Here is a 69,733-nt window from a genome sequence, read left to right as displayed (position 1 = left end):
ATATTGAAGTTTACTTGAACAGCATGTCCAATGACACGTCCGTTGAGTCGATTGGAAGAGGGGGGAGGAGTGATTTAGTGGGTTGGCCGTCGTCACGCAGTGATTATGGAGAGGGGAGTGTACTCTAGTTTTAATCTGATGTTTTTGAAGGAAGGAAACGCACCGTACTTATTGCAATTATTTTAAACGCTCAGAAGTTTACAAGTTTGGCAGTCGTAAAGAACAACTCGCATTAAACCTCTCTTGTGAAACGTGTGTGCGTGCCATCTTATTATTTGTCTGTCCAACTTGCACTACGCACCTCATAATCAGCCATGAATAATCCACTGCTGGATGAAGGCTTCAGCCCCCCCCCCCCCCCCGTCAATACTGGTACCCGTCATAGGAACGAGGAATTTCCACAACTGGAATGTACATAGTTCAAATAAGCGAGAAAGCATCCGTGAATTGTTTTTTGCACACACTCTACGTATCAAATGTATGCGTTCCTAGTTGTGTCATTTCTAGTGGAGGGGCTGGGTGGGGAGGGTGGGGATGGGAGGGGTGGGGCTGGGTGGGGAGGGGAGGGGCTGGTCACCCTGTGGTGTCCTTATAAAACTCAACGTTTAACCTACTCGCGCCGGCTTATGCCCGCCCTCACAGTCCGGCATATTTGCGGAATACACCACGCCGCCGTTGACCCTGGCCATTGACCGAGCAACCCAACGTTCCTACCAGCTCCCTCCGCAGGAACGTGTTTATTGCACAAAAGCACGGAGAGAGATGCGTGCTTGACACTGAGACAGAAATAGAGGACACGTGGATTGGATCACATAAGACGGTTTGGGATTAAAGTCAAAATATATATACTGGAGAAATCTTATGAGCTATGAAGCTCTTTGTCACAGATGTCCAATGGAGGGGCGGGTCAAAACGTCGCAACAACAAACAATGCAACGACACGATAGGAGTGCAAAGAATAGGAAGGATAAATAAATCACTTACAATATATACACAAATAAAACTAAACTAAATATTTTTTATCTTGCCAGTAAAAGCCCACTGAGGCATTGCCTTGTTTTTCATTAGCGACCTGGTCATGAAATGATCGAAAATGTATGATTGGCTTGGGCAGGACAAAGCTATGGAAACTATATTGGGGGCCGTCTATAAATGACGTCACGCGATTTTTGACCCCCCCCGCCTCGTCACACGGCGTCGCAAAAAGTCAGACCCCCCCTCAAATATGACGTCACAAAGCTCTGCCCACCCCCCCCCCAAATAAAAGATGCTTCAAATCGCTTTAAACTATTGTCATTGAAGTGTGTATTTAATGTGCCGCTGCACTCTGATGTTGTAGGATAAAACATTTGTTAAAAAGTCTATTTAATTAAGTAGAAAGTGTTGTCTGTATTTATTTAAAGTTGCGCATTTTGATGTGACGTCACATTTCTCACCCCCCCCCCCCTTCGTCACACATCGTCACAAATGTCTGACCCCCCCCCCCCAAGTGCGTGACGTCATTTAGGACGGCCCCTAAGGACGGGCGTATATTGCAGTAAATCTTAAATATTCAAGAGAAAAATTGTTCAGCTCATGATTATTAATGAGGGGGGGGGGGGGTTGCCCCATGTGGAGGACGTCACCCGCTAATGGTTATTGGGGAGGGGTGCGGCATGTGGAGTGACGTCACCCCCTCATGGTTATTGGGGAGGGGTGCGGCATGTGGAGTGACGTCACCGGCTCATGATTATTAATGACGGGAGGGGTGCGGCATGTAGAGTGCGCGACCTTCTTGTGCGTTCGTGTAAATTTCCACGCGGGCATGACTATTAATGAGGGGGGGGGGGGGGCCTCATGTGGAGTGACGTCACGCGCGGGACGGACAGACATTTCTGGGTGATTATAGTAGGTGATACACGTTAAAGGCTTAATTCGTTGCGATAGCATCAAAATTACGACCCTTTTCACCCAAAACACGTACTTGATCATATTTAAACAATGTATATTAACACATAAAGATATTGACAACATTATAAACGTGATATTAAAATAAGCACGGTTATTCAATGCATTCATTCATATTTACAGTACCTACAACAGCCCGTCGTTAACAGGGGAATGGTCGGTAAGCGAACACATGGGGCTCTATGGAGGCCCGTCGTTAAATTATTAATCATTAACAAGGTTGCTTGTTAAGAGGGGTTCTACTCTACACTATACACTACTATACACTACACCAGGGGTCGACAACCTACGGCTCCGGAGCCGCATGTGGCTCTTTACGGGCTGCTTCTTGACGATATGTACGTATGTACATAGATGCATTGCGGCTCTTGAAATTCTGAATTTTGTACCGAATTGGAAAGAAATGGCTCTTCTTGTTATTTTGGTTGCCGACCCCTGCACTACACTATACACTACACTATACACTACAATACACTATCCTAATATACACTACTATACACTACACTACTATACACTACACTATGCACTACAATTTGGGCTCTATGGAGGCCAATCGTTAATCGATTAGTCGTGAACAGGGGTGATCGTGAAGAGGAGTTCTACTGTTCTGGCTCCCGTCATGGTCACGTGGAATTTTCACCAGCGGATCGCGAACTGCTGAATATCGATGTGCGTTACCCGTCACTCGGTGACATGTTATCGATCGTACATTTTAACCTCCCTCTCTCTTGGCTTCTCTACGTGCGTGCTGTGACGAAGGGTCGTTGCCCGAAACGTCGCCTGTCATGTCATTTTGCTTTTCGGGCCACGCGCAGTGACGAGTGCGTCGAGTGTAATCGCTGTTATCTGTACTTGTGCACCACTGCTCAAGCAGCAAGAGCAGCGTCACCAAATAATTTGTTTAAATCGAATATAGTGTCAACAAAAAACATTCCAATACGTAACGTTTTTTGTGCTGTCGCGTTTCGCCCCACCCCCCTCCCTCCCTCCACGCGCCGGGCCAGCTTAATCAGCACGTGGACCTTAAACGTCGAATGTTGGACAGAACATCGCGGTGCCAACCCAAGCTGTCCCTTTGCGCCAGAGGTCGCAAACGGGTTTTGAGTCCTTACCCGTACCCGGCCGCACCAGGGTCGCAAACGGGTACCCATACCCGGCCGGGTACGGGTACCCGTACGCTACCCGTACCCTACCCGAAATGAGTGACAAACGGTTACTCACCGGTGACTCACGGCCTACCCGTACCCGGCCGCACCAGGGTCGCAAACGGGTACCCGTACCCGGCCGGGTACGGGTAGCCGGGTATCGGGTAGGGTACGGGTATCGGGTACCCGGTTGCGACCTCTGCTTTGCGCTCAGCCACCTTTGCAGTGTGGAGAAGTACACGCTAGATGGCAGTGCTGCTGTTGCCGTGTTGAAAGTGGTGCACGGTTATTATATCAATAAAATAAACTCAACACATTCATCAATAACATTGTTGGCTTAAAACAAAAAAAATATTTAATGGGCGACGTTTTAAGTCAACGCCCTTCTTCGGATCACGTCAATAGAGATGACAGAAAGACAGAGTGGTAATAAGAGTTGGAGACGACACTTTACACCAATGTGGCATGTTGAGAATTATCAATTTTAAAAATGTGTTCTGATTCCCTGAAGACTATGTAACGGTCCGTTGAGAACTTGAGTGCAATAATCATCTGTCAAACTGTACACGGGTTGTTCTCGCGCAAAAGCTCAACATTCAGAATGAAACCCAATAACAGATGAGTCCAATTATTATTTTAAAGCAAGGCTAAAGCATCATGCACTTCATCCGAATCTAGAATTCAACATCATTATCCCAAACGTCACAACAGTTGAAGGTTACAAGGAGGACGAATTAAAAATGCGAACAGATGCCAGTGCAACAGATTATAAAATAATAAGTTACACAACTGAAATCATAATCACGGCTCTCTCTAGCGGAGGGCCTGCTGGAAGCAGCGACGTGATAAACATTATCACGACCGAACTGCGTGTTTGAGAACAGCGTGCATCATCATCATGCACACAGTCAACAGACACGGTCAACATCAACAATTACGAGTGTAAAATAAATAAATAAAACACGATACAATCCTAGGGCTAAAACAAAATAGAGAGTCATAAACGAAACGGAACATCGTACGTTCTATCTAACGGCGATAGAGCCGCGGTTGGAGTTTGCGAGATCACTGTTGATTTGTTACACACGGATGATCCCCTTTTAGCCAGTGACGCGGCTATTTTACGAGGGAGATCCGTGGCGCGTAAGCGCAGCAGCAACACAAAGCAGGAGACAAAAGCTCAAACATTACAGAGAATCAACACAGGGTCCTTCAGGGACAATTTGTGGTGGTGCGGCTGGCTAGCGCAAGCTTAGCGCGCTCCGTAACAAAACCGGGGGGGGGACCTGAGTTCCAACTATGACGTTTATCCCGTTTGTTCCTCACCGACGCAAAAGTCCCCAAAACGCTAAGCAGCAAACAACTAAAAGCACGTGGACATCGGTTGCGAGTTAGAGATATGACCCAGTCTTGGCCACCTCTTTTCACCAGTCCCACACTGAACAGTGGTTTCAACATCAACCCGTGACCAACGTGGCCTGGGGGAGGCTTTCATCCGCCAAATTAACCGACAGAGGTCTTTCGAATTACGCGTTGTATTAATTCTCCACCGCGGCGCACAATGGATGCATTTGACAAGACACGTTTGTTTTCCACGTTTGGAGCAGCGCACCGCAGCCCCGCCAAAGGCGTTCGCTCAGACTGGGACATTTAATTTGGACCAAAATAAAAAAAAAGAAAATCACCGGCACGGACATGGACACGAGAAAATTCAAGTGACAAGAAACATCTTTGACACGGGGAACACACTCGTGCCACACAGGCCCGTTCTTAGCAGCTCCCCATGTGCTCTGGAGCCAGCCAGGGGCCCCACAGCCTACTGACCTCTTGGCCTGTAGGGGTTGTGAGATGTCAAGAGGGCCCGGTGGGTAATTTTCAGGGATTAAGATGCCATCAAATTCCACCACGGACAGCGGTGCCGTGGGGCAACTGAAACACAGGGCGCCTGCCAACAGCGGTGGTGCAAACGAAACCCGACGGAGCTGCGAAAACAGACAAGTTCGCCGGCTCGTTTTGCGGGGCGACCCCGCGGGAGCATTCTTACGCTTTCTTGTATGTATGTGTATGTGTCTTCTTGGTTCTTTCGGTAAAGTCACGTAGAAGGGAAGTAAGACAGCGTCAGACGCTGTCTTCTCGACAGACATGTTTTCTTCACCTGAGGACGGCTGCTTGCGTTGTGGCCGAAACGTCGTGAGAATTATTTTATTATGTTTTATTTTTATTATTTTATTACTTCCCTTCTACGTGACTTTACCGAAAGAACCAAGAAGATGAATCCCTGCAGTCACGAAAGCTTTAAATCGAAATGTGTATGTGTGTTTAACTTCATTCCCATAAAATTTCGATTTAAAGCTTTCGTGACTTGCAGGGATTCATCTTCTTGGTTCTTTCGGTAAAGTCGCGTAGAAGGGAAATAATGAAATAATAAAAATAAAACATAATAAAATACAATTCTCACGACGTTTCGGCCACAACGCAAGCAGCCGTCCTCAGGCGAAGAACAGGTCTGTCGGAAGGACAGACCTGTCGGAAAGACAGACCTGTTTTTCGGAAAGACAGACCTGTTCTTCACCCGAGGACGGCTGCTTGCGTTGTGGCCGAAACGTCGTGAGAATTGTATTTTATTATGTTTATTTTATTATTTTATTATTTCCCTTCTACGTGACTTTCCCGAAAGAACCAAGAAGATTCGTTCCCATTGTACGTAGCAAATCGTGCTAATTGAAGGTGCGGGGGAAAAGACAACGAACTAAACACAAAAAATAGTTTTAAAGAAATTAGTTTTCGATCTAGTTTTCAAAGTGCATAGCTCCAGTGGCTTCCTAATATCGGAGGGGAGAGCATTCCAGACGGCCGCAGAAGCAAGTGACTTTGCTTGTTCGATGACGAGCCAAAAGCCGCCGCGAGGATGACCGGAGTTGGCGTGACGGGTTGATGTTCTTCGAAGAGATCAGAACGGTCACGTGGTTCAGAATAGCTGCCAGCACGTGCAGCGAAACGTCGGACATCGTGCTGACCAACCACGTGGGTACAAACCGAAAACAACGTACACTCGGAGAGCCGTGCAGCAGCACAACCGTGACAAAAAACTCGTGCAGTTGGAAAACTGACGTGAACGATATGTTTAAAGGGAAACCACCTAGCCACACATAACAATCGGTTTTTACCCTTTCTGGCAATAAAACAGCTGTGTTAAGATGTTTCAACACCAAACTGAAACCTTTTTTTCAAGGAATCATGTCTGCATTGACCACATTTACTCGTGGTGATCATGCAAACAAAAAAAAACACATGCTCTGCAGTGTTTGATGCATTGTCGTTGAAACTGATTGATCCACACCAGACAGCTTTCTTCAGAGCCCAGTCTCAAACAGCAACAGACGGAGGTGCTGAGGTTAGGGCTTGGGTTTGAGGTTAGGATGACTATTTAGAAAACTGGCAGCTGGTTGGCTATTTTTAGTGACAAATTAGCTGGTTGATTAGGGTTCGGGTTTGTATCGTGGCCAGTAGTAGTATCTCGTTGTCCACTGAGTTACGATCAGTGGGAGGGGTATTTATAGTGGCTTGTTGGCTCGTTCTATTGGCTGATTGACTGGTTAACTAGGCTTAGCGTCAGTATTCGGGCTGTTAGTAGTGTCGGGTTGGTTAGTTGGCTAGGGTTAGTGTCAGTATTAGGCCTGGAACTCGTGTCTGATGGGGACTAGTTAGTGCGGGTCAGCATTACGACCGGCGTTAGTGGCTGCTTGACTATGCACGAGTTGCTTAGGCTTCGCATTTGGGGACGAGTTTCTGATGGTTTGGGTGACGAGATCACCAATACAAGCGGACCGCCCTGTTCAGTAGAAGGTGCGTGACACAGCTGCGCACGGAGACGCGTCGGCTGTGGTGGGAGCGTCGTTAAAGGGCCTCTCCTGCTTCCAAAGGCAGAAGCAGCAGCAGCAACAGCAGGGGCAGCAACAGCAGCAGCAGGGGCAGCAGCAGCAACAGCAGCAGGGACAGCAACAGCATCAGCAACAGCAGCAGGGACAGCAACAGCAGCAGCAACAGCAGCAGGGGCAACAGCAACAGCAGCAGGGACAGCAGCAGCAGCAGGGGCAGCAGCAGCAACAGCAGCAGCAGCAACAGCAGCAGCAGCAACAGCAGCAGCAACAGCAGCAGCAGGGGCAGCAACAGCAACAGCAGCAGCAATGACACTCGTATCATCGTCATCATCGTCATCATCCACTGGAGCATCTGCATCGACTTAACAAGCACGGATCCAGACAATCATTAGCGCGTGCAGCAGCAGCAGCAGCCACGTGCAAGAAGGACACGTGGGTCGGCCTGCCAACCGCAGTGGGCGGCTACGGTGCAATGTGCCATGAAGGTTAATGACCTATCCGTGCGGTTGTTGTTTTTTTTTGAGTGTCCGGAGAATAAATAAAGTTTCGTATTTTTTGTTTTAATCGATCGGTGGAAAGTGCCGCGGATCACGAAGCCACCGGACCCCGATAAAGAACTTGGAGCAGATGTATCGCGGTTGGGCTACGTACGGCGCGAAAGAAGTTCGACGCGCGTGCACGCAAGAGTGTGCAGCGAACGCGTGGACGGGGTTTCAGAATCAGAACGTTTTTAAATATATATACTGGAGAAAGTCCGATGAGTTAAAAAGCTTTTTTGCACAGATGTCCAGTAGGCGCGGGAGACAGGATAACACGTCCAGCGAACATTTTTTTAAATAGTAATATTACAAATATTACATAGAAAACATAGGGGGAACATAGACATGGAGTAGGGAGAGAGGGGGTAGAGAGAGAGAGAAGGGGTAAGGAGAGCAGAGCGTGAAATCTTTTGTGAAATCTTTCATTTAAAAATGGGGGGTTACATAAAGCAAAGCATTGAAAAAAAAACGAAATGATGAACGAAGCAAAGTGCCGACTACACCGAGCATCTTCTTGTTTCCTCTGATCGTAAAAAAAAAGAGATGGAGCGATGGAATCAGCTCGCGTGCAGGTGCTGGACGGAGTGTTACATCGCTGGCTCGCAGGAGATCAGAATCAGAATCTCTATTTATCCCGGAGAAATCCGATAAGCTGTGAAGCTCTTTTTCACAGATGTCCAGGCGGGACACGGGGTCTGAACGTTAGAGCGACAAACAGTACAAAGACACGATAGCAAGTGCAAAGAACTGTCGGAAAGTGTTGGATAGAGGGGGTGGAGGGGATGAATGGGATGGATGTAGCGGTGGATGGAAGGCGGGATTATGGGATGGGTGGCTTAAAGGAGGAGGGCTGGGGCGAAGGGAGACACGGATGGCTGTAGGGATGGGATCAGTATCGTAACTAGCGTGGGGGGGGTAGGGGGTGCCTTGCCCCCCACCCTCACCCTGGTGGCCAAAGCTACGAGTTGGGACCCCCTGCGCCCTGACAACCACATTGAGAGATGTTCTCAACAACAGTTTAAAAGAACAAAACCAACGCGTGTAAATGATGTGATTAGGCAAGAGGAGTCCGCGATACACACACACACACAATGTATAACAACAGCCCCCACCTGACCGATTACAATACCCCCACAGCTAGTAATGCCGTTACTACGCAAACCGGTTGGGATGGATGAGAGGAGCGATTGGGGGTGGGGGGGTCGCGCAATGCACAGGGAGCACAGATCTCTCGCGCAGGTGAAACTCCTCCTCCTCCTGCTCCCTCCCGCGAGCGGCTCCCCCCCCCCCCCCATATTGATTTCGGGCTGATCGTCGATCCCTTTCCAAACCGACAAGGAAGAGCGCGCGTGGAAGTCGCCGCTGCTGCCAAATCCCATCGCCGATCCGCGTTGGCGACGGACGGCACGGCACGTGCCCCGCGACATGTGGCGAGGCGGAGGGAGGGAGGGAGGGGGAGGGGAGGGAAGGAGGGGGGAGGAGAGGGAGGGGAGGGAGGGGAGGGAGGAAAGGGAGGGGTGGGGAGGGTGCGGAGGGGAGGGAGGAGACGGAGGGAGGGGCGGGAGGGAGGGGAGGGGAGGGAAGGGGGAGGGAGGGTGGAGAGGGAGGGGAGGGGAGGGAGGTCCGCGGGTATCGGACTGCTGCGCGTATGCGTCTCAAATTCAAAATGCTTTTTTTTTACTGGAGGAATCCGATGAGCTATAAAGCTTTTGTTTGTGTTAAACGAGAGATTTCCAGCAGTTTCACAGATGTCCAGAGAGGCTGGCGGTGTAGATTCGCGCCCACGGCCACCAACACCAATGAGCCGATAAATATCTGAACCGGGCCTGGACCTCCCCTACCAGATCGACTCAGCCTTAAACGAGCACCTCGTGCGCTGCGTAAACATCGCCACTGGAGAGACAAAGGCGGCCGGGCGTGGTTGTTGCCCCCCCCCCCCCACTTGTGCCGTGCCGGTCTTCATCGGTGCTAATCGCTAACAGCACTTGCCCCTAACAGTCTTCTTGTAGGCCACACGGGGGACCTTTGTCTTTGTAGAAGTGGGGGGGGGTAATGTAGGGGAGTGGTGGCGCAGTAGTTAGCGCACTGCGGCTCCGAACTGGGTGACCCCGACTTCGACTCCCGCTCACGGCCGATATCGGTGATGAATATCTGAACCGATTCTGGTGCTCCCCTAGGTCGACTCAGCCTCAAATGAGTATCGGTTCCCGGTGCGTAAGCGTCGCCATTGAAGAGACAAAGGCGGCCGGGCGTCGTGTTGACAACACAGCAACCTCGTGTGTCGGGCTGAACGATTTTGGGGAAAATATCAAATTTCGATTACTATTTTTTTTACAGACATTGCGATTGCGATTTGATTTGCGATTAAAAAAAATTAAGTCAAGCTTCAGTTCAATATTCACTGTGTAATCGATTTAAAACACGTGATGGAGCATTACCACATGATACCAGCAACATATGAACTGCTTTATATATATTCTAATGCAAGGATGAGAACTTACGAGATATGAATTGCTTCCAACATGTATTAATATAAAAAAAATGTTAATTGAAATAGAACAATCAACATAGAACAATTGTTAAGTTAAATAAATAAAGATACAAAATAAAACAATTCCAATAACAAAGTAATCCGACTTTCAAATCGCTAAAAATCGCAGCCTTCGCGATTTGCTAATCGCATTGTTTCAAATTGCGATTTCATTTGAAATCGATTAATCGTTCAGCCTTCCTCGTGCGCCGTGTCGGTGCCACTCGCGAACAGCGCTTGCCCCAAGTCTGTCAAGGCTGCACGGGAGAAATCTTCGTCTTAGCGCGTCTTGCTGGCGGTCGCAGTGCATGCGTCTGTGTACAGTATCGACACGTGTCTTTGTCTTTGCGGGAGGTGGTGTAGTCGTGTGGCCAGCGCACTGCGCTATCGGTCCGATGACGTCGGCCTGTTAACCTGGCCCCAAATGTCTCGAGGCCAGAGCGCGGTGTGCGCTCACTGCTGCGCCACCGCTCCGCCGACGTTTAAACGTGCCTATCTATTGAAGTTATAACAGCACCAGAAAGTACACGGCATAAACGATGAAGTCTCCTCAACGTGTTCCTCCTCTACCCGTGGCCAAGATTCACGCGGAATTCAAACCAGACCCCACGAGCGGGCGGCGATCATAAAATATTTAACATCAGAACGAATAAATAATGAAATAAAATAACGAAAAAAAATCTGGAGTTAAGAGCCGGAGTTGAAAGGAGCCAAGAGGAGGAGGGGAGGGGGGCAGTCATAATTTTTCCCAGAAGGCTCTTCCTTCCGTTCTGTAGATCTGTAGACACCCCCCGCCTGCCCCCCACACCTGACAAAGATAAAGCTCCCACGGGTAGCTTACATAGACTCTTGGGGCAAGTGCTGTTGTTGTCAACCTATAGCTTTCCAATGCTGGGCAAATGCGTCCCCCCCCCACCACCGTCGTCTTCTATGAATTCCATTGCTAAGACTCTCACAGAAACCCACAGAGACCCATCGTCTCCCACAGGGCCCTATAGGCTCCCACGGAAGCCCATAGACCCACACAGAGGCTCATAGACTGAGAAAAACCCCATCGACTCACACAGACACACATAGACTCACAGAGAAACTCACCTACTCCCACAGAGAGACCCACAGACTCACATGGAGAACCACAGACTCGCACAAAGACCCACAGACTACCACAGAGACGCACAGACTTCCACAGAGACCCATATATTCACACAGATCCACAAACTCTCACAGAGACACACATACTCCCACAGAGAAACCCATAGACTCGCGCAGAGACCCACAGACCCCCACATAGACCCACAGACTGGCACGTAGCCCATAGACTCACACAGAGGCCCACATACTCCCACAGAGATATTCATACTCACATAGAGACCCATAGACTCAACAAAGACCCACAGACTCCGGCTGATGTAGACGGCCAATAACTTCCCAGTGCTGTCTTCTTGGTTCTTTCGGTAAAGTCACGTAGAAGGGAAATAATAAAATAATAAAAATAAAAACATAATAAAATACAATTCTCACAATAATAAAATACAATTCTCTTGTGAGAATTGTATTTTATTATGTTATTATGTTTTATTTTATTATTATTCGGTAAAGTAACGTTGATAGAAAATAAAAATAAATTAAAAATACGTTAAAAGTAAAAAAAAAACACGACGTTTCGATCGCAACACAAGCGGTCTTCATCAGGCGGAGATCACTGTTATATAACTCTTTTCAGAGGCAACTTTGCTACAAATGATAGCTCAACGAAGTGGCTGATCACGTGGAAATGCATAGCAGCCAAATACTCTAAAAGCGTGATGTTGATTCTAAATGTGGAGGGAAAAACCGGAGGACCCGGAGAAAAATCCACACGACTACTGGGAGAAAGAGACACGCAAGCTCCCAATATGCAGCAGGCGTCAGGGTGGAGATCGTACCCACGATCTCCTGTAGACCAGGCGAGGTCGTTAACATCTCCCACACCGGGTACTCATTTAAGACAGAGTTGACCTAGGAGACGCCCACAGATGTCGTGATATTTAGTCGCGAGCGGGATTCAAACTCAGACCCGCAGGGGCTCGGTCGTGCAGTGCGCTAACCGCAGCGTCACCGCTCTCCATTCACACGCACACAGGCCTATCAATTGCATCATCCCTCCAAACCCACCTCACTCTCCCCCACCCACCCCACCCCGAGTGGAGGAGGATAAATCCCGAAGCCCAGACATCTGAGAGCAATTGAGATCCTTGCTGCCATCACTGACACCCCCAACAGCAGGGGTCTTATTCTGATCATGATGATGATGATGACTAACAGCAGTTCGCCTTGTCACTATCAGCAGCAGCAGCAGCAGCTATAGGTGTCATCGACGCCAGCATCAGACTTGTCAGCAGCGTCAGCTTCATCGGCATCAGCAGCGGTAGGAGTTGATGCTTCGTAATGCCATCATCAATAGCAGCGGTAGCAAGCTGTAGAGTCATCAACAGCGGCTTTAGAATCATCATCAGTTAGCCAAGCAAAAGATAATTACCATTGAGGCTTGCCCAGTTTTCAAACGTGTTATTACAACTACAACTATTTAGATTAAAACTATTAACTATTTGTATTTTACCAGGTAAAGTCCCACTGAGCTGCACAGCTATTTTTCAGAAGCGACCTGGCCACAAGTGATAGCTCGACGTAGTGGATTGTCACGTGACATTTTATCGCTGCAGCCAAACACTCTAAACACGTGGTGATGTCGATTCTAAATGCGGAAGAAAAAAACCGGAGGACCCGGAAAAAAATCCACGCAACCACGGGAGAGAGAGAGACGCGAACTCCACATATGCAGCAGGCATCAGGGTCAGGATCGAACCCACGACCTCCTCCATACCAGGCGAGGTAGATAACATCTCGCCACTCGTGCGAGGAAGAAACGTCATTACAAGCGACTCTTTAAGATTACACCCCCCCACCAGCCGTTGATGATCTATTACGACGACACATCGTGCTCCTTGTTGCTGGCCGTCTGGCGCTGTTGGCACGTGGGTCCCTTTTCTCAGCAGCGGTGATTTCAACAAAGATTACGGCAATTAAAAAAAACACATCTCAGCCGTATCCGTGCCCTGCCCCCTTGTCCGCCCCACCTGCCCCCCACCCCCAATTTCCATCGTCCCAAGCACGTGGCAAAGGTCACCACGCGGTCCCCCCCCCCCCACACGCCACTGAAGGGTTGGATCGAGATGATTGTGATTAATGCTGAGCAGGGATTTCTCCGGGGGTATCACCAACTCTGGCCACCGTTCGGCGAACGATGATGACGATGGCATCATCATAACAACAACAAAGACACGCAGGAACAAACCAGCAGGCCAGTCCAACAAGGGAGCCTCGGTGGTGCTTATCGTCAAGTAGCCGTGTGGGTTTGTCTTTTGCCTCCCTCCCCGCCACCCTCCTACCAATATTCTATTCCTCTTGCATGAACTAAAAATTTGTTTTTTCTAGATTTGAAGCTTTCGTGACTGCAAGGAATCATATTTTATTTTCATTAATTTTGATGTTTTACCTACGTGACTTTACCGAAAAAACCTAAGAATATAAAATGTTTTTTATTTTACCAGGTAAGGCCCACTGGGCTGTATAGGTCTTTTTCAGAAGCGATCTGTTCACAAATGATAGCTAGACGAAGTGGCTTATCACGTGCAAATTTAGAGAAGAGATGCGTGCAGATGCAGCACTTGTCGTAGTTAAAAAAAAGAGCGAGAGCGACATGGAGTAGGAAGAGAGGGGCTAAAGAGAGGGTTAAAAAGAGCAGAGCGAGAAATATTTTGTTAAATATTTCATTTAAAAAGGGAGGGGGGAGATTACATAAAGCAAAGCATTGGAAAAAAAACCGAAATGATGAACGAAGCAAAGTGCCGACTATACCGAGCATCTTCTTGTTTCCTCTGATCGTAAAAAAAGAGCAGCAGCCTCCAAATACTCGAAACGCGTTGTTCTATTTTGTTCTTTTTATTTTAGCAGGTAAGGCCCACTGAGCTATGTTACTGTAGTTATTTTTCAGAAGTGACCTCGCCACAAATGATAGCCCAATAAAGAAACGATTAATCACGTGGACATGTATAGCAGCAGCCAAATACACTCTTAAAGGCATGATTCTAAATGTGAAGGGAAAAACCGGAGGACCCGGAGAAAAATCGACGTAACCACGGGGAGAAAACCATGCAAATATACAGGCGTCAGGGTCAGAATCGAACCCACGACCTTCTGCATACTAGGCGAGAGAGTTAACATCTCGCCACCGCGGCACCCCGGTGTGTATGTTTACATGTTTTTGCACCGTACGTAGCCAACCGTGCTAATTGGAGGTGCGGGGGTAGAACACCAAACTAAAACACAAAAGGCGGTTCTCACGAGATGAAGTTTTCATTCGGAAGTGTCGCAGAGAAGTGCCACCCTCTACGTGTTAGAGAACGGCCCGCTGAAGGAGATGTCACAAAACTACATCTGAGAATCCCTTTTTAAATTGACCTCTGGTTCATACCGCAAGAGGCCGAAGTTTCCCACCTGCCCTTCCACCAAGAGTAACATTTGTGGCCTGGCGGTCCAGTCCAATATTTGTACGATTCTCATATGTTTAGGCAAATTAAGCGCAGAACAAATGTGATAGGGGTTATTTTTTACGTCATTAATGACCGAGATGAGATACCTAAAAAACACTCGCTCCACTTAACAACAACAATTGAGACCAGGATTCCAAATCCAGGTGTCAACGGTGCCAATACCACGAGGCATGTTCTGTTTGCAAGCTCCTATTAATGCTGATAACCAAACACACGAGCGAGCGGGTTAGTGTTGTGGAAAACTTGGATGACTGCGTGAATTTCCACTCAGGTCGAAATGTGTGTTTTTCTTAGTCTACAAAGGCTAGAGGCGTGGTGGTCTGTGATATTCCTTCAATTGTTGGATGTCCCGACTGGCAAGGATGGAAACGGCTTGGGAAGGCCCTTACATGACGTTGCGTGACGATGATACATTCGAGGTATGACCGCACAGTAGTTTTTTGTCGGCGATTTGTTTTTCGTGGAATATTTTATGCCTTCCTCAAACCCCCGATAAGTATCGGATAAGAGGCGGGGTAGGAGCGGGATTGTCGAGGGGGGCGAGGAGAGAAATTAATCAATATTTTCCGGAGCTTCGCCCCGGACAGCTCGTATGTATGTTTGTGTACGTATGCACTGTCGTCTCAGGCAGTCGACCTGTGGCACCTGGGTCTGGCCCGTGAATTGCTGCCAGCGGGCGTTCGACACTTCACGTGGCCTCAAGGTGCACATAGCCTGGCACAAGCGTCGTGGTGACGTCACCGCCACTTAGTGGCGAATAGCGGTTGTTGTTGTTGTTGTACTGTGTGCGTGTGTGTGTACTGTGGGGGGAGCGGTGGTGTAGCGGGTAGCACGCTGCACAATGAATCCGGTGACGATTGTCTGAACCGGCCCTGGACTTCCCCTAGGTCCACTCATCCTAAAATGTGTATCGGTTACGGTGTGTAAACATCGCCACTAGGGGGACAAAGGCGGCCGGGCGTGGTGCTGGCCACCCACCCACCCCCTCATAGGTGCTCGCTAACAGCATTTGCCCCAACAGTCCGTGCAGGCTATATGGGGGATTTTTGTTTGTCTTTGTACGTACTGCATGTTGAATTTCTTTCGCAACGTACGTAGCCAACCATGCTAATCATGGAGCTGGTTGTTTATTACAATTATCAACAACAGCATCATCATCACGATGAGCTGCGAACGATAAGGCTTGCCAAGTGAACTCCTACTTCTCGGCGCACCCGTGAGCGTCTTCTTTCTTTAAAACATTTTTTTTATTCTAATATACTTTTGAAAACTTGACGGATGTCTTATAAAGTCCCCTTTATGAGCTTCCTGCGCACATGACTTTGAGAACCACAAAGGACATCCAGATGTTGCAGAGCCTGCCCCCATCTGATGCCGATTACTGCCCTGAATCACACACACAAAAACGCCAGCCGTTGCTGCCGCCGCCGCTGCCGCTATAGAAGTTTATTTATTTATTTTCTTTCACAATCATCATCATCACGGGCCATGAGCTACGATTAATTACATTATGATTGGTATATGTACGGGCGCCACGGTGGTGAGATGTTAACTCCCTCGCCTGGTATACAGGAGGCGTGTGGGTTCGAACCCGACCCTAACGCCTGCTGCTGTATATTTGTAGATTGCGTCTTTCTCTCTCCCCGTAGACGCGTGGATTTTCTCTCCGCGTCCTCCGGTTTCTTCCCTGCACATTTCGAATCAACACGCGTTCAGAGTATTTGGCTGTTATACATTTCCACATGATAAGCCACTTTGGTTGAAGCGAATCATTTTGTGACCGGGTCGCTTCTGAAAAAGAGCTTTTTAGTTCAGCGGGACTTCATGACTGCACGTTTTATTTCTATTGTATTGAACTCGAAAACATTCGTAACGTGATTCGTGCAATCGGAAATTACGGATGCAAATCGGGACGGGTAACTTGGAAGGTTCATAGTGGCCATGCAGGATGATACCGTAAAGATATCCTGGGTTTCGAAATCTCTACTCGGTAAAGTCACGCAGGTAAAAAAATAAAATAAATTTAATCACGACGTTTCGGGCGCAACACAAGTGTCCTTCTTCAGGTGGGGACAACTGATGATGCTTAAGACTTTACCGAAAAAAACAAAGAGTATGAATCTTTGCAGTCACGAAAACTTCAAATCTAGTTCGAAATCTGGCTTCCAAATGTGCCGCGAGTTTACGGTATCATCGCTGTACCCGTCCAGTCACGAGTGACTTGCATAATAGAAGGACTCAACTTGATATGTCGTCGTGTATTCATTTGTTTGTTTTTCGAAAGGGACCGAACATATCGGCCGCGAGCGATTAAAACCGGGTTCTCAAGTCCGAGTGAGTCGATATTTCCCAGGACAGTCACGATTTCAAAAAAGAAGAAAAGCGTTTCGCGGAGCAGATGTGTCCTGCTTTTTGCAGAGGGGCGCTTTTGAAAATTCGCACGCGTTTCATCAAACCAGACACGCGCGCTCATACTTCTTCAACATCTTTCAACTACAAAGACTCATGGGCAGTTGAAAAATATCCACGTATAGCCTTCAAATTGTATATATATGCTACAATTTCGCCAGCCTGCTGCCGCCTTAATCTAACTTCTGCCTGCAAAGAAATCTGGACTCTATTGTATGTAGGGTGTGTTGGTATATATGCCTACAAAATACATTTATTTTATTTTATTGGGGGGGGGGTTCGACAATTTTTGGAACCCTGTCGGATCAACTTTTTACCCCCACATCTGGAGGGAGGGAGGATGGGTTCACTTTCGATAACTTTTTGATTCAGGCCTGCCTAAAAGTCCCTTATCATTTAGTTGACGAACAAACAGACGGACAAACGGACAAACGGAACCCTGCAGGACTTGTGTAATCGATATATACCGTACAGACAGGCTGTAGGGGTACTGTACTGGTGGCGATTGGCACCAATGAAGGCCAGCACGACACGCGAGAGGGTTTGGTGGCCAACACCACGCCCGCCCGCCTTTGTCTCCCCAGTGCTGATGTTTACACACCGCACCAGATACTAATTTAAGGCGGAGACGACCTAGGAGAGGCCCAGGTCCGTTTCAGATATTCGCCGCTGTTATTGGTCTTGTGCCGCGGGGCACGGTGCGCTAACCACTGCGCCACCACTCCCCACCCTACATATATGTAAGACCAAATGTGCATAAACTGCGTTCATAAAGGGTGTGGAGCGGTGGCGCAGTGGTTAGCGCAGAGCGTAAAAACCGTTAATTGAATTCGATTTCTGACCCAGGATGCCTTCATCCAGCAGTGGATTGGCATAGGAGCTGTACATCTCAACTGTATAATTAAATACATGTCTACAAATTAACGGAACAACGTCATAGAAGGTATAATCCGCATTTTTAAAACACGTTTTAATATAGGCGCGTTGGTATGCATGTATGTTGAACTTCCTTCGCGCCGTACGTAGCCAACCGTGCCAATCGGAGGTGCGGGGTGGGGGGTCTGTTACATGGCTATGAATCAACCACAGTGAGAGACAAAAAGAGGAGCACGTGCATCAGAGAAGAACCACTGCAGGTTAAAGGCATCATCACAGCCAGGGGTCGGCAACCAGCTGCTCCAGAGCCGCATGCGACTCTTTAACGACTGCAGTGCGCGGCTCTTGAAATTCGAAAAAAAGTTTACTCTTCCTGTTCTTTTGGTTGCCGACCCCTGACCGTGGAAGTCCAGTTCACCGTGGAAGTCCACTTCACCATGGAAGTCCAGTTCACCGTGGAAGTCCAGTTCACCATGGAAGTCCACTTCACCATGGAAGTCCAGTTCACCATGGAAGTCCAGTTCACCGTGGAAGTCCAGTTCACCATGGAAGTCCACTTCACCATGGAAGTCTAGTTCACCATGGAAGTCCAGTTCACCATGGAAGTCCAGTTCACCTTGGAAGTCCACTTCACCATGGAAGTCCAGTTCACCGTGGAAGTCCAGTTCACCATGGAAGTCCACTTCACCATGGAAGTCTAGTTCACTGTGGAAGTCCAGTTCACCGTGGAAGTCCAGTTAACCATGGAAGTCCAGTTAACCATGGAAGTCCAGTTCACCATGGAAGTCCACTTCACCATGGAAGTCCAGTTCACCGTGGAAGTCCAGTTAACCATGGAAGTCCAGTTCACCATGGAAGTCCACTTCACCATGGAAGTCCAGTTCACCGTGGAAGTCCAGTTCACCATGGAAGTCCACTTCACCATGGAAGTCCAGTTCACTGTGGAAGTCCAGTTCACCATGGAAGTCCAGTTCACCATGGAAGTCCACTTCACCATGGAAGTCCAGTTCACCGTGGAAGTCCAGTTCACCATGGAAGTCCACTTCACCATGGAAGTCTAGTTCACTGTGGAAGTCCAGTTCACCGTGGAAGTCCAGTTAACCATGGAAGTCCAGTTAACCATGGAAGTCCAGTTCACCATGGAAGTCCACTTCACCATGGAAGTCCAGTTCACCGTGGAAATCCAGTTCACCATGGAAGTCCACTTCACCATGGAAGTCTAGTTCACCATGGAAGTCCAGTTCACCATGGAAGTCCAGTTCACATTGGAAGTCCAGTTCACCATGGAAGTCTAGTTCACCATGGAAGTCTAGTTCACCATGGAAGTCCAGTTCACCATGGAAGTCCAGTTAACCATGGAAGTCCAGTTCACCATGGAAGTCCACTTCACCATGGAAGTCCAGTTCACCGTGGAAGTCCAGTTCACCATGGAAGTCCACTTCACCATGGAAGTCCAGTTCACCGTGGAAATCCAGTTCACCATGGAAGTCCACTTCACCATGGAAGTCTACTTCACCATGGGCAAGGGTCGCCAACCTGTGGCTCTGGAGCCGCATGCGGACTGCTTCATGAGGTTATTTATTAAGGGTCGTCTTGTTTTCACCACAGTGCATTGCGGTTCTTGAAATATGTATATTTTTAAACACTGAATTCGAAATAAATGGCTTTTCTATTTGTTTTGATTGGTGACCCCTGATCATAGCTTTTCAGAAAAAAGTATATGGGGCTTGGGAAGAGCACGCCATTATTAGATAGAATCAGAATATGTATTTATACTGGATGAATCCGATGAGCTATAAAGCTCTTTTGCACAGATGTCTAGTAGGGGCTGGTGGTGACTCGGAAAGGCCTCCGTCCAGCAGCGGATAAACCAATCGCTGATGATAATTATGAATCTGTAATGTGAGATATGCAATCACTTGAATGCCATAGCTCCGGATCGATCCCAGGCGCTGGTTCACCACCGCAAATTGATCCCCAGGGGGGGAGGAAATGACAACCCCCCCCCCCCCCCATGATCTCCCTCGAAGGGGTCTCACAGGGGTCAGTGACACGGGGGCATGTGGGGGACGAGAGGGTCAGGTGGAAGCAAGGGGAGGGCAGAAGACGTTGGGGTTGGTGGGCGGAGTGGTGAGCGCTGGGGGGGGGGGGGGGGAATTGGCTGCGGGTCAGCCCACCCCGAATCGTGACCTGTGAGTTGGGAAAGTTTCCAAAGTGATGCTGAGAACAGCAGAGAATCCTTGCCGAGTTAGGTGATGGAGGTGAAGAATCTTTGGGTAAAGACCAAGAGGAAGTGAACGAATGACGATTGATAGCAGTCGATGGTCAACAATGAATGACGTATGGCCGGTGGATACGAGATGTTAACTCTCTCGCCTGGTATGCAGGAGGTCATGGGTTCGATCCCTGACGCCTGCTGCTGTATATTTGGAGTTGGCGTCTCTCTCTTTCTCCCCGTGGTCGCGTGGATTTTTATCTGGGTCCTCCGGTTTTTCACTCCACATTTAGAAACAACAACACGCATTTAGAGTATGTGGCTGCTACAAATGTCCATGTGATAAGTCGCTACGTTGAGCTATCATTTGTGGCAAACAGGTCTCTTTTGATTTAATAATAAAAAAAACTGTATCGTTTTATTCTTTTAAAAAGTGACAAACATGGCCCGCGACTTAATTTAACACAGACTCACGGCCACGGGAGACCCAACGGCTTCCCAAGGGCCCACAAAACCAAAGTGAATTCGCCACTGCAAACATCTCAGCGGCCGCACTAATCGGGTGCTAGAGGGGGCATCATTGCGACGTGGCAACGAAAGTGCGTGTCCAAGCTGAGCGCGATCGCATCTCACTTGTATATGCCGAGTGAGATGCGACCTACGCGTGTTAACACGGCCCCGCCATCAGCACGGTTGGCTACGTGCGGTGCGAAAGAAGTTCAACATACGTACTGTTACAACAGCCTGCAACACCGTGCGTGGCGGTCGCCCATCCAAGAAGCCTCCAGGCTCAACCCCTGCTTAGCTTCCGAGATCTGGTGTAATGGAGGAAGCATTCCAGTCTTTATTTGGTTACGAGGCAACGTTTGCAAGCAAAATCAATTGTTGTCCAGTGCGTGTATGCTCTCCGCATTGAACAGAGTGCTGACGGGCTGCGTAGTACCACATGTGCATATTCATACAAAAGATTCATACACAAAGGACAAGGATTCCCCGTATAGCCTTCACATAAGTTTGGGCCAAGTGCTGTTAGCGAGCTCCTATGAAGGCCGGCACGGCACACGAGGCGGTTGGTGGCCAGCACCACGTCCGACCGCCTTTGTCTCCCCAGTGGCGATGTTTGCACACCGCACCAGGTATTCATTGGAGGCTGAGTCGGCTACGAGGAGTACCCAGGACCAGTTCAGATAATCGTCACTGACTTTGACCGTGAGCGGGGATCGAACTCGGTTCACCGGGTTCGTAGCGCAGCGCGCTATCCGCTACACTACCCACCACCAAACACACACATTCGTACACAAACAAAGATCCCCCATATAGCCTTAACAAACTGTAGGGGCAAGTGCTGTTAGCGAGCACCTATGAAGGCCGGAACGGTACACGAGGGGGTGGGTGGCCAGCACCACGCCCGACCGCCTTTGTCTCCCCAGTGGCAATATTTACACACCGCACCAGGTACTCATTTGAGACTGATTCGACCTAGGGGAGGCCCGGGACCGGTTCAGATAATCGTCACTGGTGGTGGCCGTGAGCGGGAATCGAACCCGTGTCGCCGGGTTCGTAGCGCAGTGCGCTGACCGCTACACTACCCACCACCAAACACACACATACATACACGCATACACACATACACGCACACATACATACATACACGCACACATACATACACGCACACGCAAACACAGATGTAGCCCGTGCAGCAGCTCTGATCACGCGTGCGTCTTGTCTGAATTTATCACGTCAATTATTGCATCCGTTCAATTAGCTTGTTAAATTATGGCTTAATTTCTCACGGCGTATTTTATAGCTGCTCCCTCCTCCCCCAAGATTCGTCCCTCCACCACCACCATCCCTGACAAGCTCGGGATGGTGGGTGGATAGCGGTCGTGGCGTTGGTGGGTGGGTGGTTGGGGACATATTTTCCGGAGCTCAGTCCCGGACAGTGGTGCCGAGGGCTGGTATTTATTCGCGTGCACGGTTTTTTTTTCTTCTTTTTTTTCTGCTTCTCCCCCCCCCCCCCGGGCCGGAAGACGGAACCGCAGAGACGCTAAATGAGACGCAGAGGCGCGCGCGGCTCAGATGTGAATTGGTGCCAGCAGAGAGCTCCACGCCGACGCGTCGACACGGCACTCACAATCGATTTACCCCACCGCCCACACACACATCCGAGACCGGGCACTCGAGACCTCGGCACGATTGCCTCCCCCCCCTCCCTCCCTCCGGCTCCGGCTGGAGCACGCGTACCACACACATGTCGGTGATGTGCACGTCTTCTTCAAACGCTGGGGAGCCGGAAGGGCCCTCTGTACCAGCGTGCACGGCACCCTCGTGTTCACCTTCTGAAGCGCTCGCTCGTCACCGTGGCGTGCGCGATGACCACCACCACCACGTGACTTTTCTTTCGTGTTGTGCGCGGTGATTTGTAGCGTTTAATTCATTTCATTTGTTTGCTGGTGACTTTGTGTATTTCATATCGAAATCGCCCCCAGTGCTGTTGCTGCTGACTTCACGGAACTACGTACTGGATTTGTTGTTGTTGTTACATTGGGGAAATGTCTAACAAAAAGTAATGAATTATTGTAATGATTATAAACACCTTGTATAGTGAGAATAGGGGTTTCCCCTTTTATCTGCCAACAGGTGTTAAGTTGTTAAAACACCAAACTGGAACCTTTTACAAGGAATCGTGTCTGCATTATCCACAATACAAAAAGGAGGAAAAACCGATTCTCATAGTCTGGTACCGGCAAAGGAGTTCCCATGACCTTGTATAATTTTGCAACGTGAAATTATACGTGGGGGAGTGTTTGACCATACTTCACCACGGTGGTCAGGGTGGGTTGGTGAAGGGACCGGGGAGTGGCTCAGATGTCACTCCGCACCGGGAGTCAAACTCAAGTATTGGCCGGGTAATTAGCCGCACCTCCCAACCCGAAATACGTGCCGATCCATTTATAGATACCCCGCTATAATAACGGGTACAACCCACCAATGGGTTTACTGGTGGGGCTAGCCGTCATCAAAGAGAAAACATTTTTCTTCTTGGTTCTGTCGGTAAAGTCACGTAGAAGGGAAGTAATAAAATAATAAAAATAAAACATGATAAAATAATTCTCACGACGTTTCGGCCACAACGCAAGCAGCCGTCTTCAGGTGGAAAACAGGTCTGTCAAGTAGACAGAAAACATTTTCTCCAGAAGCATTGACGCGTCTCCCGTCAATCCCGAATGCGCGTATTGCATCTCTCAACACCCTCCTCGGGACTCAAGACACGAACACATCGCTTCCACAAGCGGTCAATCGGCCGTTGCGAAGACGGCCTTCGACAGCTGATGGGATGACTGTAAATGGATCGCCGCGTAGAGCGCTGTCATCGGCCACGGTCAATCCACCGCTGGATGAAGGCCTCACTCAAGGCGCCGCATCTCGCCGTCCTATACGATGGATAATTCACTGGTCAACACACTTTTTTCTGGCATAAGGTATTCCAACGGGTTTAAGGTAATTTTGGGGTGCTGATTCCAAATCTGGCATCAGTTTTTGTCTATCACGTCAGGTTTTTGAGATATCAAATATTGCATATTAAATAAAATATTTAATATGCAATATTAACAAATATTAAATAAATGTGGATATCTACATAAAATGATATTATAAACACACTATCCTAAAAATACAGCACTCTATTTTAACACTAAAGCAGTCACTGACTCGCAACAACTTGCAATCATCAGTGACAGAGTTAATTTCGGGTAAAATCAATGAAAATGGGGTATGCCGATAGCATAAAAATGAGATGTGATAGTGCAAATCTGAGATCAGATTTGGAATCAGCACCCTGAAATAAGTCTAAAACAGCTGCAAAAGTCCAGGCCAGAAAAAAAATGTTTTTTTTGTTGACCAGTATTAATCATTCACGTCTGCTCCTGCGTCCAGACGGATTTCGTCCCCCCCCCCCATCTCTCCCCGACGGCCGTCGTGCTCTCGGGCGAGTTCCGTCAGTCTCGGCCCTCTCCCGCCGTCCCTTCTGCTTCGAGCCACGGGACGTGTCCCTGCTAACCGGCGGCCGAGTTGTTTCTTCATCGATTCTAATCGTGGATCTGTATCGGTTTGTTTGTATGTTTAAGTGGCGCGCCTTCGCTCCAAGACGCTTGATGGCGTAGCTGAACAAAACGGCGACAGAATGGAATGATCCATAATACAGGTTTTTTTTTGGGAGGGGGGGTTTAGATCGTGTAAATATATAAATGTGTCGTCAAACCCGCCACCACCCGACACAGCCAACTAGTAAGGTTTGTCACGTAAACAGAACATTCCAATTCGTCACTAGTACAGCACACCGGTGTGTTGGAGAGCAAAGCCACAACATTTACAATCCGAGAACGACCTTTCGCCAGTAATCTACAACCGGCATCATCAGGCAGAGAGGCGGATTTACCTTTAATAGCGGCGATTTGTTTATACGGCCAAATAAGAGTGAATAAACTTACTTAATAAGAGTGAATTACTTACTCATGCTGTAGCCGCACTCGTTTCAAGTGGTTAACGCAACAACAGGAAGACGTCTTCACAGATCTGGCTGCTGCCTGATGATGCCGGTTTTAATTCCTGCCGAAACGTCGTACTCAGATTGTAAATGTTGTGGATTTGCTCTCCAACACACAACCTCTGTGCTGTACTCGTGACGCATTGGCACATTCAATTTACGTGACAACCCTTACTAGCTGGCTGTTGGGTGGTGGCGGGTTTAACGACACATTTATATATTTACTCGATCTAACCCAAAAAACCTGTATTTTGGATGATGTCGGTCGTGAAAGCCTCATACGTGTTAATCAAACTATGAACTATGTTTTATTTGACCAGGTAAGACCCACTGAGCTATACAGCTCTTTTTTCAGAAGCGACTTGGCCACAAATGATAGCTCAACTAAGTGGCTTATCGCGTGGAAATGTACAGTGGCCAAATACTCTAAACGCGTGTTGTCGATACTAAATGTGGAGGGAAAATCCCGGAGGACCCGGAGAAAAAAATCCACGCAACCACGGGGAGAGAGACACCGCAAACTCCAAATATACGGCAGGCGTCAGTGTCGGCATCGATCCCAAGACCTTCTGTATACCTGGCGAGGTAGCTAACATCTCGCCACCGTGGCGTCAGCGTAGGGGAGGGACGGGAAGGAGTGGAGGGGGCGAGAGGAAAAGAACGAGCAACAGAGAAGAGTTGAGGGCTTTTAAGAGAGGAACGGAAGGATGCTGCCTTTAAATCTGCGTTTGTTCTCTGACCCACTTCGGTCATCTCTCTCACGTCTTCTTCGAACGCTGGGGAGCCGGAAAAGCCCTCTGTACCAGCGTGGACGGCACCCTCATGTTCACCTTCTGAAGTGCTCGCTCGTCACCGTGGCGTGCGCGATGACCACCACAACCACCACGTGACTTTTCTTTCGTGTTGTGTGCGGTGCTTTTAGCGCCACATCGCGTGGATTTGTAGCGTTTGTTTTCACTTGTTTGCTGGTGACTTTGTGTATTTCACATCGAAATCGCCTCGAGTGCTTTTGCTGCTGCCGGCAATAAAAGTTGTTTAAAAGTCAAAAGTCTCTCTCTCTCTCTGTTCTCAAGATAATTCCCAGCACGCATCTCTCCGTGCCTCGCTGCGCCACTTTTCAGTTTTCCTTTCGTAATTTTCTCTTCCGTGAGCCCGGCTTTATTTTACTCGTGCACGGTGGCACGCCGAAGTGGTTGAGTAAAGAATCCACGGCAATTCCAACAAGGTCGTTACACTCATGACATCGACATGCTCACTTTATTGCAAAATAACATTTGCGGTGGAATAAAATTCACGGAAAAAAAGGAGTAATTCATGAAGCCTCGTCACTTCCGCATTAATCTTTAAAAACAACCACGACAATAATTGTCGACGAAAACTCGATACATCATGAACTCTGGCAATGCAGTGAAACGCATGCAAAAATGAGCACAAATTTGAACATGCATGCACGTATACAGTATACATACAGACTGTATTTATTTTTTAAATAAATCTCCCCATGCTCGAAAACCTAAACATTTCCCCCATTATTCTGCCCCAATGCCTCATAGGACATTAACATTTTAAAGGAAATAAGCTGAGCAAGTAAAAATAAATCATCAAACATAAATAATCTCGTTGCCACGTGCACTGGCTGCGAAATGTCAAAGACTGCACAACCGGCCCCGTCCACGTCACGTCACGTCGGCCGTGTGTACTCATCATCGGGCTGGTGCAACGCGTGCAGATAATAATATTGAGCTGCAGCGAACTTTCTCAACACGTGTTTTTAATTTCCAAAAGGGCCCCCTGCCGTGTACAGCTGTCCCTGTGCGGAGCACAGCGTCACTCAGCAGCTGACCTGCAAAACGGAGACGAGTCGAGCCCGGGGCTCAGAGTCAGAAGATGTCTTTCTGCTGGAGGAATCCGATGAGCTATGAAGCTCTTTCCCAGCAGTGCCGGCTCAGTGCACTGACCTGTGAGGCTCCCGGCCATCTCAGATGGCCGCAGTTTCAGAGACAATGTGATGTGATTGGGGAAGGAACTTTCTGGTAGAGGTTCTTATACATAATGCTATACAAACCATTTTTATACGCACAATTATAGAAACACACTCACAAAACGTGTTTAAATATATAATTACGGATACATTTAAATGCAGTATACATAGATAAGAACCTCTACGTGAAAGATGCCCGTACACATATCTAGAATTATATTGAATTGTATATATATAATTATCATATATATGTGTGACTTCCGCGGGCTGGACTCTTGGCACGTGGGAGATTTCCGAATCGACGTCTCCGTCTCGTGGAACAACTTGGCCGAATCGCCTCGTTAGGGAAAGAGTTGTAGAGTTGCGTGAAATATAACACCGTTGTCGTGATAGTCATGGACAGTTATTACGAATAGCACGAATTAAAAGTTCACAACGAATGCAACTCACCTCGCTCTATTTCAAACATCGTCAATCCTCAGCGTGAAACAAAACATATAAATACATCTGAATTGTATTTCATTCATTTATAATTCAGACAACGGCCGATGCAAGATTGTCTGATTTTTGGGGATTTTTTTTTTAATTCTCAAAACTTTTTGACCGTCCTCCACTCCGCTAATTCATGCGACTTTGTAGAAAGTAATATTAATAATGATATATATGGAGATAAGCTGGGCTTAACGTCTCACTGAATAGGAAGTCGACAGATGTGGTCTGCCAGGGTTTTCGAGCCAGCTGAAATGAAGCCCTGGCGATAACCAAATGCAGTCCCACTCCCCACCTATAATTTCCTAAAATCGATCATTTTAGTAGCTTGTTTTTGTTGTCGTTTCGTTTATTTTGCTTGTCTGGTTATGTACTAATAGTGAAACCTACACGAACTCTTTTTTTGTGCAAATCGTAAATAATCGATACTTTAAACGGATGCACGCGCGTTGCGTGAGCCTTGTAATCGATATTAATCGACGCGCTGCAATACCCCGAGTAAAAAAAAAACACGATGTTGTACGTACGTGGCTCGCACAAAGTTAACACGAACTTTCAAAAGAATGTTTGGTTCCTTAAAATCCGATACATATTTATAAAGGCGTATTGCATTGTCTCAATCGCATGCAAATGATGATACACAAACACGTGGTTTAGACCTCGGCGGTTTGGGGTACACACAATCACACACGATGACATTTGTAAAACAAAAGCGACGTTATGATTTCGTGAGTATTTCGATTCCTGTCAACATTCGCAAGTAAAAAAAAAATAAGTTTTTCTTTATTAAATCCCAGACCGTGATGACTTCTCACGCTCTTTATCGAAGGCACGCGCGTGACAAGGCACATTTCATCGGCAGCTGAAGTGATACAAGGCGCAGCCCTGCAACTGGCTGCTCACTCCACTGCTGGCTGAAGGGGTCCCTCTAGACGTCATCTGGCCGACTCTTCCACTGCTGGCCAGTATGTCTCGGAAGAGGCGGCAGTCCCCACACTTTATCCCACCCACGAGGCGACCCGCACTGAGTTCGATTCCCAGTCTACGGCGAACATCAGCGGCGAGCGATATTTGACTGACCTGGTCTGACACCCCCGCTTCGTCAACCCGCACTTACCAGCGCGGTGAAGTATGGTGACGAGAGCCTTCGTCCATCAGTGGATTGGCAAGAGTTGTACATTTGCTATCACCATCAAATGATGTATATATATATGTTTAACAATTAATTATATATATATTGTATTTACACGCATGCATTTTTTTTCTACTTTGGAACACATTATTTGGTGATGCTGCTGCTACTGCGATGGCAGTGGTGCACAAGGACAATTAAAACAACAATAACATTCAACATGTTCATCAATAAAATCGTGTGTGGTCTTAGAAGAAAAAAGTAGATAATCGGCGACGTTTCGGGAAATGACCCTTCCTCACGGCACGTGTTTACAAGTGGAATTGAGTAAAAAAAAATGTTAAATCGACGTTCGGAATATGATCAAACGCGTGTGCGATCCTGGATCGTTGATTGTCGAGATTTATTTTTATGTCAAAATCAAGGTGCTTTATCGTTCCGTAAGTTTGACTTCCCTTCGAAAAAATGACCACACATCCGCCGGAGCGCTCCCCATCTTGTCACAACCTCGGAAGCTAAGCAGGGAATTTGTTTTTCAGCCGCTCTGGACAGTACGGGAAATATCCACGGCGCGCCGTCACAAACCCGCACAGACCAGCGTGGTGAAGTATGCTTCATCAAAACATTTATTTACACTGGAGGAATTCATATTCTTGGGGTCGTTCTGTAATGTCAAGTAGATAGGTTCAAAGAAAAGAACAAAAAATGTTCATTATTATTTTCATCCAACCTATCTACGCGACTTTACCGACAGACCCAAAGAATATGAATTCCTGCAGTCACGAAAGCTTTAAGTCGAGATGTATACTGGAGGAATTTTACGAAGCTATTGTTTTCACAGACGTCCATCGGGAACCCATTGCCGTCTACTCGACGTGGGGAGGCCTTCCTCGAGCAGTGGATCGACACGACCCGGGGCTGTGCCTCTAGACAAGCCGTGGATCGAGTGCCCGAGACTGAAATTCAACGTTCCGAATAATTCGGAAAGATTCTCTCTCTCTGTCTGTCGTTCAGTGTGACAGCATCTTGAGATTCAGATTGTGTTCAATAACCCTGACAAATTCTCATCGCGAATGCTCATTGCAATATGCACCCAGTGACCTTTAGTCAATCCAGAAGAAGTTATAATTTAAACACGACCTGGCAGTGCACGTGTATACGTACATACAATAATTAACAATGACTATTTTTGATTATTCATTATCCCATCCAATCAGCTCGTGTGCGGTGCCTAAGTGGATCGCTGCAATGCACGACCATGAGAGTTGGCGGCCGTTCCGAGTGGGCCTTCATCCAGCAGTAGATGGAACATGGCTGATCATGGTGATGAGTTGAGTCACCGATCTCCCAGGTCTCCATTGAGAAAGCGACGCGCAGTAGGTCTCAATAGGCTCCCACGATCAACACCACCACCATCACCCACCATCCTCACCGCTCGCCACCACTCACTATGCACAATCCTCACCAGTACTCATCAATACCGTCATCAACCAACACGAGTACACCCACCACCCTAAATCAATGTAACCACTCACCCACCAATGCTCACCGCCACTCAGCAATCCTCACAATCAACAGCAATCATCAGCACTACCCACCAATCCTTACTAACCACCACCAAGCCTCACAACCACCAGTCCTCACCATCACCACCGATCCACACCACCACCATCACCACCAATCATCACCACCACCAATCATCACCACCACCACCGATCCACACCACCAATCTTCAACACCACCATCACCACCCTAATTCTAGATTTGAAGCTTTAGTGACTGCAAGGATTCATATTCTTAGGTTTTTTCGGTAAAGTCACGTAGGTAAAAAATTAAAATTAATAAAAGTAAAATAAAAAATAAAATAAAAAATCACGCCGTTTCGAAGGCAACACAAGCTATCGTGCTGTGACGGTTCCACCTGAAGACGGAAGCTTGCGTTGCCTCCGAAACGTCGTGATTTTTATTTTATTTTACTTTTATTAATTTTAATTTTTTACCTACGTGACTTTACCGAAAAAACCTAAGAATACCACCACCACCACCACCCCCTCACCACCACCACCAACCAGCACGACCCTCCATCAATGCGACGCTGACATGGACCAGGCTCCCTCCATCCTCCAGACGGAGAAGGCGTAGCTCAGGCGCTCCGTGGCCGCGTAGCTGCAGCTGGGAGCCGCCGCCGCCACCGCCCTTCCCTCGGCCGCGTCGCTCTGCAGCACCTGGTAGAGGAAGTCGATGTACCGCGCCGCGAGCTTCAGAGTCTGGATCTTGCTCAGCTTGTCCGAGGGCAACGTCGGGATGATCTTGCGCAGCGAGGCGAACGCGTCGTTCAGCGACTGCGTGCGCTGCCTCTCTCTCACGTTTGCCACGAAACGCTGGTTTTGCGATTCCGGTTCATTTTGATTCTGCTGCTGCTGCTGATGATGATGCTCCGGATGATGCTGCTGCTGCTGTTGTTGCTGGTGATCGCTGTCCTGCCGATTCTGCTGTTGCGGCAGCTGGTGATGGTTTGTCTGTAGCAGCAGCAGCTGTTGATGATGGCCCATTGATCCGTTGACGCCGCCAGCGGCGCTTCGCTTGCCCTTCTTGCATCCCGGAGTGACGGCCGAGTCGCCGCGAAGCCCCGACCGCTTCCTCGCCGCCGCCGCCGTCCCTCCAAAGGGGCTTCGGAATCTCCCCAGGGGAGCCTCTTCCTCCTCGTCCGTCACGAGACTCCTCGAGGGAGACGGAGGCGACAGGGAGTCCATCTCGTACATCGTTGGTTCGCAGAGTTTCGAGGGCCCCGTCCACGACTCTCCAAGGGCGGCGTTACGCACGCGGGGAGAACGATCCTTTCGTCTTTGGCACGGACGAGGATGTCACCGCTTGCTTGCTACTGCTGCTGCTGATGATGGGGAGGATGAGGGGGATGCTGCCGCAACCACCAGGTGTTTTTCTTGTATTTCTCGTTACGTTTCTGTTCCGAGTTTGTGCCACGAACGGACGGCCGCTCAGCTGGAGGTTGCCAGAGTTGAAGCTGTCGAGGTGACACCGTCGCGCGACTACACGGGGAATCTTTGTCCACAATACAGCAGCAGCAGCAGCTCTTTATGTTTGCACTGCAGGCGAATAACGGAACACAATTCCCGAGAAACCCCGATATTGGTTGTTTGCGTGTTGGGTTTTATCCAAGTGATGTTGACGGCGCGGTGTGTCTGGGACAGCAGGAGACGAGGTCGCGATATCCTCCTCCGATCTCTGCCTGCTCCGCGACTCGCTCCGCGCCTCGCTCACGCAGAGACGCAGAGAGGGACCCCCGCCGGTTTTATTCACCAGCCCCCCCCCCCCCCGGTGATGTTACTTGTACCCCATTGGCTGTCTATCGCGTTTGATGGGGGGGGGGGGTGGAAGCGGGGGCGTTTGACGAACATGCGGCAATGGGGTGGCGTGCGCTCGGCTGGGTTTGAAGTGCTCCGACATTCCGGGGTTTAACTACGGGTTAAGTTGGGTTTCCGTAACGGAGGTTTCTTTTTTTTGTGTGTGAAGGAGAGGGAGGGGGAGTTAGATTCGCGTAAAATTATTAATGTGTGTCGTTAAAACCCGCCACCACCCCGACACGGCCAATTGGTAAGGTTTTAAATATTGACTTAAAGCTTTCGTGACTGCAGGAATTTATATTATTTGGGTCGTTCGGTAAAGTCACGAAGATAAGTTCAAAGAAAATAAAAACTACGACGTTTCGATCGTAGTTTTGCCTTCAAAGGCTAACCCCCTTGTCCTGATGACGACCGCTTGTGTTGCGATCGAAACGTCGCAGTTTTTGCTTATTTTCTATGAACCTATCTACGTGACTTTACCGAAAGACCCAAAGAATATGGTGAGGTTTTGTCACTTGAACAAACCCGTGCCGATGCGTGACGAGTAAAAACCCACAACATGTACAATTCCAGTACGACGTTTCGCCACTACTTACAACTGGCATCAGCCGGGCAGCCAGAACTGGGTCGGGTGGTGGCGGGTTTAACGACACATTTATACTTACGAGATATAACCCAACAAAAAAAACTCTTAGTATGTATAACACTTTGTCGCGAAAGCCGACAAGTCCGTGTTAAACCGAAGTGAGTTTGTTAACGTGTCGAGTGAGGAGTGCTGGATGCAGTAGGGGACCGGGTTCGATTCCCGTTCAAGGCCATCAGCACCCAGTGACGATTGATCTGAACCGGTTCTGGGACCTCCCCTAGATCGGCTCAGCCTCAAATGAGTACCTGGTGCGAGTGTGTAGTAAACATCGCCGCTAGGGAGACAAAGGCGGCCTTGGCGTGGTGCTGGTCACCTGCCCCCCTCCTCGTGTGCCGTGCCGGCCTTCGTAGGTGCTCGCTAACAGCACTTGCCCCAAGTCTGCTGCAGACTATACGGGGGATATTTTGTCTTTGTTTGGTGGGGGGCGGTAACGCAGCGGTTAGTGTGCTGCGCTACGAACCCGGCAGAGACCCGAGTTCGATTCTCAGCTCACGGCCACCAACACCCAGTGACGATCACCCTAATCGGTCCTGGGCCTCCTCTAGATCAACTCGGCCTCAAATGAGTACCTGGTGCGATGTGAAAACATCGCCTCAAGAAAGACAAAGGCGGCCGGGCGTGGTGTTGGCCACCCACCCCTTTCTCTGCTTTATCGGCCTTCATCAGTGCTCGCTAACAGCACTTTCCCCAAAAATCTGCAAAGGCTATACGGGGGATCTGTGGGTTTTTTCCGTCTGGTGGGGCTTGTGTTGGCGAGTGGTGGGTTGCGAGTTGGGATGCATTGGGGTGGTGAGGTACCGCATGGTGGGACCATCGCTCGCTATTTCAAGGCGGCGGGCTGGATAACTGAAGCCTCCGGCGCACCCAAGTCCGGTATAAATTCACCAAATAATGCGTCGGCATACTTACAATGGTTTACATGGTGATGATCATGATAGCAATAACGACGTAAAGCACCGAGTGAATCCTCTGCTGGATGAAGGCCTTGGGGCTTGATTGACCAGACTTCACAGCGAAGGTCGGTATGGATTGACAGGAACTTGTTTTTTCTGACATGTGCTCAGTTTAGGAGCAGAGATCCAAGTAGTCGTGAGATGATGAGTTTCAAACCAGACCAGGGTTACCATCACCACCATAATATCAATGCCCTTCATTATCACCACCACCACCATCAACAGCGTAACAAGCCGACTACAAACGTTTTACATCCTGGATTCGAATCTGGGTTTCAGCCACCTGCGATAAAACTGAGTTCTCAAATCTGGGTTTCATTGACACACGAGACAAACTTATAACAGTGTGGGAAACCGCGCCCCCTGCTGTGGAAATAATTATAAGGCCACATTGCAGGACTTAACGGCACGCCCCGATGGCGAAACGTTATCTCCGTCGCCTGGAATACAGGAGGTCGTAATTCGATCCCAGACCCTCACAAGACCTGTGCCGTATATTCGGAGTCCACGTGTTCTCGCTCCTCGTGGTCGCGCTTACTGTCGCCAGGGTGCCTCCGGTTTTGACCTCTACATTTCCAAACATGAGTTGAGATTTTTTTGGCTGCGGTTATAAATTACGTGTGATCAAGTTCAAGTTCATTTATTAGGTATAGCCCTGTGAGCCATTCGGCTCTTGATTCAATTCGGCTCTTGTGATGATATCAGCCACTTCAATGAGTTGTCATTAGGCGTGGCCAGGTCGCCTCTGAAAAAGTTATAATAACTCAGTGGGCTTTACCTGCTAAAGTACAGGCAGTCCTCGACTTACGAATGGGTTACGTTCTAGAAACCTGTTCGAAAGTCGATTTGTTCGTATATCGGAACGCAATATTTCATTGTAAACACGGTCTGTGTTATAAAATGTTATCGTTCAACAAAAACGAGAAGCGTTGTTAAACTCGTAAGAAATATTGTACATTTGCATGTAATGCTGTAATAAAAACTGTATAGTAATTAAAGCATAACATGAAGTGTGACATGAAAAGAAACAAATCAATTTCATCTTCATTTTCTTGGATCCTGATTTCTGGCTTGCGGATTGCTCTGCTGAACAAAATCGTTCCGCGGTTCGGTTCATAATAAAATGGAAGTTCGTTCGTAAGTGCGGATCTTGTGAAGTCGGACGTTCGCATCTCGGGGCCTGCCTTGTAGTCGTAGGTAAGATAGTAAGCATTGGGAGAAGCGTTGTGAAAAACCTCAGCCAATCTCCAACACAAATTATTTGGCAATGCTGCATAAGTAACAAATTACAAAAAAAACCCTAAACACATTCCCTCAATAACACGGTGGCTCTTAAAATCTCAATACATAGGTGTTAAGACGTTCACCAAATAGGCATAAAGTCTGCATTAACCAAACGACATTGTGGTAAAACATGATAATACATGAATTGTCTTTGCAATTGATTGGTTTCAAAGGCAATGCATATATTAGTGTTTTTTGTTTGCATTCTGACCACAAGTATTGTGGTTAATGCAGACACGATTCCTTGTAAACGGTTTCAGTTTGGTGTTTTAGCATCATAACACCTTTTTTTGTTGCCAGAAAAAAGGGGAAAACTTATTCTATTTTGCTACTGGCAAAGGAGGTCCCCATGATGTAGCTGCTCGACCCCGAGCTCTCATTACTCTGATAGTGGCATTGTCTTTGTGCTGTTCGCCTTTTGGCGTCCTCTAGTCTAACACCGTTTTGAGACTAGGCTCAAAAGAAAGCTGTCTCTGGTGTGGACCAATCAGTTTCAAAGACAATGCATATGTTAAATTTGTATTTAAAGCTTTCGTGACTGCAGGGATTTATATTCTTGGTTCTTTCGGTAAAGTCATGTAGAAGGGAAATAATAAAATAATAAAAATCTAAAAATTCTCACGTTTCGATTGCAACACAATATTTTTTTTTCTTGCTGTGGATTTCACACCTGATGATTGCTTGTGTTGCAGTCGAAACGTCGTGAAAATTTCTATTGTTTTATATTTATATTATTTTATTATTTCCCTTCTACGTGACTTTACCGAAAGAACCAAGAATATAATGCATATGTTATCAGTGTTTTTTGTTTGCAATCTGACCACAAGTATTGTGGTTAATGCAGCCATGATTCTTTGCAAAAGGTTTCAGTTTGGTGTTTCACCATCTCAACACCTGTTTTGTTGCCAGGCAAAAGGGGAAAACGTATTCTAATACTATGAATTGTCTACGAAACTGATTGGCCTAATCCAGAGGCAGTCTCCTTCATGGCCTCGTCTCACCACCAGTCAGAGAACAACGCCAGAAAGGTAAACAGCGCAAAGGAAATGCAAATATGAAAGCATCATAAGCTAGGGTTGAGCAGTTCTATCTGTGGAATCTTTTTTTCCGGTATAAAATGAAAAAAAATATGAGAATTGAGCTGGAAAGCTGAAAGCGGATTCTTTTTTCAACGGATATAATTTAGAGTTGGTGACTGCACTTCACATCACGGAGCCCGATAGAAATCATTTTCTCCAACACAGGGCTCTGGGAGATTTACGAATGGATCCTTCATCTCGTGAAATGATGGAAATGCAAGCAAAAAAAAGCAAAACACATTTCAAAGACATTCCTATTAGTGGGTCTGGAATAGCCACAGGATAGAGCCAGTCCCCTCCCTCCCCCTCTGCTCACGATACAGGCACCCAAATTGGTCGCATAAAATAAAAAAATCGATTTGTCCGTCACCATTTTCACGTTGTACGGAAGATGAGGATTTGCATAGTACAGTGCCTCTTGCTTCAATGTCTCGGCAACTTAGAAAGCACCTCGCATAACATCACTTCTCAACCATTCCAATGCCCTGCTGCATGCAGTCGAGCCCAGGGGACCCCTCGTGGCAGCCGTCTGTGCGGCACATGGTGTACGCAGCAAGGGCGTGCAAATGTGCGGTCTGACAGCAGGAAATGTATTTTTTTTCTAAGTGCGGCAAATTTCGATCGCGATGCCAGGCCCCTGGTAACGAATTTTTTTTTTTCAATTTCGTGGGATATTTTTTACTTCCACTGTAAAGGAGGCAGCGCGCGGTATTTACTGTCCGTATGCATGCAGCATTAACCAGGGCAGCCGTGGGGTTCGAACCGCAGACCCCTGCAACGAGCGGCGAGAACACGCTGCTGCTCGGCCACGTCACCGCCCTGGGTTGAGGATTGATGACGACGAATTTGTAAATAGGCCAACGACGGTTTGTGTAACGGGTTCACGCGATCTCCCGCACCAGCTGGCATCCGCTACGTTCTCCGCCGGAGGTTAAAAAGCGGAACCGATCTTTAAATCGGAAAGAAAATTTACCCTGGAGTTGGGGTTCAGGGAAGGAGGGAGGGTGGAAGGTGAAACTATTATGGCCACCCACTCTCCCGCAAAGGAACCCCGGCACAACCAAATTGCGCGCCGTCGAACATGCAAAAACCCTGAGCGGCCCCGTCACATTCCAACGCTGGCCGGGACACCGAAGTGCACACACACAAACAGCAGCCGTTTATAAGACTCATCTTTAATTTATAAACCGAAATCTTTCCATATTGAGGGTGTGGGTGGGTGGGGGGGGAGGCGGCGGAGGGGAGAGCTTGGAATTTGAGGAGTTGGTGTGGGTTGGTTGGTGCGGAGAGAGGGGGATGGGGGGGGGTTTGGGGGGGGGCAGGGAGGGAGTGGCGAGCGGCGCGCAGCGCGTGCGCTACAGTCCGTCCGTAACCGTAGCGCGGGTGGCGCGGGCGCTCCGTTCGCTCCGCACCGTTAACGACTATCCGTCGTTCCCAATATTCCGGCAAAAACCTGCCCAGGAGCTCTGGCGCCCTCTCCGGCCGTCGCCAACTTTTACCCCGGGAAGCGGCGGCGGTAGAGGCGCGGCTGGCGGTGCTCTGGAAGAGGCGTTCTCTAACGAGCACTCGTTTAAGACTCCGTTAACGACACGCCCAACGTATTCGCCGACTAACCCTGGCGGCTTTAATTAAGCTGGCGCGACAGCAAAAGACTCGCGCCCTCCGAGACGTCATTTGTTGGGTTTTCTTCTCCTTCAGTCTTCTTCTATTTGTAATATTTTCTCACACGTCATTTTTGTTTTCTCTCTCACTTTTTATAGCCCCCAAAAACCAGGGGGGCTTGATCGTCGGATCGATGATCCGATCGACGAGTCGCGGAGATGCCACACTCACCGAGACCGGCTTCCTCGGAACGGGTCCTTGTTGTGTGTCGCCGATGCATAATTTACAATCAAATCTGTCCACTGGCAATGAAAATTACAAAGTGTTAAAATGAGTACATTTCATGGGTTAAATTAAATACACGAGCCGACTCTGAATGTGGCATTTCTGCAATACGTACACTTGTTCCCCACGACCCCCCCCCCCAGCTCCTCCCACGCTTCCCCCGCCCCGCCCCCCCAACAAAAAAAATTTTGAAAATATTTTTTTTTATTACGCGCTCATAAATAGAAATCGCCACAGAGGACAATTTAATTTGCGCGTAGCACGTTCGGCGTGGATCTGTGGGCCGCGTAAGGAAACGTTGATCGGGAGTTTTAGATTTCGACACTGCGAGGAATTCAACAGAGGACAGACCACAGGGGGACACTGATTTCCAATCGAGTTGATAAGACGAGAGGACGGCATTTACAAAAACAGCAGTCCGCGTCGACACCAACTCGGGGCCATCAGACTTGGAAGACCGACATATCTCACGTGACGGGACGGAAAATTCTAGCACTCAATTTGTCCAAATCAAAGGCCAAGAGTGTAACAGTTTTCAAAAACAAGACGGGGGTTGGGGGGGGGGGGAGAAAAAAAAAGAACGAGGAATATTTTCATCGTAAAACATAACGTTTGGGAATTTGGTAAGTTGGAACGTAGTTATTTCGGATGTTGGATTAATTTGTACTCATCTCATTCTTCTGGGACCTCTCCGAGAGGAGTGGGGGTGGGAGGGTGACTGGTGGGGAGAGGGGGGGTGACCGGAGGAGCGGGGCTGCGATTAAGAGGTCCCAGTTGATGCTTCTTTTATTAATCGCCCCATCACCTCGGACAGAGCCGAGTGGCCATGGGTAGAGTGGACGAAGTCGTGGTTGTCCGTTTGGGCAGGTGTTGGAGGGCGGGGGGGGGGGGGGACAGTGGGTTGGGGGAACGGGGTGGGGGGGGGGTACAGGTGGGGAGGGAGAGGTGGGGGGGGGGGACGAGCAACCCCGAGGTTCATAACGACAGCGGGGCTTCTCTCTGTGCCGCCTGCTGCTGCGCCAAAGGCTGCCCCGACTTGGCTTGGTCCACGTCCTTGAAGTGTTTTTCAACCTGAACGGCAAAAAAAGTAAAGGAATTTTTCACGGGTGCATTGTTGCAATGAAGGCGTCTTGACACGATAACCCAACCCCCCAAAGCGATTCCGTGAACAGCCCCGAGTGTGCAATTCCGTTCAAGAATCGATTCTGTTTCACCTCCACGTTGCTCTACACCCCTCCCTCCCCACCTTCCCCATCTCATAGAACCCTCCATCCAGCAGTGGACTTAACAAAGGTCTGTAAAAAACACTCGGCTACCGGCGCAATGGTTTAAGGCGGAACGAAGCAAATGTGCGGATGGCGGGTTTTGCGTAGATGGAACACCTACCTAGACTGAAAACTCATTTCTTTAGTACGGCTTTTTTTGTTTAGTTTGTTGGCCTTCCCCCGTACCTCCAATTAGCTCGGCTGGCTACGTGCGGTGGTGCGAAAGAAGGTCCACCACACTTGCGTTCGCGCATCTAAAATGCACCCAAGGGCAATGAGGCTCCACACGGACCTCTCTCTCTCGGCCTTCCCCCCGACGGATCAATACGACTCAGCTTGCGCAATAGCCGACAGGCCATCATATTCCTAGCAGCACACAATCGGGTGCCACGAGTGGTCACTGCAGTCCAGCTGTGATTGTGAAAAAATGTATCTTGAAATAGATTCAATTAACAATCAAATGGCACGAGGTGGTCACGTGGATTAGTGGTTAGAACGCTGAGCTGGCACGGCAGAGGTCGTTCGGTTAAAACACAGCCCTCCATTGAGCCGGATTCTCAAGTGAAGTGGAGTTGATGGCATCAGCCCAGGCACCGTTGATATTAAAAACAAACTCCCATCAGATTAATTTTGGTTTGAGAGAAAGTGCAGCCCCCTAGTGTTGACATCAGAAGGTTACTTTTTAAAGGAATCCCAGGAGCAGTTCCATTAAAAATGCTTCTGTGGGACGTTCTCTAGTACGACAGGTAACATTGCTCTGCGAGCTTGTTTTGTCTTACTGTAGTGGTGATACGCGCTGGGGTAGCGATCAGGTGCCAGCGCGTTGTGATTGGATGTGTGTGTGGTGACGCGCGCTGACGGTGAAGGATCAGGGGTCAGCGCGGGATCGTGGGTTGTGTGGTGTTGATTGGCTGGGTGCCGGTGACGCGCTGGTGTGGGAGTGATCGAGTGGCAGCGCGGCGTGATTGGTTGGTGAGTGAAAACACGCGTTGGGGAAAAAGGATCGTAGAGATAGCGCGTTGTGATTGGTTCACTAACAAGCGATGCTCGCATCGAGGTCCGCATCCGCTCCGTCTCCCGGGAGGAACGACTATATAAGGGGATGCGCACAGGCGCACAGGGAGAGTGTAACCAGCGAAGACTGAAGACGGGAGGAAGAGCCAGGGCCCTGCGGTACCTAGTCCCGCTGTCCTGCGAGGACCGGGACTCTGTGTTACCCAGAGGCGGAGTGTAGGGTGAGCATGCAGTGTCAGCATGCCGAGTGTGTAGCCGGGGCCTAGAGTCTACACGAGACGAGTGATATGGGTGTAGCCAGAGGCGTAGGGTCTACACGAGACGAGTCTACACAAGAAGAGTCCCCACGAGACGAGTGATGTGTGTGTAGCCAGAGGCATAGGGTATACACGAGAAGAGTCTACACGAGACGAGTGATGCGTGTGTAGCCAGAGGCATAGGGTCTACACGAGAAGAGTCTACACGAGACGAGTGATGTGTGTGTAGCCAGAGGCATAGGGTCTACACGAGAAGAGTCTACACGAGACGAGTGATGTGTGTGTAGCCAGAGGCATAGGGTCTACACGAGGCGAGTCTACACGAGACGAGTGAGGCGTGTGTAGCCAGAGGCCTGGAGTCTACACGAGTTCAGTACGGTGTGTTATAAGAAGAATAGAGGTTACGAGTTGTACCGGTGTCGGGTGACCGTACGCGGAAGAATAGAGACTACACGTTGTATCGAGATAAGTGAAGATTTAATAAAAGGAGTGTGTTACCCGTCAAGGAGTTTCCTGCCGTCATTTCCAATACTTCATTACGAGAAAAACCAAGGGCACAATCGGGATAACGTTGGAGGGAAAAAATTAACCCGTAAAAACAAAGTTTTTCACTATAAATCCTTTATATGCGTGGAATCGGTTTTATTTTATTATTCATTTCTGTTTTTCTTGAGTAAGAGTTTCATTTTTATCACATTGGTATTTTAAATTAAATATGAATTTTTTTTTGTTTCCTAAAAAGTGGAAAATTCTGGAAAAAAATTTTCACGAAAATAAATTGTCACGCACAACGAGTCTGTGTGCAAAATGTCAGCTCGATTGGATCACGGGAAGTGGGTTAAAAAACGACCGAAAGATTTGCATGGTCGTAAGCGCGCAAGCAAGCAAGCAAGTGAACTTAATATAAAGGATTTAAAAAACACTATAGATGTGTGATCAATAACAAAAATATAATTCCCTGCTCCCATAACAACCCATGTAATCACAAGCCACCAGGGTCCTCCTTACCATCTAGCCCAATCTTCGCTGTTCCAGAGGCGAAATGCGCCTTGAAGGGAACAGGTACGAGACAAGAAGGATGGATGGACAAGAAGTAAAGGAAGGGGAAGGCAGAGGAAGGAAGGGGCGGCACTCACAATTTTGCGCACGTGCGTCAGTGCGCTCCCTTCTCTGCCTTTGCAGTTCTCGACGCGGTACGGCGGAGAGATGACCACGTCCTCCAGCACGATGATGTTCTTCTCGTTCCACTTGCATTCCTTGATCCTGGCACACGCGACGGCGGTGGGGAGAGGACGCGGTGGGAATGAGAGCGGTGGTGGGAGAGATGGCGGTGGTACAAAAAGACAGGTGGGAGAGGCACGGAGGTCGGAAAGGCAAGCAGGTCGGAGAGAGATGATGGATGGAGAAAGATGTCAGCAGAAGAGAGATGAGTGGAGAGTGGATAGAGAGGGCAGTGGTGGGAGAGATGGAGGCGACGGTGGAGAAGGTTGGAGAGATGGAGGCAAGTGCATCGGTTAGAATGGCACGTGTAAGGCACGCGCTGGCAACACGTTGAGCCAAATAGTCAATTCTGTTCTTTGTGGATTTATTTTGCTATTACGGGCCACGCAGCCATAAACACGTCCATGTACAACTGTAGGGAGGGCCTGATCAAGCAGTAAATTGACAAGCGGCTGTACAACCACACACGTTTTGTTCATAGACTTGGGATAATTAGTCAATGCAGTAGATTCAAATAAAAATAATTATCCAACTATAAAGATCTTTTTGCAACTGACCGCCAAGTTGCCTAACACGCGAGACTGCCTCACATTACTGGAGCCCGTGAGATACAGGTCATCGGTGATGACGCGCAAGCAAAAGTAAATGGCGCCCGATGGAAGAGGACACCAGGGAGGGAGGGAGCTACGGAGGAAGGCAATGAAAGCCAAAATGAAGCAAAGTGCCGAATAACCGAGCATTTTTTTTTTCCTGATCGTAAAAAAAAAAGGAGAGGGAGGGAGGACGCGTCGGCTAACTCACGTCTTCTGGATCGTTTGGAACAACAGGATTCCCTCGGGCGACACCCCCATGCTCACGGCGTGAGCGTGACTCAACTTCTCCTCCACCTCGCTGTGCACCCGGCTTGAGAGCTGCCCGGAAAAACGACACAACATGAGCGGAACAAAACGGCACGGGGTTTGGGTGCGGCGCACGGCAACGCGCCGACGCATGCCGACGCTACCGTGCTGGTCCACAGAGGTGCTGATGTTTACACACCACACCAGGTAGTAATTTTTTAGGCTGAGTCGACATAGGGAAGGGATAGGACCGGTTCAGATAATCGTCACCGGTGTTGGCCGTGAGCGGGAATCGAACTCAGGTCGCCGGGTTCGTAGGGCAGCGCGCTAACCGCTACACAACTGCTCCCCACACACAGAAGTGTACCTCAATGAGCAGGATTTACACAAATCTCATTTGCATGAGTAACCACCGAGAGCATTAGTCAGAATCAAAATCGCTATTCATACTGGGAGGAATCCGATGAGGTATAAAGTTGTTTTTCACAGATGTCCAGTCTGCTGGAAGCGGGCGATGACTGCTCTGTGAATAATCACAATTGAAAAATCCACGGTGTAGTTTTTTTTATCGGCGGGCAATGATCCATCAACTTCACTCAGCGATTAGTTTGATTTTTACAATTTAGTCGTGATTTAATTCTAGAGTCGATCGCGGTTCTCACACATGTGTCCCTATCTGCTTTGTTTCGCTTCTGTCGCGCTAGCACTTTTGTTTGCTCCAGTCGCCCGACATGCGAGCGAATCATTTGCATACGATTTACAATAATTTAAACGCAATTATTTCTTAGCAGTGCAAGATTGATACGCTGTGAGCGAAGGATTCGATACTAATTGGCAAACCGATAGGATCATTCACACACCTATTACATATTCAACTATGCAACCTTCCTTGCCATGAAATTAGTTTCATTGTCACAATTCATAGCAGGGAGGGGAAGGAGGTCCAGATTCAATTCAAGAACATTCTTTTCCATCTCATTCATCTCGATTGGTCTATCTCTTTAATTCCATCGTCTTAAATACATCTGCATCGAATTAACATATCAATATATTTCCATATAGTATCCCAAATACTCCCTGACCATGTTCAAGTAGCGGCCTAGATCTTGACTGCCCCCTCCATAAAATCAATGCACCCCACCACTGGTCCCCTATGCAGAGCCTTGATGTGTGTCGGCATATGAACGCTGCTATGTTACTGCAAACCCGATCGAATCTTGTTCTGCACGGGTTTTAATTGACGGTGGATCATTACGTGCCTTGTCGTTGTAATAGACCTGGGTTCAATTACAAATGTCATCGTGTCATTCGCTGTGAATTGCTATCACAAGGTAAACTGTAACCTCAGCCGCTGAGTAATTATACTAGTTGTGTCGAACTAGGACCCATACATAACAGCAAGGGTCTTTCGCCGATAAACATCCGGCAGTTCATCAGCATTGGCTAAAGCAAGTGCGACTCTGCTGATGAGACAATGGATGTCAAAACTTGTCAAGAGTTTGGTTGTGTTGAACCAATACTGATGAGGTTCGATGAGATAGTAAAAAAAATTAACTTGTATATTTTATGCGTAGGGACAAAAATATGGATGCGAGGCATTATTAAATTTGTGATTAATATTCTCCATGGCACTTGAAGATGATATTGTGCTATTTAACCAAGTCCAGGTCTGTGATGTCCACGTGTCCATATTCACACCTGAAGATCTGTACTCTGCAAGCTGAGCAGCAATGTGAACTACACGTCAGTGTTGCAACGCATTTGGCTTTACCGTTCACAATCTCGTTATCTGCCTCTGTAAAATATTGAAGAAAAAAAAACCCCTCTATCAATAAACAGTAATCTGAATTCAGCACAGGCTCCTGGAAAATCCACAATACCCTGTAGCCATCATCCCTCATTCAAAGCCTCCCAGTAAAGAGATGCATAGAATGGCTCATGGATGTGTTTATTTATTTGTTGGCATTATTCCGAATTGAAAGCTGATTTTATAATTTTACAACTGCTTTTCGTGTTTTGTTTGTTGTCCTTCCCCCGCACCTCCGATTAGCACGGTCAGCTATGTACGGTGCAAAATAAGTTCAACATACATACAATGGATCTGTTCGAGTAAAGTTTTTGAGTTGAGCACTAGCTTTGGTGAATCATTAGAAGATAATCACATCGGAGGAGTTGAACAGCTGACACCATTAACTCACTTCACTTGAGATCCTGGTTTTAGTCTCAGATGGCTGACCCAGGAATGGAACCCAGATTCTCACAAGTTCTGGCCCAGTTTTCTCAGGAACATTCATTCATTCGCGCAAATGAGCCACCCCCAATTGGTTTGCGCGTCTATTTTGGGAGACCAGTTTTGAAGTCAAAGTGCGAGCAAGAAGGGTTCACGTTTTCATGATAATCTTATCTAGACCTTTAAACACTTCACATTAAACCCGAGCATAAATGTTTATATTTATGTTACTTTGTCATATACATTTTCATGCAATGCAAATCGATAATTAAATGACAGGGCAAATCCCCCAAGAGGATTAATCACTCAACCACCTTGGTTGTGTTTTAACTACAGATACCCTGTGACCTCCACAAAGTATGAAATGCACATCCCCAAGTCACTGGGTGGCACAGAGGTGGGGAGGGGGGAGGGAACTACATCAGAGCAATTAAGCTGGCAGTGCCAAAGGGGTTCAAATCCGGGTTACGGTCGCCCGCGATTTAACTGTTCTCATGGGCTGCACCAAAACGGATCACTGAAATTGGATATTCAAGCTTTGTGGATTACACATTTCAGCTTCACTACCATGCAGTTAACTCGTTACAGGGCACGCACCACAGGGGATGGGGTGCCTTTACTGTGGCTTAAGAAGCTCACTTAAGTAACCTCAGAAGTAGTCCTATGACGTCAGCTTCTAGGACCACTCTGACATCAGTCACACTTCCAGCTGTGAGAGTTCTCATTCTGATTCGCTTGATATCATGAGCCATGATTATTCATCTGGCGGACTGCGGAGCAACCACATCTGGCCACTTGATGATTCCTGGAGCAACTCACTAAAAACATATGGCTTCACTGAGATACGGAGAAAGACAAGGGATTAGTGAGATGAAAGCGAGATACACACGAGATAAGAGAGCCGTAGACGAGAGTTTACAAAAACTTGTGAGATTAAAGGGAGAAATAAAAAGACATGTTATGACGTCACGACACCACACGACATCTGTAAATGCCAACGCGACGAGGTTAAAACTTCACGCGAAATGCCACGATGCCCTCCGGCACACGGTAGTTAGCTTTATCGCGTAGCCCACAAGAAATATAATAGCTGAAGAATCCCATTATTAGGCATGGCCCCCCCCATTGCACAAACGACAAAAGCATAAAAAGAGAAAACACTGGAAACGCAAGAGGGACGGGTGGACGCACAGGACTTTCCGTCGGGTATCGATATGGGCGGATGAGTTGCCGGTAGCTCGGTGAGTTCACCGCTCAGTCTGTTTGCTTGCCACCAAATCTGTTCGAATGGAGTCAACAATTCAATGTTGATGGCAGCACAACTGGAATACTATTGGGAGAAAAGGAAAACAATGTGTTCATTGTAAATACAAAACGAACCATAGCTTCAGCATGTGGTTTATAGTGTAGCCGACATCTATCCAGGCCGGCATGGCGCACGATGATGGTGTGGCCAGCACCATGCCTGGTTACCTTTGTCTCCCGAGCGCTGATGTTTACACACCGCACCAGCTACTCATTTAAAGCTCAGCTGACACAGGACAGGTTCAAATATCACTAGCTACTGATGTGAGCCACAGCAGGGAATTGAGCAGAGGTCATCAGGTTAATTGTGTAGTGCCTTAACCACTGCTCCACCACTCCCCACCATACACACAACAGCCGTCATGCGCCACGACGCCACTGTGATATCACCACAGCATTTGTGCCAGCCTACGTGCATTTTGAGGCCATGTTAAGTGTCGATTGCTAGCGAGCAGGTTATGGGACAGACCCACGTATTATGGATTAGCTAATCGAGATGAATGGAAAATGTACCACCTGTGCTACAATCTTCCATGCCTACACACCTCCAAAATCATATCCCTCTTACACACACCGACAAACACTCCTACACACCTATAGAAACACACGAAGACCACCCCCCCCCCCATTGTATCCTTTATAGACTATTGTGGCAAATGCTGTTAGCAAACACCTATTAAAGCTGGCACTGTGCACAAGTGCTGATATTTTGGACATAACGCACCAGTTACTCCTTTCTAAGGCCAAGGTTACTTCGGGTTGGGGCAGCATCAGTTCAGGTTCGTAGCACATTGCGCCAACCGCTAAACTACTGCTCCCCATGACAAAGATCCCCATATAGCCTTAACAGATTGTTGGGGCAAGTGCTATTGCGAGCACCTATGAAGGCCGAAACGGTACACATGGGGGTGGGTGGCCAGCACCACGCACGACGCCTTTGTCTCCCCAGTGGCGATGTTTATACACGACACCAGGTACTCATTTGAGGCTGAGTTGACCTCGGAGAGGCGCAAGACCAGTTCAGATATTCGTCACCGATGTTGGCCACAAGCGGGAATGGTACGTAGCGCAGCGTACCAACCGCTACACTACCGCTCCCCACAAAAAATACGCACACAAGCATGCACGCACCTTGTTGGTGTTGAGCGACGTAAGCACGGGGGGCGGCTCGCTGCTCTCGGCGAGGATGTCCACCTCGGAGACGAGGGCCAGGTTGAGGAGCAGCACGTCGCACACGCCCACCTTGCCACTCGACGACGGGCATTCTGGGGTGCCGGCCGAGTTAAGGAGCTTATTCGTTCGCTGGTTCACTCACTCGCTTGCCCACCCACTCACCAGGAGTCAAACACGTTCGTTAGCCATCGACCAAGACGCTGTTGCAATGCAGTCATTTTTGTCAATCCTCGCCGTACGTTATTGCTGATGTATTATTAAAGGACCGGAAAGATCGCTAGTTTGCACATGGCTAGCCAATGAAGAAAGAGGGTAACCGCTGGCTAGAACGCTTTTCCTTCCAATATTAGGAAGCCACTTTTAAATGTAGATTAAAAACTCATTACTTTAGAAGTAATTTTTGTGCTTAGTTTGTTGTCCTTCCCTCGCACTTTCGATGAGCACGGCTGGCTACGTACGGTGCAAAAGAAGTTCAACATATATACAATAAGATGTACAATGCAGCTGCTCTGGAACATGCACAGTACACTGTCAATCCACTGCTGGACGATGGCTACCTGCCCATGCCTTGTGGATGTTTTGGAAGAAGTACAAACTCAACTCCACACTCTAGTTGATGAGCATGCCTGAAAATATAACTTATTAAATTTACAACTATAATGATGTTCGGCACATACTAGATTTTTTTTAATGAATACGGCAAGTCGATACTTAAAACTAGGACAAAAGCGACATTTTAGAATTAACCAAAAATTACGTTTAAGTTGATTAGTTTCACCCATAACAGAAGCCCAAGTTCTGCATGCATGTCAACTTCGTTCGCACCATACGTAGCCAACTGTGCTAATCGGAGATGATTTAAGGATCATACTAAACGCTGACAAATATATAATCCTCACCACTAGTGTACCGCTAAACCTCGCAAAAAGTGGGAACAGTTCACTGCTGATTGCTCCTCTAAAACAAAAGATGATCTTCACTTTATTTTATATAAACAACCTGGTTGGCCCACTGGGACCATAAAAGTCCTTTTTTACACACAGGAGAATAAAGCGGATTTAGGAAGATTTTTTTTGGAAAACTGGTCATATAAACCCAAGCCAAGCCATCTTGTTAAAACTTCGTAATTTTGTAATTGAAACCCAACTTTAAATGAGGCAGTTGATTTTTGGAAACGTTTTAGTAGCGAACGCTTGTGCCAAACCGGTTTTAAATATGTTCACGAATAGTATACAGTAATTGCATTTTCCAGGAAATGCCCCATTGAGTCACAAGAGGCTTTTCTCAGAGGAGTCCTGAATTGTCTTCAGACAATGCACCCTCCAAAAGCACATTTCGCTACGTACGGTGCAAAAGAAGTTCAGACAGACTGAATGTCGCTGTGATCAGCGAGTTGTCACAACCAGTCTAAAACCACGCACGTCAGTCAACAAATGACCCGGAATGAGTCCAATCTTGTCATAGATGAAAAGTTAAGCAGTTTTGAGCCCAGATTTGGATGTGACCATGCGCAAAATAAAGGTGCAACAGGCAGTCGGGGCCGTGCAGCAAAATCTACCGCTGTTCTCTTAACTACCCCCTCCACCTTTACAAAACCCGCAATGACCAGTGCGGTGAAGTATGTTCAATTATGGTGAGAATTATAACCCTTACACAGCGAGTGGATTGACCAACGGGCTTTGCACGTACAGAATCCATACGCCATCGACACATTAAGCCGCCCAACACGGCTCTCTCCACAAAGAGAGAACAATCCTCCGCATTGAACTTCAACCCCTAAGTCTTGACCTCCGCCTGAACCTAGTTCGGCCTTCAAATTAGATCAAAACAGCGACGAGACACACAACTCGTGCCCGCAATCCTCGCCCTTAAAAAAACCACGTGGAAATAAACCACCAACCTTAAAATGTTTCCTGTTGCGCATTTTATCCTCGTGTTCCGGTAACAAAAAAATATAAAAGTGCAGAGAGGCATAAGCCCGAGGCCACATCAAAACGTAGCGTGGCCACAAAACTACGGTATTTGTGACCTACAGCGCAATGGTTGTAGTGTGTGTATGGTTTAAATGCCACGTAACGTTACTCTCACAAGGCAACTTTAAGCATTACGGTACACGTACGGCCGGCCCTAAGCAATATCCCGTGGACTATTGCATACAACATATGAATGGATTCTCCTGCAACAGTTTTTTTTACCGTTTTTAAACAATTAACATTGCAAAACAATTGTTCGTACAATTAAACCTCGGCTTGAATGTGGCACAAGATCGTGGTTTTTTTTTCACCTTCATCGATAAGTGGCCATATCGGGCATAACTTTCTTTAAGCAACGTATCCAACCTACGATTACTTTATCATTAAAGACAACATATACCGATGGCGCGAACACACACCTACATTTACGTGCCTTTAAAGCGTCCTTTAACACGAACAAATACCGACCACTTAACCATCCAAGCCGCCAACTGTACGCGAACACACCGAAGCATTTTACAAGGGGACACGCGCCAACCACAAAAAGACCACCACAAACACCGCCCCAAAGCCCCCCCCCCCCGAGATAAACTCGCGGGCATCGACGGACCAAGCAACGCCCGACAGTGACCACGTCGAGAGGGGTTTTTTTGTTTCAAACATTCGGACAGCGAGCGCCGAGCGGGCGAGGTCGCTTCGCACCCCCCCTCCCTCCCTCCCTCCTCCCCCCCCTCCATCCCTCACCCTCCCCGGGTGGAGGCATCTAGGCAAGCGCGGTGTTCTTCGAGGCCTCGCGGCGGCCGACTAGGCCTCGACACCCGACCGGCTCAAAACGGACGACGGCGAACGCGTCGCGGCGCGACGGAGAATGGATACTGAGGGTGAGCATCTTCGAGTGGTAGTCGAAGGCGAGCACCTCGCCATGGATCTTCTGCCCCAGGCAGGTCACGCACGCCACTTGGCTCCCGACGCTGAAGTAGTCATTGGGAGCCGCCATTTTGACTGGAGGCGGCGGCGAAGAGGCGGTGACGTCACGAGCGGGGGGTGGGTGCTAGAGGGGGGAGGGGCGGGGCGGTGGCGGCAGTGGGCGGAGGGAGGTCACGGGGTCACCCGTTCAATTCCGTTCCTTGATTGAGTCGTTAACTTGATTCTTCACTCAATCTTTAGACGCGACGTTTCGGCCAAGGGCCCTTATTCAGAGCACGAAAATAGAGAGGGTCGGAGCAGAGAATGTTTTTGAGATTGCACTTCACAACGCGGGGCCTGATGAGAATTATATTTAAGATAAAAAATAAACTTTCAGAATGAAGAGTTTATAATTGGTATATTAATAGTTACCTAAGAGTAGTTGTTGAATAACAGAGAAACCCTTCAATAACTAAAAGTGTATGACGAAGCATTAGCATACCGTCTCAACCCATACGGTTTACCCCGTATTCTTGTACAGGAAAATTGCGTTTTCAGGTCCATACGGCGTACAGCCGTTTCAATACGGGCACAAAAATATTTATTTGTTTGTGTTTCTCCCTTGTGATGGGACTTTGTAGGATGAACGTTGAGATTTATGCGGGCACGGGGTGACCAATAAGGTCCTGAATTGGTCTGTAATAAGGTAGGGCACTGACGAAGGGTCGACAGGTGTGGGTTATTATTATACATATTGCTGACATTGCATTATAGGTGGCCAGTTTATTTAAATTTAAAGGATGGTTCATTTAACGTGTGTGTTCAATCGGTTCTTTGGTCGTTCATTTAGCTATTCATTAGTTCACGTAATCGTTCATAAACTCGTGAGATGCTCGTATAGAGCACTTGTTCATTTTAGCGTGTGCAGATTTGAAGCTTTCGTGACTGCAAGGATTCATACTCTTAGGTTTTTTCGGTATCATGATACAGTAAAATTTCGATTTAAAGCTTTCGTGACTGCAGGGATTCATCTTCTTGGTTCTTTCGGTAAAGTCACGTAGAAGGGAAATAATAAAATAATAAAAATAAAACAATAAAATAATTCTTACAACGAAGAACAGGTCTGTCGGGAAGACAGCGTCTGAATGACGCTGTCTTCCCGACAGACCTGTTCTTCACCTGAGGACGGCTGCTTGCGTTGTGGCCGAAACATCGTGAGAATTATTTTATTGTTTTATTTTTATTATTTTATTATTTCCCTTCTACGTGACTTTACCGAAAGAACCAAGAAGATGATACAGTAAATTTGGCTGTGACGGTCCCACCTCAAGACAGAGACTTGTGTTGCCTCCAAAACGTCGTGATTTAATTTAGTTATTTTCATTTATTATTTTTTTACCTACGTGACTTTACCGGAAAAAAAACCTAAGAGTGTTTTGCGTGTGCGTTTGAGATACGTGATTTCGTAGAGATTGCAGAGTTAGAGCTTGCAGACTTCGTCGGTCTGCTCATTGCAAGGCCGTAATTATAATATATATTGGGGACACACACACCCCCCCCAATATTCAAATATGCTGAAAATGTCCCCCCCGAATATATTGCTATAAACAATATTTTTAAAATAGAATAATTGCTATACTATGTATATAAAAATAACAATTTGCTAAACCTTGGCCACAATATCTGGACTTGTCTTCATATAACAATGCATAGATTTCTGTTCATATGATTGTGGTTATGGTTGTATTTTATTAATCCCTAATCTCTGACATTACTTACAATGAAACAAGAAAAGGTAACAAAGAAAAAACAGAGCAATGTAATACAATACACTATTAGGCATTATTGTAAAAAATAAATGAAAAGTCCATCCCATGTGTTAGTGAATGTTTTAATATTTTAGGCAGGAAATTAGTTTTCAAATTTAGATATTTTTTTTCTGGGGGGGGGGGGGGGCGGGCCGAGAACCCCTGGAAGATTTGGTTCCCCCCAATGTTGACTCCATGGCTACGGCCTTGGCTCATTGGATCATACTCTTAGGTTTTTCGGTAAAGTCACGTAGGTAAAAAATAAATAATAATAAATAATAGAAATAAAATAAGTCTTGAGACAGTAAATCTAGCTGTGACAGTCCCACCTGATGACGGAGACTTGTGTTGCCTCCGAAACGTCGTGATTTACTATTTTATTTCTATCATTATTTCTATTATTTATTATTACTTATTTTTTACCTACGTAACTTTACCGAAAAACCTTAGAGTATGAATCCTTACAGTCACGAAAGCTTCAAATCTAGAATAATTGGATCATCCCTCTCAACATGAAACGTTGGACCAATGTTGCTTATTTACTGGGATTAGCTTCCCCGGGATGGCGGGGGGCTGATGAGGGGGGTGACGTGAACGCTCATCCATTACCACCCCCAATCCCCTTCCGCTTATTCATTCGTCCACAATTCATTTTAATCGTGCTAATTCTCTCAATCCTTCACCACTCGTACATTCATCTCATTGTCACCACCGTCACCCATGATCTATCCACTGGTGGATGAAGGCCTTCTGTTCCAGGCCGTCGCCATCTCTCGTGGTCTCACGATAGAAATAATCCACCCAGCAGCTGCACAGGAGCTCGGCGCGTTCCCTCCTTGGACTGCCACTCCCACATTAGTCTCGACCATCAGCCATCATCCCTATTGTAGCGACGTGTCCTGCCCCAAGCACCACTTACTTTTTTTAGTCCATGAGATCTCTAATTTTGTTTGTGTCAGTTACTTGTTCTGCGCCGCGGTGGTGATATGTTAACTACCTCGCCTGGTAGGCAGAAGATCGTGGGTTCGATCCCGACCCTGACGCCTGCTGTATAATTGGAATTTGCACTCTCTCTCTCCCTGTGATCGCGTGGTTTTTCCTCCAAGTCCTCCGGGTTTTCCCTCCACATTTAGAATCAACATGCGTTTTAGAGTATTTGGCTGCTATAAATGTCCACGTGATAAGCCACTTCGTTGAGCTATAATTTGTGGTCAGGTCGCTTCTAAAAAAAGAGTTATACAGCTTAGTGGGCCTTACCTGGTAAAATAAAAATAATAATTTAGTTTAGGTCTGGCTGCACATTTCCCATGCCTCTCTGCACATGTTTCAGATTATGCTCAGTTTTCTTTGGCAATGTCCACGCATCTGATCTATAAACCACATCACAGCAAATTATGTATATACTGATTACAAACTTCCCTTTGATGGGACAATGGGTAATTTACTTCCCATTACTCACAAACCCACGCGATGATTTACATATTTCATTCCTGGCACCGTGTTCCATATACGACCACACTGCTATGCCACTGATCTCATCTATAGGTTGGAAGACACTGAAAACGTAACTTTACACTGGAATAGTTCTTTATTGTACGTTGTTTTATGTACATTTTTATAGAACCAGAGTCTCATCCATTGCAAAGGCATTGCCTCATACAATACAGAACCACTGTTTCATTCAATAAGAAACCACTCTTGATTTGAAGCTTTCGTGACTGCAGGAATCCATACTCTTTGTTTCTTTCTGTAAAGTCACGTGGGTAGAAATAAAATAAATCACGACGTTTCGAACGCAACACAAGCGCCCGTCTTGTGTTGCGTTCGTAACGTCGTGATTTATTTTATTTTATTTCTACCTACGTGACTTTACCGAAAGAAACAAAGAGTAAGAAACCACTGTTTCATCCATTATGGAAGCATTCTCAAGCATCATTATATAACCATTGTCTCATCCACTCCACAAAATTGCCTCAATCCAAGTTCGAACCACTCATTGTGTTATCATTCAATTTCGTGCCATCGTCTTATTCCATGACAAACCATCGTCTCACTATTAAAGAATAATAGAATTGTCCCATACAATATAGAATCAGTGTCTCATCCATTATAAAACAACCATTGTCCCATGCTACAGAACGATGATACCTCACGATTTTGCACCATTATTCATCCCAAACAAAAGCATGATCTCACCCAATAAAGAACCATTATCTTATCCGTTACATAACCATTGCCGAATCAAATACAGAAGCCTTATAACGTTACACAAGTTACGGGTGGTTCTCAACAGATTTCAACATTTACCAGTTGTGTGATTGTTATTATCGCCACCTATGAAGGTCCACTCAACCCATCATCCCACCAGGTTGATTAAACCCGGCACCAGCTTGCACCCGGGTGTCGCTCACAGCTCATCCTTGAGCAGCTGCAGGGCCCGATTCATGGACTTGTAGACTAGGAGACACGCACAACCGACAAAGATTTCATCATCATCATCATCACCAACTTTATCATCATCATCATCATCAATAGCATTACTCAATTAGGATTACACATGGAATTCTTCTCTACCGACTGGCAGGCTGATACCAGATTGCAGGCCACGTGCTAAAACACCTTATTCTGCAAAGGGACAGCTGCCACTGGGGATGCCCCTTAAAATATTTGTGAGTACTGAATACAGTCACATTTGCAAATGAAATTATCTTAAATAAATAAATACGCAATGAAATACATGAACATTATTATAATACAACACGAAAAATTGGATTTCATGAACAGAACGTAAATTTAAAATAAATGTTAAAGTATTAAATAATTGTTTATAAATTAACTTACCTTAAATTATGATGATGCTGCACTTTATCATCACCGTCACTTTACCCCGTCACTTTACCTTATCACTTAATCTCGTCACATTCTCTCTCACGATGCAGTGGTCGTGTCGAGTTCCAAATGCAATTCGCGGATAGCCAAAACCGCGGAGAGCCAAGTTCGCGAATAACGAGGGGAACCACTGCATTTACATGTTCAGTCTCCGTGTGGATCCGTGCCCATCGCACCCAATCTCGGGTAACACGAGTGCCACTCACGTAGATCCACGTCTGCCGCATGGTAGAGGTACAGGTGGTTGGAGTATCTGCCCGTGATGTCGCCTCTCACGGTCCACGATGGGTCTGTGGCAAGTTGGCGAAGGTGTACAGGTGAGCGGGGTGAAGGTGATGATGGTGTGGACAGGTGGAGAAGACACGGTGGCGTCACGTCATGAGGTTAGCACGTGAGTGGCTGCACACACTCCCGATACTGATAATTTAATTCCCGTGCGAAAATCCGCGTGGGTAATTACCACGTCATGGTTTGCCACGACGTGATGCCGATTTTTGCTATCGCTGTCACTTTGCGAGACGAACCGTTCGTGTGAGAGAACGCTCCGTGGAAGCGAATACGACAGAGCCACCTCTGGGAGGCCTTCGAGTGCCCTGGTCTACACAGTAGAGGGCAGCACTTTCTCATCCATGAAAGCGATGGTCACTGATTGAGATAGGGCAAACCAATATTTCATTATCATATTCTTAGGTTTTTTTCGGTAAAGTCACGGAAGTAAAAAATTAAAATTAATAAAAGTAAAATAGAAATAAAATAAAAATCACGAAGTTTCGGAGGCAACACGCCCGGCCGCCTTTGTCTGCCCAGTGGCGACGTTCACATACCACACCAGATACTCATTTGAGGCTGAGTCGATCTAGCGGAGGCCCAGGATCGGTTCAGATAATCGTCACCGGTATTGGCCGCGAGCGAGAGTCGAACTCGGGTCTCTGCCGGGTTCGTAGCGCGGCACACTAACCGCTGCGCCACCTCTCCCTACTCACACACACGCAGCGGCTCCATCCTTCCGTGATCCACCAGCTCCCCGTGGTTCTACACCCACACCCCGTCTCAGGTTAGGGATCTCACCCACAAACATGATCCTGGGAACGTAGCGACCATCCGGAGCCAGGTTCTGATCGTTGGGCTCGGCCTGTGAGAGACATTGGAATGAAATGTTAAAACGAGATGAAGGGGGCAGCCCTGCAATTGCCCGCTCACGACGCTGCTGGCAGAACGGCCCCTTCTAGAGGGACTTTTACAACAGTGGGATTCATCCTTGTTTTGGCTGCTGTAACCCATTCTAGATTTGAAGCTTTCGTGACTGCAAGGATTCATATTCTTAGTTTTTTCGGTAAAGTCACGTAGGTAAAAAATGAAATTTAAATTAATAAAAATAAAATGATAAAAAATCACGACGTTTCGGAGGCAACACAAGTCTCCGTTATCAGGTTGGACCGTCACAGCTAGATTTGCTGTACATTTTTTACCTACGTGACTTTACCGAAAAAACTAAGAGTATGCTGTAACCCACTTTGTTGAATTTAGTTTCAACCGAGTATAACCCCACCTTGTCTGGGCCCAACATCGTTCTGAGAAATAAACGTATGAATAATGAGCATCAATATTTTAACCACGTGTCCATTGTGGTGAGGTTTCCTAACTAGCTAGTAACTTGCAAGCGAAAAAAAACAATTTCAACGGACGCTCTGCACGCGTGCCGTAATATGTTCATTGATTACGATCAATGAACAAATTACGATCGATGAGGAAGGCATTTTCGATCGTTCTCGGTGACCACGTGGATTTAAATTTTATCGTCGTTATTTCATGTTGGCAGATTCATGACAACGTGACAATCGTTCACCAATGACTCTCGCGCGCTATATTATTTCACACATTTATAAATAACCTCACGTACCCCCTAGGGGTCCGCGTAACCCACCCCCCGGTTGAGAACCACCGCTTTAGAGGACCCCTCTTCGAGAGCCCCTCTAGAGGACCCCTCCAGAGAGTTGCGTACTCAAGTCGATTCCGTTTAACCACGGCGAGACCTCCAGAGACCAGCATAAGAGACTCATTCGCAAGCCTGACCCCGCGCCACCGAATTGACAACAGCAAGTGGGACAAAGCACTGCATTGGATCGAACAGAAATGGGAGCCAAAAACAACCGTCACGTGATACGTATAAATTATTGCACGAGCATAATTCGACGCTGAATTGTGCATTCCCCCCCCCCCCCGCGGTGTGAGTCGATTTAGCCAGTTCACAAGTAAACTCGCAGTTAATTTACAGGAACGTTGAGCGGATACAGGGTGACTATTGTACGAATACAACGATTCACCCGTGGTGCATCAAGGTGAGGGGAGGAGAGAGAGTTGACCGGGAGAGTGAAGCGATGGCGGGATGTGCGTCCCCAAGACGGACAAAGAGGAGGGCACGGATCAAGATGGGCAGCAGAAAGGGAGGAGGAGGGTGGAAGGAGGGAGGAAGATGAGAAGGGAGGAGGAAGAGGGAGGAGGAGGGAAGAGGAGGGAGGAGGAGGGAGGAGGAGGGAGGAAGGAGGAGGAGGGAGGAGGAGGAGAAGGGAGGAGGGAGGAAGATGAAAAGGGAGGAGGAAGAGGGTGGAAGGAGGGAGGAAGATGAGAAGGGAGGAGGAAGAGGGAGGAGGAGGGAAGAGGAGGGAGGAGGGTGGAGGAGGGAGGAGGGAGGAGGAGGGAGGAAAAGGAGGGTGGAAGGAGGGAGGAAGATGAGAAGGGAGGAGGAGGAGGAAGAGGGAGGAGGAGGGAGGAGAAGGGAGGAGGGAGAGGAGGAGGGAGGAAGGAGGAGGGAGGAGGAGGGAGGAGGAGGGAGGAGGAGGGAGGAAGGAGGAGGAGGGAGGAGGAGAAGGGAGGAGGAGGAGAGAGGAAGAGGAGGAGGAGGGAGGAGGAGGGAGGAAGGAGGAGGAGGAGAAGGGAGGAGGAGGGAGGAGGAGGAGAGAGGAGGAGGGAGGATGAGGGCAGCAGAAAGGGAGGAGGAGGGAGGTGGGAGGAGGAGGGAGGAAGAAGAGGGAGGAAGGAGGAGGGTGGAGGAGGAGGGAGGAGGAGGAGGAGAGAATGGGGATGAGAGTTGAGGGAAGAGAGGAAAGACGAGAGAAGGAAGGCGGGAGCAGAAGTGAGTTGCACAGAGGAGCAGCAGCGTCTGTTTTCAAAGTGGGCGGGGGGAGGGATTCAAAGTGGGGGTGGCAACACAGAAGTCACGTGCTTTACGGGAGGATTGAGTTGCTTTCGATATATTGCTGTGTAAACGGTCAAGTGTGCTATTCAGGGTGCTTCAAAACAATGTTAACACTTTCGAGAATTTGCAACAACACCACAAGAATGTGCCTCCGAGCTCTGGAGACCACCTGCAGAAGATTCCAGGCACGTGTTGACAATGATGGCGAACAAGTCGGAGACTCTTTGACTTTCTGAAGCTATTAACATCGCATTTGTTATCATTTAACAGTGTTCATCTTCTTGGTTATTTCGGTAAAGTAACGTAGAAGGGAAATAATAAAATAATAAAAATAAAACATAATAAACTACAATTCTCACGACGTTTCGGCCACAACGCAAGCAGCCGTCCTCAGGTGAAGAACAGGGCTGTCGGAAAGACAGCGTCTGAATGAACACCACCAAGCTTGGCAGCGTATATCTAGCGTATATTTAAGCGTATATTTAAGCGTATATTTAAGCTGGGTTAGAGGAGGAGGACGCCTTGACAAATCGAAATATAACAGTGTATTATTTGTTATTTTTTCAATGCAAAACGATAGTCCCAGCCTGTATGTATATACATCAACTGTAACTGAAAGTCATCGTCAAGAATCGTCGACAGCTTGGCACCAAACTGTGAGCTCCGCGGCCTCGGGTCGTCACCGACCCGAACGTTGAGGCAGATGAAGCTCTCGGAGGCGAGCTTCTGAATGGCTCTGTGTTGACTCATCCTGTTGCGCAATTCTGCACGCGAGCACAAAACCGGACCAAGCAATCAAATGCGCGGCATTTACCGGTACGCGTTTGCCGCTTCCGTTAACTTGCAGATATTAAATAACGCGTTAATTGACAAGCAACTTCCATCACGAAACTCCTCGGCAGAGGCCGATCTCGGCACTGTCGCTACCGTTCCATCGGCAAGTCCCATCAGCTCCCCACATCCTTCCGTGGCGCAGGCTCACCTTTACTGTAGGGGCAGGTTTCCAGCCAGATGATGAGCATGAGCGGCTGCCTCCTGTAGGGCACGCGTTGCGGGCGTGAGAGCAAAGCGTGTTATTTTTTGTCATCACCGCCATCGAACTCCGTTCGTCGAGGAGTATAAAAAAACAAACGCGACGTGAACTCCGGTCATCCTCGCGCCGCGCGGCCCATCGAACAAAGGCGGGCGCAGCATCGAGCGCATTCACATCGCGCTTTTGCGGCCGTCTGGAACGTTCTTCGTTCCGAGATTAGGACGCCACTGGAGAGATGTGCACTGTTAAATCATCATCTCGATTGAAAGCTCATTTCTTTAGAACTGCTTTTTGTGTGTTTAGTGTTGTCTCCCCCCCCCCCCCGCTGCACCTCCGATTAGCGCGGTTGGCTACGTACGGTGCGAAATAAGTTCAGCATACATGCGAAAACACATTCCTGCGGAGTGAGCTGGTAGGAACGTTGGGTTGCTCGGTCAATGGCCAGGGTCAACGGCGGCGTGGTGTTTTCCGGAAATATGGCCGACTGTGAGGGCGGGCACAAGCCGGCGTGAGTAGGTTAAACGTTGAGTTTTATAAGGGGACCACGGGGTGACCAGCCCCTCTCCACCCAGCCCCACCCCACCCCGCCCCACCCCTCCCACCCCCCACCCAGCCCCACCCTCCCCGCCCAGCCCCTCCCCACCCTCCCCACCCAGCCCCTCCCCACCCAGCCCCTCCCCACCCTCCCCTCTCCACCCAGCCCCACCCCTCCCATTTTTGGATGCACGACGGACGGACAGACGGACACAATAATCCCTTGTGGGTTGGTGTAACCAGGAGGTTCCTACCAGTATAAGGTCAACATAATACACATACATGTATTTGTGCGTTGTACATAAACGCAACACATTCGTCAATAACACCGTGTAGCCTTAAAATGGAAAATGTATATAAAAACAATATAATTTTTTTTATTTTTTGTTATTTTACCAGGTAAGTACCACTCAGCGATTTAGCTATTTTTCAGAAGCGACCTGGCCTCGAATGACAATTCAACAAAGTGGCTTATCGTGTGGAAATGTATAGCAGCCTCATACTCAAAACGCGTGATGTTGATTGTAAATGTGGAGAGGAAAAAACGGAGGACCCGGAGACAAAACCACGCGACCACGGGGAGAACACGCAAACTCCAAATATACAGCAGGCGTTAAGGTCGGAATCGAACCCACGACCTCCTGTATACCAGGCGGATAGATGTGACGGCATCACTTGTGAGTCCTTTTATTTTTTCAATGGGCATGTGTCGCGTGGTGGCGGGTTTAACGACACATTTATATTTACGCGATTTAACCCCCCCCCCCCACCCAAAAAAAATTGTATTATGGATGATATTGATCGCAAAAGCCTACTGCGTGTTAAAATGAGCTATGAGATGTGTGGAAGTCATCAGAGGGTACATACGTCTCCTTTGCTCTCAGAAGGCCCTCTTCATAAGTCTGAACCCACTCGATGTCATTTCCCCAGCCTGCATGGCACAGCAGAACACACGAGCCAAACCATTACGTCAATGAGCTTAAGTGCAAGTATGACAACACCATGCACCGAGTGGCCGTGATATCACCACAGCGCGTGTGCCAGGCTAGGTGCACTTCGAGTCTGTTACGTAAAGTGTGGAAGGATCGCTGCTGGCAGAAGGCCATTGGACAAACTCATGTGCAGATGCACCACCTGTATTGCCCAATGCGCCAACTTGTTGCGTTAATCCACACGGTGCTCCACTCGTTGTTGTGAGCGTCGTTCCTCCGCCCTCTGCTGTTGTTGGAGGGCGACTGCCTCCAACTGGCCAGTAGCATCCTTAATGAACCTCATCCTCCACAGAGGCCGTTCTTGACACCACTGGTACCGGTCTTCGCCAAGTCCTCATGGACCGCATCAGTCCACCTCTTCTCAAGCCCGTGCCGCGCCTATTTCGCCCCCTCTTTTCGGCCAAACAGAAGCTGCTTGGGCATGCGATGGTTGCGCTTGCGGGCTCCGTGACCCAGCCAACACAACACGAGACTCAAAGCACTGTAGAACTTTAGGCTGAGCCTGCCCTATGAGTGAAACCAGACGACACGATCAGAATATTGTTTGAGGGTCCAAATCGTAGTTTGTTTTCACTTTTCTTTGTTGCAGTCACGAAAACTTCAAATCTAGAATTGTTCTCACTTTTGTTTTGTTAAAAGCATATACCACAATACACGTGTGCCAACTATCAACCATATCGTCCTCATGGAACATAATTGGAGTTTACATCAGCCACTCAGTCACAATTACTTTATGCAACGAAACTAATTTAATTTTATCAGGTAAGGCCCACTGAGCTATATAATAGCCCTTTTTCAGAAGCGACCTGGCCACAAGTGATAGTTCAACAAAGTGGCTTATCACGTGGAAATATATGGCAACCAAATACTCTAAACGCATGTTGATTTTAAATGAGGTGGGAAAAACCGGAGGACCAGGAGAAAAATCCACGTGACAGAGATACACCGCGGAATGCAAACATAAAGGTGTTCGGGTCGGGATCGAACCCGCGACCTCCTGTATACAAGGTGAGGTAGTTAACATCTCCTAGCCACCGTGGCACGCCCCCTTCAACATCTGTGAAAAAGAGCTGCATAGCTCATCGGTTTCCTCCACTATAAATACATATAATCAGATTCCCATTCTGAGCTGATTGGATATTGCTAAAGTGTCGTCTATACATCTTAATAACGACTAAATAACGTGCATTAATACTGCGTGTGAGACGCGCAGAGGCTTGGAAACAGGACGAGTTGCGCTGTCCAGAATTCCTCCAAAGTTGTCCTCGTGGCCCCGATTAGAGAGCCTGCCAAGGTGGCTCGCGATCGTAAAAAAATAAAAAGTTTAGACTCGCCCCCGCCATATGAACGTGGAGTTGTCACCACTGTCTCGGATAAGCACCGCTTACATGCACATTTAAAGCAGGAATTTACTTTTACATTGTTTATATCTATACATGGATCACCCCTTGCATTATAGACCGTGGTCGAAATTTAAATTAAGGAGCGCCACTGTGAAATCGATTCGTCCTCACACGGTCGCTGCTGCTTCCCCTCTGCAGAATGATCCGAGTACAGGTATTGAAGAGGTTCCTGCCAGCGGTGTTGGGGAAAGTGATTGGTTAATTTCACGTACTTAGGCTTTCGCGACCATTAGTATGATTCACAATAATTCGATTACTTTGAGGTTCGATCGCTGTTTGTCGGTACCGTATGTGATGCCGAGCTGAGATGTTTTGTTTTATTAACAGATGATGATGATGATGATTCATACAACATTGTTATCAGCCCTAATAGCCTTCCGGTTTTTTTGATAAAAAAAAATCAATTGGCGTGTTCGCTCAACGTGGCATCTTGATTTGATTGGTTCTGTCGGGTGGTGGAGGGTTATCATGAAACTAAATGGACATTATACCGACACGACGACATAAGCCACAAGTAAAAGTCGTCTCGAGTGTTTTGAGAAGTGCCGGGAAAACAGCGTCACGTACCGTCACATTTCCATCACCTATTATACAGACATACGTACTGTATATATATAGTAAATACATAAACATGTGCGTTTATATTATATATATTGGCTGCAATCAATTTTCACATGAGACACCTCGTTGAGCTATCATTTGTGGCCAGGTAGCTTCTGAAAAATAGCTACATAGCTTAGCGGGGCCTTACCTGGTAAATAAAAATGAATAGTTTGTAGTAGTTTATAGTTTATAGAGTGTTTGTAGACTGCCAGTACCGGAATCCAACGTCCTCTGGACCCTGCCCTCTCCGCCGCACGCGACCGCGCACAGGAGCGCCGCTGCTGCCAGGAGCGACCTCATGATCCCTGGCACAGCGAGAGACACAGAGAGAGACACACAGAGAAAGACCGAGAGAGAGAGACACACACACACAGACACAGAGACAGAGAGACACAGGCAGAGAGAGACACACAGACAGAGAGAGACACAGCCACACAGAGAGAGACAGAGATACACACAGAGACACAGAGACGAAGGGCCAGTACATGGGACCTCCACTTAAATACGAGGCACGGGGCCCAATGGAGAGACGCCAGGTGGCCGGGGTCTTCGTGCAAACAACACTCAGGCTCGCTGGCCGCGTGGAGGAGGCAGATGAGCACACAAAGCGCCTCGTTAGGGCCGGGGGGGGGCCTCGGGCTAGCCGGATGTGGTCCATCACTTGGTGCCAATGACAGAGAGCGGTGCGGTTCGCAATTGTTAAGCCGTGCGGTTTGCGATTATTTCTGGACGATCGGGCCGCTGCCAACCCTGCAAAAAGAAATATGTTATTGGGGAGGTATCATGCGCCAATGAAAATGTTTGAAAGCGGGACTCCAAGCCAGTGCGGGCGGTCGGCAGAGACCGGCAATTAGCCGGGCAGTGGCGACGAGGCACAACGCCACTCGATGTTTGGTTGTGCCACGGTGCGAATTAGCGATCCGCTTCGCACGAGCCTTGCACACCAACGCCAGATAGGTCCAAGAGGAGCCCAGGACGGGAGCCACTGAACCATAGGACGTCCGAACGCCGGGTCTGTGATCCGGCGTTTTGGCGGTGAGGGTTGGTGGATCACGCACAGATTTGTGAGACTCCTAAACCCGCTGGGCTGCTGCGTCGGTGGCAAGGCAGTGCAAGCAAAAGTGTTGTCCGTGAAAACTGCCCTCCCTCTCTTTCTAGATTTGAAGCTTTCGTGACTGCAAGGATTCATATTCTTAGGGGTTTTCGGTAAAGTCACGTAGGTAAAAAATTTAAATTTAAAATTAATAAAAGTAAAATAAAAATAAAATAAAAATTACGACGTTTCTTTCGGGGGCAACACAAGTCTACGTCATCAGGTGGGACAGTCACAGCTAGATTTGCTGTATCACTTGATACAGCAAATCACTTGATACAGTAAATCTAGCTGTGACGGTCCCACCTGATGACGGAGACTTGTGTTGCCTCCGAAACGTCGTGATTTTTATTTTATTTTTTATTTTACTTTAATTAATTTTAATTTATAATTTTTTACCTACGTGACTTTACCGAAAAAAACCTAAGACTATTTCCCTCTTTTTCTCTCTCTGTGGAGAGCTTTTAGTGTCGATTCCCTTGTGTGCCTGGTGGATTTACTCTGCATGCTGATACATTTGCAAACTCGCGTGCTCAAGAATAACGTTTGAATCGGCGTATGTCGCCCTATCTGCTGATGCTCCCTCCTGCTGTTGTGGAGTGACTCATGCAGCCTGCTATGGCTGCAGAGTTTGGTGGTACATGTTGTTTACGTCATTTATTGTGGTTGTTGTTGTTTGACTTGCATCCCACTGGGATTTTTTCACACAGTGTTGGTGTACGGTGCTTTTTCTGCAATATGTTGCTGTCTTTTCTTGGATTTTCTGTTTGCGCATAGTCACTTTAAGATGTTTTCTTGTTCATGTCTTTGTTTTTTGTTTGTTGCGGTTGCGGTTGCACCCGATTCAAGAGCCGAATGGCTCACAGGGCTATACCTAATAAATTAACTTGAACTTGCGTGGGTCAGAAACATGTGAACAATGGCAAATAGAGAACGGCGCAAACACGAGCTGCAGAGTGAGTGGCAAGGCAGCGCTGGGGACGAGATGCCACGCTCGGAGTTGCTGACCCGTCCTTACTGGACACCAGAGGTCGCAAATGGGTTTTGATTCCTTACCCGTACCCGTACCCGGCCGCACCAGGGTTGCAAACGGGTACCCGTACCCGGCCGGGTACGGGTACCCGTACGCTACCCATACCCGTACCCTACCCAAAATGAGTGACAAACGGTTACTCCTCGGTGACTCACGGCCTACCCGTACCCGGCCGTACCAGGGTCGCAAACGGGTACCCGTACCCGGCCTGGTACGGGTAGCCGGGTATCGGGTAGGGTACGGGTATCGGGTACCCGGTTGCGACCTCTGCTGGACACCTGTGACACAAGAAGGGGGGCTTCACAGCTCAACGGATTCCTTCAGTCGAAGTAAAGATACTTAATTCCGAATTGCACGGTGAGAGAGACAGTGGAAGGCGTGGCTCGGCGAAAACGCAGATATGCAGGTGAGAGAGGAGATCGCATTGAGTGTTAAAGGCGGCCGGGCGTGGTGCTGGCCACCCCACCCCCCTCTTCATAGGTGCTACTCGCTAACAGCACTTTCCACAAAAGTCTAAATTTAAAACGAATTTCTGAGATTGAAAGCTCATTTCTTTAGACCTGCTCTCTGTGTGTGTGTTAGTTTGTTGTCCTGCCGCATCTCCCATGAGCGCGGTTGGCCCAGTACGACGAGAGAAAGAGAGAGAGAAAAAAACAACTTCAACGTACAAACAGTTCTGTTCAGGCTATGTCATTGCCTGTGGAGCGTCAAGCGGGCTGCCTTGGGCAGGACAAACGACGTCACGGCCGCAAGGGACGACCGCGAGCCAACGATACTTCAGGACGAGCTGTGGAAACCAGAGGCGGGATCGCGCACAGAGAAGGGCGTCCGCTGTCGGAGATGGAGCGAGGAGCTTAGCTCGTGCCGCAGGGAGCTTGCGGGAGGGGGGGGGAGGTCTTCGTCCAGCAGTGGATTGATCACGGCTGACGACGACGTCATCCGCCAAACATCCGAACGCGGGAGGCAATTTTAGCCGCGTTCGCAGTGCCCGTCGTTGTCGACGTGATCGTTCTCATATGCCGCGCACGTGATGTAGGAAACGCAGCGAAACATGTTTGACAAGATCAAAAAGAATCACCGCCGAGACTCCTGCACAGCGCAAGCCCGGTGCCAGGGCAGATGGTGCACAGCCTCAGGCTCGGCTGGCACTGTCATGCGCGTTTGACGATTTAAAAAAAAATATTTTTTATTGGTGGTGTTTTTTTTAATATACCGAGTTTCCGAAAATGAATATATAGCAATAAGAAAGTTGAATAGTTGTATTTTTATTCGGGATACCGACGTGAATGTCATTTGAATGTACACATTTGACTCGTGTTCGCAACTATCGGCCGCGTGGCAGCGTTATGCGACGCGTTGGGGGCTCAGCCGGACACAAGTGGGCCTCGAATGAACAGATAAACAAGTAACACAAATGTGAGGAAAATGTAATTTACAAAAAAAAGTCGAATTACAAATTACCTGCGGTCTACCATGGACCAAGCCCGATTAACGCGTCTGAATATCGTATCCGTAGAGCAGCAGAACGTTGCTATTTCAGTCGAAGTGCATTGAGTCTGTGAGCCTTTAACATTGAAGTCTATGGGAGCCTTTAACATTGAAGTCTATGGGAGCCTTTAACATTGAAGTCTATGGGAGCCTTTAACATTGAAGTCTATGGGAGCCTTTAACATTGAAGTCTATGGGAGCCTTTAACATTGAAGTCTATGGGAGCCTTTAACATTGAAGTCTATGGGAGCCTTTAACATTGAAGTCTATGGGAGCCTTTAACATTGAAGTCTATGGGAGCCTTTAACATTGAAGTTTATGGGAGCCTTTAACATTGAAGTCTATGGGAGCCTTTAACATTGAAGTCTATGGGAGCCTTTAACATTGAAGTCTATGGGAGCCTTTAACATTGAAGTCTATGGGAGCCTTTAACATTGAAGTCTATGGGAGCCTTTAACATTGAAGTCTATGGGAGCCTTTAACATTGAAGTCTAGTGGAGCCTCAACATTGAAGTCTATGGGAGCCTTTAACATTGAAGTCTATGGGAGCCTTTAACATTGAAGTCTACGGGAGCCTTTAACATTGAAGTTTATTGGAGCCTTTAACATTGAAGTCTATGGGAGCCTTTAACATTGCAGTCTATGGGAGTCTTTAACATTGAAGTCTATGGGAGCCTTTAACATTGAAGTCTATGGGAGCCTTTAACATTGAAGTCTATGGGAGCCTTTAACATTCAAGTCTATGGGAGCCTTTAACATTGAAGTCTATGGGAGCCTTTAACATTGAAGTCTATGGGAGCCTTTAACATTGAAGTCTATGGGAGCCTTTAACATTGAAGTCTATGGGAGCCTTTAACATTGAAGTATATGGGAGCCTTTTACATTGAAGTCTAATGGAGCCTTTAACATTAAAGTATATGGGAGCCTTTAACATTGAAATCATTTGGAGCCTTCAACAGAAACAAGTGTAATAGGCTGACTTTTCAGGCAAGCGTCCTTCTTCAGAGGGTAGAGAAAGGGGGTGGAGAGGGGGGTGGTTGGTCTCACGACCCGGCCAAGACATCACTCGCCACTTGTGTTAGCCGCAGCCGCGAATCAGACTCGGGTGTCGAGTTCCCATAGCGCAGTGCGCTAACCACACGCGCCACCCATCCACGCCACTTGATAAACATCGGCCTGGCAGGGTCAACGCACTGGCCCGGCCTTGGTGGCTCTGCTGCAGCGCGGGTTGATAGGTCACCACGCACACGGATGCTGTGAAACTCTCTTCGCGCGGGCACGGAGGAAATGCAATACTCTGGACTGGTCAGGAGAAGGCCGTGCAGCAAGTAGACTGATCGCCATCTGTTTCCATCTGTACGGGCCGTGCGAGGGGGACGGGGGATAGAGTGTTGTTCCCTTACGCGCGTGGGTTTTCTCCGAGTGCTCCGGTTTGCCTCTCGCATACTATCTGAATGTACGTTGAACTTCTTTGGTACCCGTACGTGCTCATCGGAGGTGCGCGTTAAAAACGACAAACTAAACACACGCGAAAAAAAATCACAACTCATAATTCATCGGCTCCAAACATCTCGAAATAAAAAAAAACCCAAATGTAGCGGCGGGACCCTCCTGAAAAATAATCACACGACCTCTCCTGGATTACATTGATTCATTCATCCGGCTCTCAACAGCGTTGAATAGTAATCGCAGCGCCCTCTCGCGGACTCGCAGCGAACAGCAGCCTCACAGCAGCAGCAGCATGCCAGCAGCAGCAGCCTCATAGCAGCAGCAGCCTCAGCAGCAGCATACCAGCAGCAACAACAGCTGCAGCAGCAGCATACCAGCAGTAGCAACAGCTGCAGCAGCAGCAGCCTCAGCAGCAGCAGCCTCAGCAGCAGCAACAGCTGCAGCAGCAGCAGCCTCGGCAGCAGCATGTCAGCAGCAGCATGGCAGCAGCAGCCTCAGAAGCCTCAGCAGCAAGCCAGCAGCAGCAGCCTCAGCAGCAGCAGCAGCCTCAACAGCAGCAGCAGCAAGCCAGCAGCAGCAGCATGTCAGCAGCAGCAGCCTCAGCAGCAGCAACAGCATGCCAGCAGCAGCAGCCTCAGCAGCAGCAGCAGCCTCAGCAGCAGCAGCAGCATGTCAGCAGCAGCAGCCTCAGCAGCAGCAGCCTCAGCAGCAGCAGCAGCAGCAAGCCAGCAGCAGCAGCATGTCAGCAGCAGCAGCCTCAGCAGCAGCAACAGCATGCCAGCAGCAGCAGCCTCAGCAGCAGCAGCATGTCAGCAGCAGCAGCCTCAGCAGCAGCAACAGCATGCCAGCAGCAGCAGCCTCAGCAGCAGCAGCAACAGCTGCAGCAGGAGCAGCCTCAGCAGCAGCAGCAACAGCTGCAACAGCCTCAGCAGCAGCAGCAACAGCTGCAGCAGCCGCAGCAGCAGCATGCCAGCAGCAGCAACAGCTGCAGCAGCAACAGCTGCAGCAGCAGCCTCAGCAGCAGCAGCAACAGCTGCAGCAGCCGCTGCAGCAGCATGCCAGCAGCAGCAGCAACAGCTGCAGCAGCAACAGCTGCAGCAGCAGCCTCAGCAGCAGCAGCAACAGCTGCAGCAGCCGCTGCAGCAGCATGCCAGCAGCAGCAACAGCTGCAGCAGCAACAGCTGCAGCAGCAGCCTCAGCAGCAGCAGCAACAGCTGCAGCAGCAGCAGCCTCAGCAGCAGCAGCCGCAGCAGCAACAGCTGCAGAAACCTCAGCAGCCTCAACAGCAGCAGCATGCCAGCAGCAGCCTCAGCAGCAGCATGCCAGAGCAGCATGCCAACAGCAGCAGCAGCATCAGCAGCAGCCTCAGCAGCAGCAGGAGCAGCCTCAGCAGCAGCATCAGCAGCAGGAGCAGCAGCAGCTGACATGCTCGGAGCGCGATCGGAGTTCTCGTGATGTCGCGTTGTTGAGCAGCGGTGCACAAGCGCAAAGTAAGAGAGACTCAACACGTTTGTCAACAACACTGTGGCCCTAAACATTCTGTGTATATGTACACGTGAGACAAGCGACGTTTCTGACAATGCACTTTTTTTCTTCTCTCGAATGTGCCAGGCAGATGGGCCATTGCTCGCGAACGTGGCGAATTTGATTTACGGTTGTCATGTTTAGCGCAGTGTTACTGACGGATGTGGTGAGTTCTTGCGACAAGCTGTCAGTCGATGGTGTTATTATTACACCAACCCCCGTCCCTTACACCCACCAACCCCCGACGATTCCATTACAATTGACGCGATTTCAATGATAACAAACGATGAATTGGAATTACTTTATTTTTTTTTAGAAAACATAGTTTATTACGTCTCGTGTTCTTCCGCTGTCTGTCTCGGTTATAGAATTCGACGACATGCCAATGTGGCATTATCTAACATACGCTGGCGCGGCGAGCGGTGGCGCAGCTGTTAGCGCACTGCGCCATTTGGAACCCGTCTATGGTTAACATCAGCGGCTCGGGGTATCCGAACGAATGTTGGGAATTTCCTGCGGGTTAATTTCACGCGTAGTCTTTCACGACCGTTATTCACGATTCGTGACACGTTTATTTTGAGGGTCGATCATCGTGCACGCTGGAATAATTCTAATTGGTTTAAATATAACCTCTCCACCACCACGATAGAGTTAATCAAATAAAAACTTGTTTTTCTTTACTAAAGCCAAACTAGTTTTTTTATTTTACCAGGTCAATCAAGTTGACACGTGGACAAACGTGCCAACTGACTTGGTTTATTAAAAAAATATAAAAAAGCGCTTCATAGCTCATCGGATTCCTTCAGTCTAAATCAAGATTCTTGATTCCCAATTGCACGGTGAGAGAGAAAGTGGAAGGCATGGATCGGGGTAGAGGCAGAAATGCAGGTGAGGGAGGAGATCGCATTGAGTGTTAAAGTCGGCCGGGCGTGGTGTTGGCCACCACCACCTCGTGTGCCGTGCCGGCCTTCATAGGTGCCACTCGCTAACAGCACTTTCCCAAAAAGTCTGA

The 69,733-nt window shown here is 48.1% G+C and overlaps 3 protein-coding genes across 4 annotated transcripts; all 3 read right to left on the bottom strand.

Annotated features, from left to right (window-relative positions):
* Positions 1-30,291: 30,291 nt before the first annotated feature.
* LOC144724616 (uncharacterized) lies at positions 30,292-31,140 on the bottom strand. Its single transcript, XM_078603890.1, has one exon. It carries the CDS (start codon positions 31,042-31,044, stop codon positions 30,367-30,369), a length of 678 nt encoding a protein of 225 aa, XP_078460016.1. The 5' UTR covers positions 31,045-31,140; the 3' UTR covers positions 30,292-30,366.
* Positions 31,141-38,405: 7,265 nt separating this feature from the next.
* On the bottom strand, positions 38,406-49,809 carry LSM12 (LSM12 homolog). Of its 2 annotated transcripts, XM_078603892.1 has the most exons (6): positions 49,647-49,809; positions 46,756-46,889; positions 45,511-45,598; positions 42,052-42,161; positions 41,166-41,292; positions 38,427-38,564 (listed from the first exon to the last, which is right to left on the bottom strand). In XM_078603892.1, the coding sequence occupies exons 1-6, from the start codon at positions 49,765-49,767 to the stop codon at positions 38,560-38,562; spliced, it is 585 nt and encodes a 194-aa protein (XP_078460018.1). In that variant the 5' UTR covers positions 49,768-49,809; the 3' UTR covers positions 38,427-38,559. The 2 variants fall into 2 exon arrangements, with proteins under 2 accessions (XP_078460017.1, XP_078460018.1); XM_078603891.1 differs by lacking the exon at positions 45,511-45,598 and having other exon boundaries at positions 38,406-38,564; positions 49,647-49,808.
* Positions 49,810-53,321: 3,512 nt separating this feature from the next.
* LOC144724766 (anterior gradient protein 3-like) lies at positions 53,322-62,610 on the bottom strand. The gene is made up of 7 exons (XM_078604153.1): positions 62,350-62,610; positions 60,004-60,067; positions 58,552-58,604; positions 58,257-58,333; positions 55,442-55,505; positions 54,580-54,663; positions 53,322-53,941 (listed from the first exon to the last, which is right to left on the bottom strand). Exons 1-7 carry the CDS (start codon positions 62,432-62,434, stop codon positions 53,892-53,894), a joined length of 477 nt encoding a protein of 158 aa, XP_078460279.1. The 5' UTR covers positions 62,435-62,610; the 3' UTR covers positions 53,322-53,891.
* Positions 62,611-69,733: the final 7,123 nt, after the last annotated feature.

Source organism: Lampetra planeri, chromosome 21 (genome assembly GCF_965212315.1).
Source record: "Lampetra planeri chromosome 21, kcLamPlan1.2.h2, whole genome shotgun sequence".
NCBI classification, from domain to species: domain Eukaryota; kingdom Metazoa; phylum Chordata; class Hyperoartia; order Petromyzontiformes; family Petromyzontidae; genus Lampetra; species Lampetra planeri.
Note: the sequence above shows the minus strand (reverse complement) of the source record. Positions and strands in the feature narration are given on the sequence as shown.

Excerpts from the sequence above, each read along its gene's own strand:
- LOC144724766 (XM_078604153.1), bottom strand. The coding sequence starts at position 62,434 with ATGAGGTCGCTCCTGGCAGCAGCGGCGCTCCTGTGCGCGGTCGCGTGC. Across the intron at positions 55,506-58,256 it reads TCATCTGCCTCAACGTTCGG|GCCGAGCCCAACGATCAGAA; the intron begins GTCGGTGACGAC and ends TGTCTCTCACAG. Across the intron at positions 54,664-55,441 it reads TCCCAGGATCATGTTTGTGG|ACCCATCGTGGACCGTGAGA; the intron begins GTGAGATCCCTA and ends AACTTGCCACAG.
- LSM12 (XM_078603891.1), bottom strand. The coding sequence starts at position 49,767 with ATGGCGGCTCCCAATGACTACTTCAGCGTCGGGAGCCAAGTGGCGTGC. Across the intron at positions 42,162-46,755 it reads CGTCGCTCAACACCAACAAG|CTCTCAAGCCGGGTGCACAG; the intron begins GTGCGTGCATGC and ends TTTTCCGGGCAG. Across the intron at positions 38,565-41,165 it reads TGACGCACGTGCGCAAAATT|GTTGAAAAACACTTCAAGGA; the intron begins GTGAGTGCCGCC and ends TTTGCCGTTCAG.
- LOC144724616 (XM_078603890.1), bottom strand. The coding sequence starts at position 31,044 with ATGTACGAGATGGACTCCCTGTCGCCTCCGTCTCCCTCGAGGAGTCTC.